This window comes from Ceratotherium simum, chromosome 22, assembly GCF_057802395.1.
Source record: "Ceratotherium simum simum isolate JZ-2026a chromosome 22, ASM5780239v1, whole genome shotgun sequence".
NCBI lineage: Eukaryota > Metazoa > Chordata > Mammalia > Perissodactyla > Rhinocerotidae > Ceratotherium > Ceratotherium simum.
Genome location: NC_141921.1, coordinates 15,898,368 through 15,970,456, shown reverse-complemented (window position 1 = coordinate 15,970,456; position 72,089 = coordinate 15,898,368). Strand labels below are relative to the sequence as shown.

The 72,089-nt window shown below is 40.9% G+C and overlaps 3 protein-coding genes across 4 annotated transcripts; all 3 read left to right on the top strand.

The window, feature by feature from the left end:
- Positions 1-10,051: 10,051 nt before the first annotated feature.
- Positions 10,052-10,999, top strand: LOC101388053 (olfactory receptor 2G3-like). The gene has a single exon (XM_014779851.1). The coding sequence runs from the start codon at positions 10,052-10,054 to the stop codon at positions 10,997-10,999; it is 948 nt and encodes a 315-aa protein (XP_014635337.1).
- Positions 11,000-36,818: 25,819 nt separating this feature from the next.
- LOC147914074 (olfactory receptor 2A12-like) lies at positions 36,819-38,961 on the top strand. 2 transcript variants are annotated; one of them, XM_087445793.1, is made up of 2 exons: positions 36,819-36,837; positions 38,030-38,961. In XM_087445793.1, exons 1-2 carry the CDS (start codon positions 36,819-36,821, stop codon positions 38,959-38,961), a joined length of 951 nt encoding a protein of 316 aa, XP_087301919.1. The 2 variants fall into 2 exon arrangements, with proteins under 2 accessions (XP_087301919.1, XP_087301920.1); XM_087445794.1 differs by lacking the exon at positions 36,819-36,837 and having other exon boundaries at positions 38,023-38,961.
- A 14,508-nt stretch (positions 38,962-53,469) lies between these two features.
- On the top strand, positions 53,470-54,418 carry LOC147914073 (olfactory receptor 2D3-like). The gene is given in 2 exon segments (XM_087445792.1): positions 53,470-53,961; positions 53,963-54,418. Coding segments are annotated over 2 exon segments (948 nt in total).
- Positions 54,419-72,089: the final 17,671 nt, after the last annotated feature.

The window sequence follows — 72,089 nt, the reverse complement described above, 5'->3', positions numbered from 1 at the left end:
TTTTCCCCCTACCACCGAGCAATTCTCTGACACCAGCTGGGTGTCCTACAATTCCCCTCGATTCTGACACCATCTACTTGGAGATAGTGTCAGATCCCACAGGTTAAGGGTTTAGTCCTACTAGACTTTCCCTCCCCTCCCCCTCAGATGCCAATCACAAGTTCAGTCACCCTGGCTTCTGACCCACCAGCTATAGATTGGAGGTTCCAATGGCATCCTCCTCGACTTTGATTAATTTACTAGAGCGGCTCACAGAACTGAGAAACATTTTACTTACTAGATTACCAGTTTATTATAAAAGGATATAACTCTGGAACAGCCAGATGGAAGAGATACATAGGGCAAGGTCTGTGGGGAAGGGCCGGAGCTTCCATGCCCTCTCCAGGCACCACTCTCCCCTCATCTGCACCTGTCCACCACCCGGAAGCTCTCTGAACCCATCCTTTTCAGTTTTGATGGAGGCTTCATTTACATAGACGCGATTGATTAAATCATTGGCCATTGATGACTGAACTCAATCTCCAGCCCTCTCCTCCCAAGAGGTTGAGGATGGGACTGAAAGTTCCAATCCTCTAATCACAGGGTTGTCTCCACTGGCAACCAGCCTCCATCCTTAGGTTAACTAAGGGCTTCCCAAACTCACCTCACTGACATAACAAAAGACACCTTTACGGCTCTCCTCACTTAGGAAGTTCCAAGGGTTTAGGAGCTCTCTGCCGGGAACCAGAAGAAGACCAAATACGTGTTCCTTATGAATCAAAACACCACATAGGCTCTGTAGGCAATAAGCTTTTACAGGGCTGCTAGAGTCATCTTTCTAACCTGCAACTCTGTCTTTGTTCCTCCCCTGCTCAAGAACCTTCAGTGGTTACCAGCTGTGGAATTCACTCAGCTCCTCTGTCCAGCAGCCAAAGCCCTTCCTGAGCTGACTCCAGCCTCCCCTCCTGAAGTTCTTTGACTCACACCTTGCACTCTGGGCAGCTGAACCACCTGTAGATCCCCAGACAAGCTGCGCCTCATGCTGTTGCCTCAGGCTAGGATGCCTTGCCACAACCCACTGCCTGGAAAACATCTGCTCCCATGCCCTGCACAGCTCCTCCCTGACACTCCCGTGCCTACCTGTCTGCTCTTCCTTCATGAGAACCCTCCATTGCTCATTCTGTGCCATGGTTTCATTGATCGACTGATTGATTCTACAAACGCTCAAAGGTGCTGATAGTGTATCAAACGTTATTGGTCACTGGAGACAAAATGATGAACAAGACTTGGTTCTGACCCTGCCCGTGCCAGCCTGTGGACTGGTTGGGGGGATGGAGGTGGATGCCAGTGTCCTTAGTGCATGGGGAAGGGTACACACACAATTATCTAGTAACACACATGAGGGTCCCAACGACTCTTTTCTCTGAAGGATGTGGGAAAGAGTTCACAGAAGAGACGATATTTGAGTTGGGCCTCAAAAGATGAATAGGAGTTTGATAGGTTGAAAAGGCAGAGAAGGACTATCCAGGTACAGAGAGCAGAGTGTGCAAAGATACAGAAGAAGGAAAGAAGATGGTCATGAATTCCCCCCTTCAGGCCACGTGAGGGCAGCGATAGTGTTGTTTTCGTCTGTGTTTCTGGTATCTAGCACAGGCCTTGACACAGAGGAGGCATCAATAAGTATTAAGTGATTAAATGAACAAATTTTGCATTTGGAGGATGGAAAGCTCTGTCACTCTGTCCAGTGTGAACAGAGCTTGAGAGAAGTTATGCATGGGGCAAGGCATCCTGGTAGTGAGGTGGGGGGAGAATGGGATTCAAAGGAACAGGTTTGGAATTTTAGATTTAGCTAAGTTGAGGTCTCCCAGCTAGATGTCCAGTTCCTGAAGACTCCTGGAACTGTGCAGTGGCCCTCCTGTGGGCACCGCTAATGGCTCAGGTCCATAGCCCATTCCCAGATCTCTGTTCTCAGCCTTGCAACTTGCTCTGCAAGGGCGGCTCCCTTCCAAATCCCATAAAGGTGGTGAACATAATTTCCTAGCCAAAACCCAAGGTAAATTACTTGACAAAGGATTTTTTTTTCTGATCAGCAAATTTATTTATATGGAAAACAGCTGCCTCAACTCCCTTATGAAAGAAGGCAGTGTGAACAATAAAAATATATACAAAAGTGACAAATTAAATTCATTCTAGTGTGCACGTAACAAAATATCTGTATCAATAAGAATAAGATTACCCAAATCAGTGCTGCCCTGGAAAACTTAGGAGAAATAGTTTCTGTTCATATGGGATGATAAGACAAGACGGAACCAGCAGCAACTGAATATGCAGGGGGTGCCCTTGACATACGTTTTCTCATTCAGCATTCACGACCTTGAGCAGGAGTTGCTATCCCTATGTTACAGGTGAGGAAACTGAAAACCAAGCCACAAAGCTTGCCAGCCATTCTGGAAAATGTCAAACTTGGAAGAGGTAGAAGAATGGGGTCCAGGAACGGCAACGACGGGTTGTCAGTGAGGCATGTAGAACAGAGGAGCGAACACAGGCTTTGAGGCTGGACACACAAGTTTGAGTCTTGTTTTGCCACTTGCTTGGTGGGGAACAAGTCAGTTTAGCTCTCTGTGCCTGCTTCATTTATAAAATAAAGGTAATTTAACCTACCAGACAGGGTTATTGTGAGAATGAGATCAAGAATGTAGAGGTCAATGAGCGTGTGCTTCCTTTGGGAAATCTCATCAGATATTATCACTTCACCCCCTTCCAAATATGCTCATGATTACCCACTCGCCATCTCCTGCCTGATCTCCACTCATGTGCCTCCCGGGCAGGCAGCTTTCTAAGAGGGCCCCCAAGGATCCTGCTCCCGGTAGTCACACGTTTCTGTATATTCCTCCCCTTCAGGTGCGAGCTGGACCTGGCATTTTCCTTTTGATGAACAGAATGGGGCAAACGTGGTTAGATATCACTTCTGAGATTTGGTTATAAAAGACTGCAGACTTCCATTTTGCTTGAACTCTCTCTCTGGCTCTTCTCAATTACCAGCTCGGATGAAGTACGTTGCCTTGTTGTGAGCTGCCCTGTGCAGAAGCCCATGTGGCAAGGAACTGAGAGTGACCGCTAGGCAAGAGACAATAAGGATCTGAGATCATCCGTGCAACAGCCCGTAAGGAACTGGCTCCTGCCGACAGTCACGTGAGAGAGGGGCCTCCATGATATTGACTGCAACCAGCAGAGCACGGGTTAATTATGTAGAGTTGAGTGAACTGATGAGCTTTTTTGTTTGGATCATTGCTGCTATTATTTTTAAGGTTCTGGTTTTTTGGATATATGAGAAAACCCTTTCTCTTTCCTCTCGAGCTATCTCCAACACTCAATTTAGTAGACCCTGTTTTTGTAAACTGAAATGAAACATTTTGAACTGACATCTGATTCTTATTATCCCACCAGAAATCAGAAACTCAAATTAGTCTCCTTACTTTACATAGCAACATAGTTATTAGCATACATTCAATAAGAACCTATTTTCTTTTTAACTAGAATAGACTTGGTCAAATTGATTGCATAACCAAAGTCATATTTAGGAGTTATTATTTATTAATCAGGCGGGACAAGTTACTATTAAGTAGCAAGGGTTGACTTTACTAGTGAAGTCAACCTCTGCAAAGCCTTCCCAAGAAAGCTGACCTGGTGTCTGGCTTACGAGATCCCAACCTTACAGATGGCAAGGAATATCACCCCTGGGCCAGCAGGAACCTTAGCAAATTTGGGGGCCTTGATAGGAGAGGAATTCACCCAAATTCAATACTGCAGGTAAAATGTGAAGGAGAGAATTTCTCGGGCGGGTTTGCCAGCCTCAGTATAAGAAATAATAGAGGATTTTGAAAGTCCAATTTGAGATTCTTTATGAAAACTTCCAGGAAGAAGTTAACTCTGTGGCCTTAGAAGTGGTTCAATACTGCATGTCTCTAGATTTGAAGCCGGGCACCTGAAGATTACTGTATATTCAAAGAATATGATTACCCTTTGACCTTGTTCCCAGCACAAATACAGATGAAGATAAATTAATCTTGTTAATTTGCTGTTTTCTTGTTTAACCTGAGGGATGACTCAAGAGTCACAAGAATTTATAAGCTTGTTTTTGCAGAAGAAAAAGAGCGCCTTTAAGGAAGTTACAACCACCAGATAACCAGCCCCCAGCTGCCATTGACGCCCAGAAGTGTGGTTGCCCAAGGGCTTATCTGGAGTGAAAGAAACACGGGCTTCCCCTTTGTTTCCCGGGAAACTCCTCCTCCCAAGCCCCTTAGCTCTATAAAGACACCCTGCCTTCTTCTCTTCTTCAGGTGGATTTGAGAGAACCTATTCTCCTGCCTTCTCGTTTTGGCCAATTTGAATAAACGTTTCTCAATCTCCAAGCACCAGTGTCTCAGTGAATGCCTTATTACGCATTGGGCATAGAAACTTGAGATTAAGAGGTTCGGTATCAGATTTGCAAAGTAAACTAGAGGAGGCATATATGGTTCACATTCCTGCTGCATCTACATGAGCAATGAGGCCAGACATAATGAGACCAGTTTTTTTGTGATCAAAAATAATCTTACACTACTCAGCCATAAAAAAAGATGAAATCGTGCCATTTGCGACAACGTGGATGGACCTTGAGGGTATTATGCTAAGTGAAATGAGTCAGACAGAGAAAGACAAACATCATATTATTTCACTCATATGTGGAAGATAAACAAACAAACAAACACACATAGATAAGGAGAACAGATTGGTGGTTACCAGAGGGGAAGGGAGTGGAGGGAAGGCGAAAGGGGAAAAGGGGCACATGTGTATGGTGATGGATGGAAACTAGGACATTTGGTGGTGAAAACAAGATGCATTCTATACAGAAGCTGAAATATGTACACCTGAAATTTACACAATAAGCCCATGTGACCTCAACAAAAAAAGATTAATCTTTGAAGATTATTTTAGATGACGAGGGTGGACACTGTCAGGAAAAAATCATCTATGCCTTGCAGAAAGCAAAAGGTCTTTCTTGGTGCCCTCTGGGTGCAGTAGTGGGTGTTGTATAGCAGATCCTCTGAGGATCATCTGACTTTATAGAGGTGGACTCCTTTAATTGACTTTCTATGGACTAGGGTATTTTACGACTCTGTAAATGTGGTTGTTAACAACCACACCGATATAGATATAGATATATAGACCGTTATAGAACACCGATAGCAATGCAAATGATTTCTATGCATAGTAATGCAAATGATTCCTATTCAAACAATGAAAATGAAATTTCTCCCGTAGAGAATATAAATTTCCGTTAAGTCAAACTCTCCTTTGAACCAGTCCTAACACCTTACTGGTTCCTTCATGAATTAATGAGCTCAGTGAAATCTTTGATATATGTTCATTTAAGAAAAACCATAAAGGAAAAGACTCATAAGTTCATTAAGAACTCTATTCATTAAAAGTCATTATTCTATTCTGTTCTATTCTATTCTGTGCTGTTCGTCAAAAGAAAGTGAAAAGAATATACTTCAGCAGTGAAAACAAATCAACATAAATAAATATCAAAACCTATTGTTGAGTGATAAATCAAGTTACAGAAGCATACGTACTGTATAATTCATTTTTAAAATCATGAAAACAAATAATAAGTTGTTTAAGAATTTTATTTCTTGAAAAATATTAATAAAACCAATTAAAATTTTTTTAAACTCTGAAATATAGACACCGAAATGTTAACAGTAATTATCTCCAGGTCTAAGGCAATGGATGATTTTCATTTTCTTCTTTTTGTTTGCCTCTGATTTATAAAATAGATAGATAACTCTGGGCATAATAGACTGGGAGGATACTTGCTAAGCCCATTCTTATCAAAGTTCTCTCTCTCTCTCTCTCTCTCTTTCTCTCTCTCTCTCTCTCTCGTCACATTCTCTATAGGTGGCCCAGCAAACAAACGTCTAACAAACGTTTGCTTTTCCATCTCCATGTGAATTGCCTTCCTCCCCTTTGAAGTCCCAAACCACTACCCCCAACATCCTCCTTTGTCTTTAGCTGAAGATGGTATTTAAGGTGGTGGCTTTGGCCATTTGGGCCAGTTACTCATTTTTCCTGGGTTTCTCCCATGTATACATGTTATTAAGCTTTGTTTTATTTTCTCCTGTTATTCTGTCTCATGTCAATTTAACTCTTAGACCAGCCAGAAGGACCTAGAGGGTAGAGGAATTGTTCCTCTTTCCCCATAGAACCCTGGCCATAGAGATGCTGCAGAAGGAGGGCTTGGAATCCGGCAGATCTAGGTTCAAATTTGGACTATACAATTTATATGCTATGTGGTGTGAACAAACCACTTAATTCTCTTAAACTCTTTGTGCCTCTTTATCTATCAAATGGCTTACCGACCTTGTTGTGGAGATTAATTATACTATGTGTAGTGCCCAGTCTAGCATCTGATAAGAGTAAGTGTTCAATGGGAGGTGGTTATTGCTATGGTAATAGGTTTGGTAGCATTTATACCACAAGGAGGTATGTGGCCTTGGATAATAGTAGATTTCAATAAATGGTAGTTATGAGGACACTAATAAGTATTAGCAGCATTTATATTATCTATACCCAAGCCTTAGTTTTACCTCTATTGGATGTGGGCCTTGGATAAGATGCTTGAGGATATAAAAGACACACAAAAGTACTTCTGAAGGAAACAAAGCAGTTATTATTATTATAATCACTGTGTCACACAGGGACATGGAAGCTCAGCCCTAGGACTCCTCCCTGCTCCAAGTCTCAGTGGGAAGAAATTTCAGTCCCCTAATGGAAACTTCACAAACTGCCCAGCTCACTAGCTCCAGGCACCAAGCCTAAAATGTCTTGAGCCATTACCCTTCCTGGCTGAGCATTTCATCCAGCCCAGGGACTCTGTGCTCCATTTACCAGCAAGGACAGGGAATTGTCAGGGCTTTCCAGGGATTGAAAATCCATTCTCTAACCCCATTTTGATACAAAGAGTACTCTTTAATCTGCCGGCTGGAAACCCCTCCCTCCATGGCTGCTCTGTGTTCAATACTCTTAAGAGAGGTATGGATCTCCCCTGGAGGGCCACTGTGCTAAGGAGAAGGGGTGAACTGCTTTCTCTTATACACAAGACCAAGAGAAAACAGGCTGATGCTGCCACAGGAGTGAAGGAGGCTACTCCAGCAGAAGAACAGAGGGCTGGTCATCTATAAGTGGGACTGAGGGAGGGGCTGGGGGAGTTTCCTTCCCTGGGCATCCCCAAGAATGGACAGAGGACCCTAGTCTTCTCTGTCCTACTCACTGGAGGAGTTGAGCAGGGAGCATCTGCCCCCACTGAGCAGGAGTGGGATTTCCAGTGCACTTTCCAGACTTGCACACGTTCCCCTCAGGAACTCCCACACCCAGAATGTGTCCTGGGGCTCCCTGATGTGCCCCTGACTAGGCATCCTCTTCCTTCTTTTCCACCGGAAGAGTAGAGGCTGGGAAGGGACAGGGAAGCACTGGCAGGTAGAGAAAGGAGAGTGAGTGTGAATATGGCATTTTCCTAGCACGAAGGCTTGATGTAATTGTTTCTTCCTGGGTGCCTTTAAGAAAGGCAGTAGAGTGCAGTGGTTAAGAATCTGGACGGCTATGCAGCCAGAGACCCAGTACTGGAGTGGGGCTCTGAAAGCAGTCTGCCTATCCCTACTAGATACTGTGGAGAGATCTAAAAGAGACATAGCCTCTGCCTACACCCTAGGTGGAAGAACGATACACAAAGTCCGCAAGGCTAGACTAGTCGGGTAAGGAGGAGGAAATTCCAAGCTGGGATTTGGCAGTTGAGATGTGAAGAAGCAGAAAGGATTACAGAAGGCATTCCCAGCAGATGAGCAGCTCAAAGGAAGGGTGGTGGAGATCTGCATGGCATATATGGCAAATACTGAGAAAGCCAGATAGCTTGGAAGATCTGTGGCTCAGAGAGGAGGGGCATCCCAGCTGCCCAATGAGGATCCTTTTGGGAGTTGTGCTGTTAGCATCATGGCTCAGAAGTCTCACTAAGGTACTGACAAATCATACTCGACTTGAAAACTGGTTAGATGGGAAAGGCCTAAATCTCCAGTCTAAGGAGGCATGAGAAAGGGCATGATAGATGAAACAGTATCTGCTGAGTGGACCAGGAAGGGAGGCCAGTAAGAAGACACAGAAAAAGTCCAGGTCTGAGGTGTGGACTGGTGGAAAGGGGGATGTGATCACCTCCTCGTTTGCAGCCCTCTTCATCCTGGCTTCAGGGTTTGCCATTTGCACTGCTGACGAATCCTTAGCTCTTGATAATCTCCCCTCTCAGTGTCTAAGACTCTGAGCTTCCCTGGTTATCCTCTTCCCTTCACCAACTTCCTGATCTGGGACAATTTTCTTCACCCAATTATTGATGTGCCCTTAAGCTCCGCACAAAAATATCACACCATCTTGTTTTGTCCATACGGCTTCAAACAACTTTTCCATCTTAAGACCTCCACCACCATCCTGCGGCAATCTGTCCTCACAATCGTATTTTCTGCCCTGTCCTCTGGAACCTCAGATGTTTGAATATGCTATGATAGCTCCTCTCCCCTCCTTTCACTCCTCCTTCCACCCAGCTTCCCATTACCTAAATTGCTACCATTTACTGAGCACTTTCAATAGACCAGGTATGTTTCATGCAATCTCCACTACAGAGGAGGTATTACTGATGAGAGGCTAAGTGACTTGGGAGTAGGTAAAGAGGCTGCAAGACTCACGTGTGTTGGTGCCTGAGTCTATGCTCCAGGTACTCTCCTATGCTCTGGTCTCATGTCTCCGACTCCCAGAAAGAATCTCCTGCCAACATGATCCTGCTCAGCTGACTGCTCAGCTCAGCCCTCTCCTTGGTGCTATCGCACTGATGCAATCACAGGTCTCTAGCCTGCTGTTTCTGGTGTCAAAGAATAGCAGAGCCAAAAGGGTCCTTTGGAGTGATCAAGTCCAACAGCCTCACTTAAAAATGGGGCTGTGAAGTTCATAGACAGATATGGAGTTACCCAAGATCACGCAGCAAATCAAGGGCAGAGTCAGGAGCAGCCCCCCACTCTTCTGATTTTCAGAATCATTCCACTTATACTGAACCCTTTCATTTGTCTAGTGTTTCGTATTTTGCAAAATGTCTTGACGTACATATCTCACATGCTCTTTGCCACTCCGCTGTGCCATAGATGTCTCATCTCTGTCTAACAGACAGGGAGACTGAGGCCAATGTATGTGAAGAGACTTGCCTGAGGTCACACAGCTGGGTAAGTGACAACCAAGGGACATTCAGGAAGAGCTGAATTTAAAATGTGGTCAAGGGGTGGTCACTGTAAGGATTCAACAGAAAATCCCATAGTTATCCAAGCACAGGAAAAAAAGCTCAGATATGCATCAAGGAAATTGGGGGCAGCAGGTCACGAACCAGAGTCACTCTCTCAGTTGCTCAGGGCTATGCGGTCTCTCCTCTCTGCTTCCCAGCATGTCTGCTCTTTTATCATCTCTGCAAGGCCTTCACTTTTCTTCTCTTTAGCTTCAGTTCGCCTGTGACTTTGAGTTACCACCATACCAGCTGTGGGTTGATAGTACCTCAGGCATCCACAGCCCACTGACACAGACTTTCAGCATCATCATTTTAAATTCTCAGCAGAGAACTGTCCTGCAGATTGGGACAAGTGTACACCCTTGGTAGAATTTGGCAGTGGCCAGAGGTTGGCTGGGCCCCCTGCTAGAGACATGGCTCCCCAATGCTTTGCCTTCTACGGGTGAGGGTGGTGTCCAGAGAAGAGCATGTGGGCAGTCAGCCATTCTGTATTCTATTACCGGTAGGTATCCAGACCTTCTGACTTATTTTCCAGTGCCAGAGCTGCCCTAGCTTCCTATCCCTTTTCATCCAACTCAACGAAGTTATGACCAAATCTATGCAAGCTACTGTGCAAGGTGCTGTGTGTGTATGACTCAGCTTCTGTCAACTCTGTCCTTCCTCCCCTGAGGCCAAAGACAGAACAGGGAAGTTCTTGTCTTTATTAGGCAGATCACCATGCAGAGCCTTGGCAAGGAGAACCATAGTTCTGTGTCCAAGTTCCTCCTCCTTGGCTTCTCCAGTGAGTCACAGATCAGAATGGCCCTGTTCACCTTCTTCCTCCTCCTCTACCTCATCACCCTTTTGGGCAATGGACTCATCATCACCCTAATCTACCTGGATTCGCACCTTCACACACCCATGTACTTCTTTCTCAGTATTCTCTCCTTGGTGGACATGCGCTATGTCACCACCACCGTGCCTCTGATGTTGGTTAATATGATGTGTCCAAGGAGGACCATCTCCTGGGGAGCTTGTGTAGCCCAGATGTTCATCTTCTTGGTCCTAGGCATTGCTGAGTGCATCCTCTATGCCATTATGGCCCTTGACAGGTATGTGGCCATTTGTTTCCCCCTTCACTATAAGCTACTCATGAGCCGTCCCATTTGTATCAAGATGGTCATAGTCTGTTGTTTCATTAGCACAGCTGGGGCTCTGATCTACACTGTCTTCACCATGCATCTACCTTATTGTGGCCCCCATAAGATAAACCACTTCTTCTGTGAGGTCCCTGCTGTCCTGAAGTTAGCCTGTGCAGACATATTCCTCAATGGCCAAGTGGACTTCATCTTGGGTTTCATCCTGCTTTTGGTCCCACTCTCACTCATCCTGGCCTCATATGTCCTCATCTTTGCTTCCATCTTAAGAATCCGTTCATCCCAGGGAAGGCTCAAGTCCTTCTCTACATGTGCTTCTCACACCACTGTGGTCACCATGTTCTATGGGCCAGCCATGATCGTGTACATGAGGCCTAGCTCCTGGTATGACCCAGAGAGGGACAAGAAGCTGGCGCTGTTCTACAACATTGTGTCTGCCTTCTTCAACCCCATCATCTATAGCCTCCGGAACAAGGATGTAAAGGAGGCCTTTCTGAAAATATTTGGCAACAAAGGGACAGCTCAATGATCCAGAATGTTTCAGAATGTTGTCCAGAATCATGAGCAGACTTGATAGGGCTCCTGTGGCATCATAAAATTTATCAGTTCAGACCAACCTGAGCCTTTCTGGGGCTGTGAGCAACCTAGAGAGAGTGTGGCCACTCCTAAACCGAAAGTCTCCCCATTGGTTGGAAACTTTTCAGCTGCCACCACCCAATGACTCAGTTAAGTATTGAAAGCAAAGATTTTCTTCGACAATGACTAAGTCCTTATGGTTCAAGGCCATTGCTTCATTGCTTTTCCTGGATTCTCTCCTCACCTCTGGAAGTTTATGTCAGTTCAATATGATCACAGCCAAATGTTTAACATGCACACATGCTTGTCTCCAGTGTAAAGGATTTGGGGGTAAAAATGACACAAGGAGTAGACAGATTATGCAAGAACTCTATTATACATTAACATCTCACATGTACTTACAAGGAATATTTAGCATTGCTTTTTGCACTAGGTGCTATAAAATCTAAGATAGAATTATTTTAGATATATCTGTGTAACAATATGGCTAATAATTGGTCTGTCTGGACTCAGCTTGTGAAACTGACTCTTACCTGGTTTTACATATTAAATCTCACTTTTATTTTGAGAAAATAAATATATATATTTCATAAAAGAAAAATATATGTGTGTATATGTATATCTATAATTATGTATCTCTATATGTATATCTATCTATATAAAGAGAGAAAGAGTAGACAGAGACAGAAAGAGACACAGAGAAAGAGATTATAGAAAATAATATAACAAAGACCTCATTTTTCCACATCCAAAACAAACACTTGTTAATATTTTGCCGTATTTAGTCTGTCTTTTTTTCCTTTGTTTAAAAAGGACTAAATAATTTCAGATAAAGTTGAAGTGCCCTTTGAATATTCCCAACTCCTCTGAATCAACCACTATCATTCAACTGAAGTCTATTCAGTGTTTGTAAACTTTTCCTTACATACAATCATATCCATAAGCAATGTAGAGAATTTTCTTGTATGAGTTTAAAAATTTATAATGGTAGCATGATAGTATCATCCTGAAATAGTATCACCCTGAAAAAATTTTAACTCGACATCATGTTTCTAATATCTACCCGTTTGGTAATTATAGGCCTAACTCATTCTTTTTAACAAGTATTTGAAAATACACCACATTCATTTATCTAATTCTTCCTCCCTTCCTTCTTTCCTTCCTTCCTTCCTTTTTTTTTTTTTTTTTTTTTGCAGAGGAAGATTGGTCCTGGGCTAACATCCATGCCCATCTTCCTCTACTTTATATGTGGCACGCCTGCCACAGCGTGGCTTGATAAGCAGTACACAAGTCTACGCCTGGGATCCGAACCTGCGAAACCTGGGCTGCCGAAACAGAGTGCATGAACTTAACTACTACACTGCCGGGCTGGCCCTTCTAATTCTTTATTATTGAACATTTGTTTATTTCCAAATTTTCCACTATTTTCACAATTTTGTAACAAATGTCTTTGGACATTTTTCCATATGGAAGCATTTTTTCTAGGATTTGTGTTTAGCAGTGGACTTAGCAGATTTTAGAATCAAGGAAATTTCAAATTTACTAGATACTCATAAATTATTCTTCCAAGTGGCTGCACCAGTCTACACCTTTCATTGTCATCAACTCTTGATGCTGCTTATCTATCTCAAACATTCTAAAGTTCCTGTCTATCTCACAGATGCACAGTGGTAACATTGTTTTTTGTTCAATTTGTAATTCCCTGGTTGCTAGTGAATTTGACATCTTTCCATTAAATTGTCGGTAGTATTGTGGAAGGAAGCAAGCTAGGAATCAGTCTTCTCTGTTCTAATCCCAGCTCTACCCCTTTCTAATTCGGTGATGATGGGCAAGTTACCTACCTTCTCCGAGTCTGTCTCCGTATTTTTTAATGGGAAGAACATAGTCTAGACCTCAGAAGGTTGTGAGGAGGATTAAATGAGATAATACATGTAAAGCATTTATCAGCGAAAAACAAATAGTAAGTGTTCAATGAATAGGAGATGTTGTTTGCTTTTTCTTTTCTTGATTTGTAGCTTATTATATATTTTGGATATTAATTCTTTGTCTATTACATACATTGAAAATATCTTCTCTCAGTTTATTACTTATTTTCTTTATTGCAACAGTAATGCATGTTTATTCTTAAAATTTTATAAATCAGAGGCAAACAAAAAGAAGAAAATGAAAATCATCCATTGCCTTAGACCTGGAGATAATTACTGTTAACATTTCGGTGTCTATATTTCAGAGTTTAAAAAAATTTTAATTGGTTTTATTAATATTTTTCAAGAAATAAAATTCTTAAACAACTTATTATTTGTTTTCATGATTTTAAAAATGAATTATACAGTACGTATGCTTCTGTAACTTGATTTATCACTCAACAATAGGTTTTGATATTTATTTATGTTGATTTGTTTTCACTGCTGAAGTATATTCTTTTCACTTTCTTTTGACGAACAGCACAGAATAGAATAGAACAGAATAGAATAATGACTTTTAATGAATAGAGTTCTTAATGAACTTATGAGTCTTTTCCTTTATGGTTTTTCTTAAATGAACATATATCAAAGATTTCACTGAGCTCATTAATTCATGAAGGAACCAGTAAGGTGTTAGGACTGGTTCAAAGGAGAGTTTGACTTAACGGAAATTTATATTCTCTACGGAGAAATTTCATTTCCATTGTTTGAATAGGAATCATTTGCATTACTATGCATAGAAATCATTTGCATTGCTATCGGTGTTCTATAACGGTCTATATATCTATATCTATATCGGTGTGGTTGTTAACAACCACATTTACAGAGTCGTAAAATACCCTAGTCCATAGAAAGTCAATTAAAGGAGTCCACCTCTATAAAGTCAGATGATCCTCAGAGGATCTGCTATACAACACCCACTACTGCACCCAGAGGGCACCAAGAAAGACCTTTTGCTTTCTGCAAGGCATAGATGATTTTTCCTGACAGTGTCCACCCTCGTCATCTAAAATAATCTTCAAAGATTAATCTTTTTTTGTTGAGGTCACATGGGCTTATTGTGTAAATTTCAGGTGTACATATTTCAGCTTCTGTATAGAATGCATCTTGTTTTCACCACCAAATGTCCTAGTTTCCATCCATCACCATACACATGTGCCCCTTTTCCCCTTTCGCCTTCCCTCCACTCCCTTCCCCTCTGGTAACCACCAATCTGTTCTCCTTATCTATGTGTGTTTGTTTGTTTGTTTATCTTCCACATATGAGTGAAATAATATGATGTTTGTCTTTCTCTGTCTGACTCATTTCACTTAGCATAATACCCTCAAGGTCCATCCACGTTGTCGCAAATGGCACGATTTCATCTTTTTTTATGGCTGAGTAGTGTAAGATTATTTTTGATCACAAAAAAACTGGTCTCATTATGTCTGGCCTCATTGCTCATGTAGATGCAGCAGGAATGTGAACCATATATGCCTCCTCTAGTTTACTTTGCAAATCTGATACCGAACCTCTTAATCTCAAGTTTCTATGCCCAATGCGTAATAAGGCATTCACTGAGACACTGGTGCTTGGAGATTGAGAAACGTTTATTCAAATTGGCCAAAATGAGAAGGCGGGAGGATAAGTTCTCTCAAATCCACTTTAATAAAAGAAGAAAGCAGGGGGTCTTTATAGAGCTAAGGGGCTTGGGAGGAGGAGTTTTGGAGAAACAAAGGGGAGTCCTGTTTCTTTCACTCCAGATAAGCCCTTGGGCTACCAGACTTCTGGGCTTCAGTGGCAGCTGGGGGCTGGTTATCTGGTGGTTGTAACTTCCTTAAAGGCATTCTTTTTCTTCTGCAAAACAAGCTCATAAATTCTTGTGACTCTTGAGTCATCCCTCAGGTTAAACAAGAAAACAGCAAATTAACAAGATTAATTTATCTTCATCTGTATTTGTGCTGGGAACAAGGTCAAAGGGTAATCATATTCTTTGAATATACAGTAATCTTCAGGTGCCCGGCTTCAAATCTAGAGACATGCAGTATTGAACCACTTCTAAGGCCACAGAGTTAACTTCTTCCTGGAAGTTTTCATAAAGAATCTCAAATTGGACTTTCAAAATCCTCTATTATTTCTTATACTGAGGCTGGCAAACCCGCCCGAGAAATTCTCTCCTTCACATTTTACCTGCAGTATTGAATTTGGGTGAATTCCTCTCCTATCAAGGCCCCCAAATTTGCTAAGGTTCCTGCTGGCCCAGGGGTGATATTCCTTGCCATCTGTAAGGTTGGGATCTCATAAGCCAGACACCAGGTCAGCTTTCTTGGGAAGGCTTTGCAGAGGTTGACTTCACTAGTAAAGTCAACCCTTGCTACTTAATAGTAACTTGTCCCGCCTGATTAATAAATAATAACTCCTAAATATGACTTTGGTTATGCAATCAATTTGACCAAGTCTATTCTAGTTAAAAAGAAAATAGGTTCTTATTGAATGTATGCTAATAACTATGTTGCTATGTAAAGTAAGGAGACTAATTTGAGTTTCTGATTTCTGGTGGGATAATAAGAATCAGATGTCAGTTCAAAATGTTTCATTTCAGTTTACAAAAACAGGGTCTACTAAATTGAGTGTTGGAGATAGCTCGAGAGGAAAGAGAAAGGGTTTTCTCATATATCCAAAAAACCAGAACCTTAAAAATAATAGCAGCAATGATCCAAACAAAAAAGCTCATCAGTTCACTCAACTCTACATAATTAACCCGTGCTCTGCTGGTTGCAGTCAATATCATGGAGGCCCCTCTCTCACGTGACTGTCGGCAGGAGCCAGTTCCTTACGGGCTGTTGCACGGATGATCTCAGATCCTTATTGTCTCTTGCCTAGCGGTCACTCTCAGTTCCTTGCCACATGGGCTTCTGCACAGGGCAGCTCACAACAAGGCAACGTACTTCATCCGAGCTGGTAATTGAGAAGAGCCAGAGAGAGAGTTCAAGCAAAATGGAAGTCTGCAGTCTTTTATAACCAAATCTCAGAAGTGATATCTAACCACGTTTGCCCCATTCTGTTCATCAAAAGGAAAATGCCAGGTCCAGCTCGCACCTGAAGGGGAGGAATATACAGAAACGTGTGACTACCGGGAGCAGGATCCTTGGGGGCCCTCTTAGAAAGCTGCCTGCCCGGGAGGCACATGAGTGGAGATCAGGCAGGAGATGGCGAGTGGGTAATCATGAGCATATTTGGAAGGGGGTGAAGTGATAATATCTGATGAGATTTCCCAAAGGAAGCACACGCTCATTGACCTCTACATTCTTGATCTCATTCTCACAATAACCCTGTCTGGTAGGTTAAATTACCTTTATTTTATAAATGAAGCAGGCACAGAGAGCTAAACTGACTTGTTCCCCACCAAGCAAGTGGCAAAACAAGACTCAAACTTGTGTGTCCAGCCTCAAAGCCTGTGTTCGCTCCTCTGTTCTACATGCCTCACTGACAACCCGTCGTTGCCGTCCTTGGACCCCATTCTTCTACCTCTTCCAAGTTTGACATTTTCCAGAATGGCTGGCAAGCTTTGTGGCTTGGTTTTCAGTTTCCTCACCTGTAACATAGGGATAGCAACTCCTGCTCAAGGTCGTGAATGCTGAATGAGAAAACGTATGTCAAGGGCACCCCCTGCATATTCAGTTGCTGCTGGTTCCGTCTTGTCTTATCATCCCATATGAACAGAAACTATTTCTCCTAAGTTTTCCAGGGCAGCACTGATTTGGGTAATCTTATTCTTATTGATACAGATATTTTGTTACGTGCACACTAGAATGAATTTAATTTGTCACTTTTGTATATATTTTTATTGTTCACACTGCCTTCTTTCATAAGGGAGTTGAGGCAGCTGTTTTCCATATAAATAAATTTGCTGATCAGAAAAAAAAATCCTTTGTCAAGTAATTTACCTTGGGTTTTGGCTAGGAAATTATGTTCACCACCTTTATGGGATTTGGAAGGGAGCCGCCCTTGCAGAGCAAGTTGCAAGGCTGAGAACAGAGATCTGGGAATGGGCTATGGACCTGAGCCATTAGCGGTGCCCACAGGAGGGCCACTGCACAGTTCCAGGAGTCTTCAGGAACTGGACATCTAGCTGGGAGACCTCAACTTAGCTAAATCTAAAATTCCAAACCTGTTCCTTTGAATCCCATTCTCCCCCCACCTCACTACCAGGATGCCTTGCCCCATGCATAACTTCTCTCAAGCTCTGTTCACACTGGACAGAGTGACAGAGCTTTCCATCCTCCAAATGCAAAATTTGTTCATTTAATCACTTAATACTTATTGATGCCTCCTCTGTGTCAAGGCCTGTGCTAGATACCAGAAACACAGACGAAAACAACACTATCGCTGCCCTCACGTGGCCTGAAGGGGGGAATTCATGACCATCTTCTTTCCTTCTTCTGTATCTTTGCACACTCTGCTCTCTGTACCTGGATAGTCCTTCTCTGCCTTTTCAACCTATCAAACTCCTATTCATCTTTTGAGGCCCAACTCAAATATCGTCTCTTCTGTGAACTCTTTCCCACATCCTTCAGAGAAAAGAGTCGTTGGGACCCTCATGTGTGTTACTAGATAATTGTGTGTGTACCCTTCCCCATGCACTAAGGACACTGGCATCCACCTCCATCCCCCCAACCAGTCCACAGGCTGGCACGGGCAGGGTCAGAACCAAGTCTTGTTCATCATTTTGTCTCCAGTGACCAATAACGTTTGATACACTATCAGCACCTTTGAGCGTTTGTAGAATCAATCAGTCGATCAATGAAACCATGGCACAGAATGAGCAATGGAGGGTTCTCATGAAGGAAGAGCAGACAGGTAGGCACGGGAGTGTCAGGGAGGAGCTGTGCAGGGCATGGGAGCAGATGTTTTCCAGGCAGTGGGTTGTGGCAAGGCATCCTAGCCTGAGGCAACAGCATGAGGCGCAGCTTGTCTGGGGATCTACAGGTGGTTCAGCTGCCCAGAGTGCAAGGTGTGAGTCAAAGAACTTCAGGAGGGGAGGCTGGAGTCAGCTCAGGAAGGGCTTTGGCTGCTGGACAGAGGAGCTGAGTGAATTCCACAGCTGGTAACCACTGAAGGTTCTTGAGCAGGGGAGGAACAAAGACAGAGTTGCAGGTTAGAAAGATGACTCTAGCAGCCCTGTAAAAGCTTATTGCCTACAGAGCCTATGTGGTGTTTTGATTCATAAGGAACACGTATTTGGTCTTCTTCTGGTTCCCGGCAGAGAGCTCCTAAACCCTTGGAACTTCCTAAGTGAGGAGAGCCGTAAAGGTGTCTTTTGTTATGTCAGTGAGGTGAGTTTGGGAAGCCCTTAGTTAACCTAAGGATGGAGGCTGGTTGCCAGTGGAGACAACCCTGTGATTAGAGGATTGGAACTTTCAGTCCCATCCTCAACCTCTTGGGAGGGGAGAGGGCTGGAGATTGAGTTCAGTCATCAATGGCCAATGATTTAATCAATCGCGTCTATGTAAATGAAGCCTCCATCAAAACTGAAAAGGATGGGTTCAGAGAGCTTCCGGGTGGTGGACAGGTGCAGATGAGGGGAGAGTGGTGCCTGGAGAGGGCATGGAAGCTCCGGCCCTTCCCCACAGACCTTGCCCTATGTATCTCTTCCATCTGGCTGTTCCAGAGTTATATCCTTTTATAATAAACTGGTAATCTAGTAAGTAAAATGTTTCTCAGTTCTGTGAGCCGCTCTAGTAAATTAATCAAAGTCGAGGAGGATGCCATTGGAACCTCCAATCTATAGCTGGTGGGTCAGAAGCCAGGGTGACTGAACTTGTGATTGGCATCTGAGGGGGAGGGGAGGGAAAGTCTAGTAGGACTAAACCCTTAACCTGTGGGATCTGACACTATCTCCAAGTAGATGGTGTCAGAATCGAGGGGAATTGTAGGACACCCAGCTGGTGTCAGAGAATTGCTCGGTGGTAGGGGGAAAAAAAAACCCATATTAGAATTCGATGTCAGAATCATTAGCCTGGTTGTTGAATTCAGGCCCTGCTACCTGAGAAGGGAGGTGGATCACAGACCTCGAGCTCGGGGTAAGCAGCCAGGGAGAGGGTGTTCTAGGCCGAGCCAAGGAAATGCTGGAAAAGAAACAGCCCTCCAGAGGTATGAGAAGGCCCCTGGAGTGGGAGCTTCCCTGTGGGGCAGGCAAATGCCTCCAGCCCTGAGGGTCTTAGAGGGAGCCAAGGTCAGAGTTAGTTGGACGTGGAGACTACCAAATCCTGAGCTCCCCTCGAGTGGTGGAAGAGGTCTCTGTGGCTGGTCAGTGCTGCAGTGGACTCTGTGCCGGGGTCAGGATTAAGAGAGCAGGAAACGGGAGAGAGACTGTCGTGGAGGAGGAAGTTCCCAGCCCTCAAGTGGCCACAGTGTGGTCAGTAAGAAGGGAAAAGAAGGGACTTCATCTGGGGAGTGTAGGGCCCAGTGAGGCTCCAGGGCTTCTGGCTCTGGCTTCCCATGACCCTACCACACCCAGGAACCAGGCTAGACTGAGCCCGGGTGGCCCAGCCTAAGGAGTCCTCCTGCCCCAGAGGCCAGGCTCTTGGGCTCAGCTCTCGTCAGCCTCTCCCCTGTGTGGCTCCCGACATCACCCATGCCCTGGTCTGGCTCCTGCAGGCACACGTTGGGCCAAGTGCCAAATGAGCCGTCTGTGAGCAAGTGGCCTTTTCGTGCTTAGGGTTTTCTTCTGCCCTCCAGGCAGGCTGAACTCCTCCCCACCCTTTGGCCAGAGACATCAAAAGAGGGGGCTCCAAGGTCTTCTTGCTGCCTCCCTCTGTCTCAGAACTGCAGGGTGCAAGTTCTTTCTGTTACCTGTCTTAAGTCCTCAGGGCTACAGTTCTGGCCCTTTCTCTCCAGGAGAAGAGAAAAGCTTCTCACCAAGTGATCTGAAGTGCCAGAACACTCTCTCCAAGGGCTGAGACCTGAGAGCCCCTGGCAGTTTAAGACCTCCATGGGCACTGCCAACATGTTTCTATATTTTATAGGCCCAATCATGCATTTTATATATGTAAATACATATATATATATATCTCCCTTCTCAAGCAGCAGGGCCTGAATAAGTATATTTTTATTCAATTTCTTTTTAAATCAGTAAAAAGAAGAAAAAATACTCATTTATGCTGTCTTTTATAATTACTTATACCCTTAGTGGTGCTCGTTTTTGGTGTGGATGTGAATTACTGTCTGGGGTTACTTGCTTTTAGCTTGAAGAACTTTTTTCAGTATTTCTTACAAGGTGAGTCTGCTAGCTACATATTCTGTCAGTTTTGTTTACCTGGGAATGTCTGCATTTCACCTTCATTTTTGAAAGATATTTTTGTTGGATATAAGATTCTTACTTGACAGATTTTTTCTTTGAGCACTTCGAATATGTTATTCCACTGCTTTCTGTTCTCTATTGTTTCTGCTGAGGAGTCAGCTGTTGATCTTATTGAGAGTCCCTTGTAAGACACTGGTGGTTTTTCTTTTGCTCTTCCCAAGATTTTCTGCTTGTCCTTGATATTTTTACTCAGATGCGTCTGTTTTTGGATCACTTTGTGTTTATTCTACTTGGAGTTTGTTTCACTTCTTAGATGTGTAGATTAGTGTTTTTCATTAAGTTTGGGAAGTTTTAAGCCATTATTTCTTCACATAATTTTTCTGCTTTTTTCTCTCTCTCCTCTTCTTCTGGCACTCCTATTATATGTTTGTTGGTGCACTTAATGACGTTCCATTTTCTCTGAGGCTCTCCTTTGCATTAAATAATCTCTCTCTATCTATCTTCATGTTTGCTAACTCTTTCTTCTGCTTGATCAAATCTGCTGTTGAAACCCTCCAGTGAGTTTTCCATTTTACTGATTATATTTTTCACCTCCAGAGTTTCCACTTGGTTATTCTATCATAATTTCTACCTCTGTAACAAGGTATTGATATTCTCTACAAATATATTTGTAATGGCCACATTGAAGTCATTTTCTATTCAATCTGACACCTGGTCACTCTCACAGGCAGGTTCTGTTGCTTGTTTATTTTTTCATTGTGTGGGTCATACTTTCCTGTTTCTCTACATGTCTCATAATTATCTGTTGAAACTGGACACTTAGACAATATTGCAACTCTGGGTACTGGTCTCCCCACTCTTGGGCTTCTTATTGTCATTTGCTTGTTTGCTCAGTGGCCAGCTAGATTATTTTAGTGATTATTGAAGTCTATCTGCCCCACCCCACCCCCCAGCAGTTTTTTTTTCTTTTCAATTATTTTATTGAGGTCATAGTGGTTTATAACATTGTGTAAATTTCAGGTGTACATTATTATATTTCAGCTTCTGTATAGACTGCATCGTGTTCACCACCAAAAGTCTAGTTTCCATCTGTCGCCATACACATGTCCCCTTTACCCCTTTCACCCTCCCCCCATCCCTTCCTCTCTGTTAACACCAGTCTGTCCTCTGTATCTATGTGTTTGTTTGTTCATCTTCCACATATGAGTGATATCATAGAGACAAAAGAAATTTCTCTTTCTGACATATTTCACTTAGGATAATACCCTCAATGTCCATCCATGTTGTTGCAAATGATAAGATTTCATCTTTTTAAATGTCTGAGTAGCATTCCATTGCATATATATGCTATGGCTTTTTTATCCATTAATTTGTTAATGGGAACTTAGGTTGTTTCCAAGTCTTGGCTATTGTGAATAATGCTGCAATGAATTTGAGGGTGCATATATATTTTTGAATTTGTGTTTTCATGTTCTTTGGATAAATACACAGAAGTGGAATAGCTGAATCATATGGTATTTCTATTTTTAATCTTTTGAGGAATCTCCATAATGTTTTCCAAGGTGGTTGCACCAACTTACACTCCCACTAGCAGTGTACAAGTGTTCCCTTTTTCCCCTTCCTCTCCAATGCTTGTTATTTCTTGTCTTTTTAATAATAACCATTCTGATGAGTGTTAAATGATATCTCATTGTGGTTTAGATTTGCATTTCTCTAATAATTAGTGATGTGGAACATCTTTTCATGTGCCTGTTGGCCATCTGTATTACTTCTTTGGAAAAGTATCTGTTCACATTCTCTGCCCATTTTTTGATTGAGTTGTTCATTTTGTTGTTGTTGAGTTGTATGAGTTCTTGGTATATTTTGGAAATTAACTCCTTGTTGGATACATGATTTGTAAATAGTTTCTCCCAGTTGGTAGGTTCTCTTTTCATTTAGTTGATGGTTTCCTTTGCTGTGCAAAAGGTGTGTAGTTTGATATAGTCCCACTTGTTTATTTTTTCTTTTGTTTCCCTTGCCTGAGGAGACATGATATTCAAAAAGATACTGCTAAGACCGATGTCAAAGAGTGTACCACTTATATTTTCTTCTAAGAGTTTTATGGTCAGTTCTTACATTCAAGTCTTTAATCTGTTTGGAGTTAATTTTTGTGTATGGTGTAAGAAAATGGTCTACTTTCATTCTTTTGCATAGGGCTGTCCAGTTTTCCCAACACCATTTATTGAAGAGACTTTCCTTTCTCCATGGGATGTTCTTGGCTCCCCCGTCAAAAATTAGCTGTCCATAGATGTGTGGGTTTATTTCTGGGCTCTTGATTCCATTCCATTGATCTGTGTGTCTGTTTTTGTGTGAGTACCATGCTGTTTTGATTACTGTAGCTTTGTAGTATATTTTTAAGTCAGCGATTATGATACCCCCAGCTTTGTTCTTTTTTCTCAGAATTGTTTTGGCTATTTGGGGTCTTTTGTTGTTCCATACAAATTTTGGGATTCTTTGTTCTATTTCCATGAAGAATGTCCTTGGAACTCTGATTGGGATTGCATTGAATCTGTATATTGCTTTAGGTAATATGCACATTTTAACTATGTTAATTCTTCCAATCCATGAGCATGAAATATCTTTCCATTTCTTTATGTCTTCTTAGATATCTTTCAGTAATGTCTTATAGTTTTCAGTGTATAGATCTTTCACCTCCTTGGCTAAATTTATTCCTAGGTATTTTATTTTATTTTAGTTTTTTGCAATTGTAAATGGGATTGTAGTCTTGATTTCTCTTTCTGCCCATTCGTTGTTAGTGTATAGAAATTCAACTGATTTTTGTAAGTTGATTTTGTACCCTACAACTTTACTGTATTCATTGATTATTTCTAATAGTTTTTTGGTGGATTCTTTAGGGTTTTCTATATATAGAATCATATCATCTGCAAATAGTGACAGTTTTACTTCTTTTTTTCGATTTGGATCTCTTTTATTTCTTTTTCTTCTGTAGTTTCTCTGGCTAAAACTTCCAGTACTATGTGGAATAAGAGTGGTAAGAGTAGGCCTCCTTGTCTTGTTCCTGTTTTCAGAGGAATAGCTTTCAGTTTTTCACCATCAAGTATGATGTTACCTGTGAGTTTGTCGTATATGGCCTTTCTTATGTTGAGGTACTTTCCTTCTTACCCATTTTATTCAGAGTTTATCATAAATGGATGCTGGATCTTGTCAAATGCTTTCTCTGCATCTACTGAGATGATCATATGGTTTTTATTTCTCGTTGTGTTAATATGGTGCATCACGTTGATTGATTTGCGGATGTTGAACCATCCCTGCATCCCTGGTATAAATCCCATTTGATCATGGTATATGATCCTTTTAATGTATTGTTGTGTTCAATTTGCTAATATTTTATTGAGGACTTTTGCATCTATCTTCATCAGCGATATTGGCCTGTAATTTTCCTTTTTTGCATTGTTCTTGTCTGGTTTTGGTAACGGGGTAATGTTGACCTCATAAAATGAGTTAGGAAGTGTCCTGTACTCTTTAACTTTTTGAATGAGTTTGATAAGGATAGGTATTAAATCCTCTTTGAATATTTGGTAGAATTCACAAGAGAAGCCATCTGGTTCTGGACTTTTGTATTTTGGGAGGTTTTTGGTTACTATTTCTATCTCTTTACTTGTGATTGGCCTACTCAGATTCTCTATTTCTTCTTGATTCAGTTTTTGGAGGTTGTATGATTCTAAGAATTTATCCATTTCTTCCAGGTTATGAAGTTTGTTGGTGTATAGCTCTTCATAGTATTCTCTTATAATTCTTTGTATTCCTGTAGTATCTGTTGTAATTTATCTTCTTTCATTTCTAATTTTATTTATTTGAGTATTCTCTCTTTTTTTCTTAGTGAGTCTAGCTAATGGTTTGTCAATTTTGTTTATCTTTTTAAAGAACCAGCTCTTAGTTTCATTGATCCTTTCTATTGTCTTTAGTCTCTATTTCATTTCTTTCTACTCTGATTTTTATTATTTTATTCCTTCTACTGACTTGGGCTTTGTTTGTTCTTCTTTTTCTAGTTCTTTTAGGTATAGCGCAAGATAATTTATTTGAGATTTTTCTTGTTTTTTGAGTTAGGCCTGTATAGCTATAAACTTCCCTCTTAGTGCTGCTTTTGCTGCATCCCATAAGTTTTGGTATGTCGTGTTTTCATTTTCATTTGTCTCCAAATATTCTTGGATTTCTCCATTGACCCAATAGTTGTTCAGTAGCATGTGGTTTAGTGTCCACTTATTTGTGGCTTTCCCAGCTTTTTTCTTGTTTCATAGCATTGTGCTCAGAAAAGATGCTCTATGTGATTTCAATCTTCTTAAATTTATTGAGGCTTGCCTTGTTTCCCAACATATGGTCTATCTTTGAGAATGTTCCATGTGCACTTGAGAATAACGTGTGTTCTGCTGTTTGGGGATGGAATGTTCTATATATATCTATTAAGTCCATCTGGTCCAGTGTTTCATTTAAGTCCACTGTTTCCTTGTTGACTTTCTGTCTGGATGATCTATCCATTGAGGTAAGTGGCATGTTGAGGTCCCCTACTATTATTGTGTTACTGTCAATTTCTCCTTTTATGTCTATTAATATTTGCTTTATGTATTTAGGTGCTCCTATGTTGGGTACATAGATATTTACAAGTGTTATATTCTCTTGTTTGATCATTCCCTTTATCATTATGTGATGTCCTTCTTTGTCTCTTGTTGCAGAGTTAGTTTTAAAGTCTATTTTGTCTGATATAAATATTGCTACCTCAGCTTTCTTTTCATTTCCACTTGTATGGAATATCTTTTTCCATCCCCTCACTTTTAGACTGCAAGTGTGTTTAGAACTGAAGTGTGTCTCTTGTACGTGACATATATATGGGTCTTATTATTTTATCCATTTAGCCACTGTATGTCTTTTGATGGGAGCATTTATTCCATTTACATTTAAAGTAATTATTAATAGTGTGTACATATTGCCATTTTGTTATTTTTTTCTAGATGTTTTTGTAGTTCTTCTCTGTTCCTTTCTTCTTCTCTTGTTCTCTTCCCTTGTGATTTGATGACCTTTTTTAGTGTTGTGTTGGGTTCCTTTCTCTGTTTTTTTGTGTACTTATTATAGGTTTTTGTTTTGTGGTCACTATGAGGTTCATATATAATAACTGATGTATATAGCAATTTATATTAGGTTGATGGTCTAAGTTTGACTTCATACTAAAAACCCTACATTTTTACTCCACCCCCATGTACTACGTTTTTGATATAATTTACCTCTCTTGATTTTGTGTATTCCTTACCTTCTTATTGTAGATATAGATTTTAGTGCTTTTTCTTTTGACCTTCATACTAGCTTTTTAGTTGTATGTGGTTCACTACATTTACTATATATTTGCCTTTACCAGTGATATTTTTTTCTTTGATAATTTTCTTATTTCTATTTGTGGCCTTTGTTTTTCACTTAAAGAAGTCCCTTTAACATTTCTCATAAGGCCAGATTAGTGGTGGTAACTCCTCTAGTTTTTGCTTGTCGGGAAACTGTCTCTCCTTCCATTCTGAATGATAACCTTGCTGAGTAGAGTATTCTTGGTTGTAGGTTTTTGCCTTTCAGCACTTTGAATATATTGTGCCATTCCCTTCTAGCCTGAAAGGTTTCTGCTGAAAAGTCAGCTGATAGCCTTATGGGGTTTCTCTTGTATGTAACTCGTTGCTTTTCTCTTGCAGCTTCTAAGATTCTGACTTTATCTTTAATTCTTGACATTTTAATTATAACGTGTCTTGGTGTGGGCCTCTTTGGGTTCATCTTGTTTGGTACTCTCTGTGCTTCCTGTACCTGGATGTCTGTTTCCTTTCTCAGGTTAAGGAATTTTTCAGCTACTATTTCTTCAAATAAGTTCTCTGCCCCCTTCTCTCTCTCTTCTCCTTCTGGGACACCAATAATGCAAATGTTTTTTAGTACACTTGATGTTGTCCCAAAGGTCCTTTAGTCTGCACTCATTCTTTTTAATTCTTTTTTCTTTTTTCTGTTCAGCTTGGGTGATTTCCTCCACTCTGTCATCCAGATCTATGATCCATTCTTCTGTGTCACCTACTCTACTGTTCATTCCCTCTAGTGAATTTTTCATTTCTATTATTGTATTCTTCAGCTATGATTTGTTCTTTTTTATATTTTCTAACTCTTTACTGAAATTCTTACTGTTCTTTTATTCTTCTCCTCAGTTCAGTGACCATCCTTATGACCATTAGTTGGTACTCTTTATCGGGTAGATTGTTTATCTCTGTTTCAGTTAGTTCTTTTTCTAAGGATTTGTTCTTTTCTTTTATTTGGAACATATTCTTTTGTCTCCTCATTTTGCCTACTTCTCTGTGCTTATTTCTATGTATTAGGTAGATCAGCTACATTTCCCAACCTTGACAATGTGGCCTATGTAGGAGATGTGTTATGGGGCCCAGCAGCATGCTCCCCTCTCATCCCTCACACCAAATGCTCCAGGATTGTCCCTTGTGTGGGCTTCATGTGCCCTTCTGTTGTTGGCAGGGCTACTATTGCTTCAGGCATGGGGGTAGGCTGTGCTGGACCCTGGTGTGGCTGGGTTTGTGATCTGGCAGCACAGCTGTTTCTAGCTTGCTCTTGGGTGAGGTAGGCCTCAGATGCAGATTATCTAGGCATCCAGGCAGTGCACAACTTCCTCAGCACTCTAGTGGATGGGGGCACTAGTGGGTGGGGCAGGTCTCCTGTATGAGCTGGCTGTGTGCCCCAGGGGTGTGCAACTGCCTCAGATGTGTTGGTGGGTGGGGCAGGTCCCTGGGGCAGGCTGCCTGTGCTGTCTGGCTGTGCTTGATTGCCTCAGGTGCTCTAGTGGGCAAGTGAGGCTCCTGCACTAGCAGGCTAGAGGGAGGATTCCAAATGGCACCTGCCAGTGTCTTTGAGATCATGGCTGAAGAAGGTCACAATAACGGCTGCCACCGGTGCCTCAGTCCCTGGGAGCGGGGGGAGCAAGCCACTTCCTGCCTCTCCAGGATGTACTCTGAGCTTACTAAGTGAGTCTCTTTTACCAATGGACTATGCACTCTTCTATCTGATGTTTTTGTGCTGATTTCCAGGTTGAGTGAGTCTCTGCATGAGCCCTTTAAGAGCAGGTTTTCCTTTCCCCGAAATTCTATAGTTTTCCCAGGTGTATTCCTCATTGGTTTTCAAAGCCAGGTGATTTGGAGTCTTGTCTCTCTCATGTTGGATCTAAGGGCTGGGGTGCCTAAAGTGGAGCTTGAATCCCACACTTATCCAGGAAAGCTCTCTACCAATCACTCCTGACAGTGAAACTAGGATGTAGTTTTTTCCTCAGCAGGACTATATCTCTGCCTCTTCCACCCCTCTCTGTGTTGTCCCTTGTTGTGGAGGTTCTTTTAATCCAGCTTCCAGATCTCTCTCAGAGGAAATTTTTCCACAGGTAGTTGTAGGTTTGTTGTGCCCATGGGAGAAGGTGAGCTCAGGGTCCTCCTATGCTGCCTTCTGCAGAAGAGCTCTTTCTAGATTGTTTTCTCTGTTCTACTTCATTGATCTTGATCTTTATTATTTCCTTTTTTTCTGCTTACTTTGAGTTTAACTTCCTCATCTTTATTTTGTTTCTTAAGGTGGAAGCAGGAGTCATTCATATGAGATCTTTTTTCTTTTCTAATATAGTCATTTTAGTGCTATAAATTTCTCACTAAGCTCTACTTTAACTACATCCCACAAATTTTGATATGTTGTGTTTTCATCTTCATTTGGTTCCAATACTTTCTAATTTTTTGTTTTCTTCTCTGATTCACAGGTTTTTTTAGAAATGTGTTTTTAGTTTCCAAATATTTGGGGATTTTCCAGATATATTTCTGTCATTGTCTTTCAGCGTTCATCTCTCTGAAAATTCTGTATTTCACTTAGATTTTGTAATATATTTTCTCTGGGTAAAATATTCTAGTTTAACAGGTGTTTTTTTTCTTCTTCTTCTTTCAGAACTTTAAAGAACTTTAAAGACATTGCTCCACAGTATTCTGGCTTGTATTGTTGTTGATGAGAAGTCTGCTGTCACTCCACCTTTGGTTCTCTAAATATAATGTCTTTTTCTCTGGCTTCTTTTAAGATTATCACTGGTTTTAAGCAATTCGCTTATGATGAGTCTTGTAATTTTCTTCATATTTATTTATTTATTTATGAGGAAGGTCGGCCCTGAGCTAACATCTGCCAATCCTCCTCTTTTTTTAGCTGAAGAAGACTGGCCCTGGGCTAACATCCGTGTCCATCTTCCTCCACTTTACATGGGACGCCGCCACAGCATGGCTTGACAAGTGGTGTGTTGGTGTGCGCCCGGGATCCAAACCGGCAAACCCTGGGCCACCACAGCGGAGTGTGCGCACTTAACCGCTTGCACCACCGGGCCACCCCCTCTTCATATTTATTTTTTATTGAGCTTTTTCAAGTTTATGGGCTTATGGTTTTAATCACATTTGGAAAAATTTTAGCCATAATTTCTTCAAATATTTTTCTGTTTTCCCTCTATCTGCCTTTAAGGACTTTTATTAAACATGTATTGGGCCACTTGAAGTTGTCCCACAGCTCACTGATGCTTTGTTCATTTTAAAATTCTTTTATCTCTATTTTATTTTGGTTAGCTTTTTTTGTCATGTTATCAAGTTTACTCATCTTTGTAATCCCATCCAGTGCATTTTTCATGGAAGACATTATAGTTTTCATCTTTAGAAGTTATATTTATATCCTTCACATTTCTCTTTAATATTCTCAGTCTTTCCTATAGCTTCCTAAACATATGGTATAAGATACAATAACTCTGAAATGTCTTTGGCTACTTATCCTATCATCTGTGTCATTTCTCCATCGGTTTCGACTGCGTGATTTTCCCTTCATTACGGGTTGTGTCTTCTTGCTTCGTTGCATTTCTGGTAATTTTTATTGGATGCCAGACATTTTGAATCTTACCTTATTAAGTGTTGGATATTTTGAATTTCTGATAAATATTCTTTAGCTTTTTTTCTATAGTTAAGTTACTTGTAAACAGTGTTATTCTTTTGAATTTTGTTTTGTGAGACCAGAGCAACATTTGATCTGACTAGTGGAAATGGGAAATATCTCAGGTCCTGTGTGACTCTGAGAATGGTTCTCTCTAATCCTTTCACTTGTTTTCCCCTTTGTCTTCCCCCTCCCCCATCCTCTGGTGGTTTCCTCACACACGTGCACTGATCAGTACGCATCTGAAGACCCGAGTGGGACATTCTGCAGTCCTCCAGGGTTCTCTCTCTGTGTAGCTCTTTTTCCCAGTACTCATCTCTGTGAACTCTAGCCACTTTGGCCTCTGTCTTAGTCATCACAGGCTGCTATAACAGAATACCACAGAATGGGTGGTTTAAACAAAAAACACTTATTTCTCACAGCTCTGGAGGCTGTAAGTCTGAGATCAGGGTGCCAGCATGGTCAGGTTCTTCATGAAGGCCCTATTCCTGGTTTACAGATGGCTGTCTTCTCATTGTACCCTCACATGGTGGAGAGAAAATATCTCATGTCTCTTCCTTTTTTATAAGGGCATTAATCTCATCCTGAGGGCTCTATCCTCGTTACCTAATTACCTCCTAAAGGCCCCACCTCCTAATACCATCCCATTGGGGGTTAGGATTTCAACATATGAATTTTGAGGGGACACAAACATTCAGTCCATAGCAGCCACCCCAGATACCCAATTCTATCTCTTCAACCAAAGGAAATCACTAGCCTCCTCTGTGTCCTCACTCCCTGTGGTAGCCTGGTAACTTCCTAAGCAGTAAGCTGGGACAACTGTAGGGCTAGACATTGGTTTCTCAGCTCTCATAAATAACTGTCTTTTGTTGCCTGATGTCCAATGTCTTGGAAAACATTATTTCATATATTTTATCTAGGTTGTTAGTTATTATAAGAGGGAGGGTAATTCTGGTCCCTGTTATTTCATCCTGATTGGGAACAAAAGTCTGAAACTGGTAGCTTTATTTTATAACTGTAACTCAACTCAATAAAATTTTTATGTCAGGAAATCTTGATACATTGCAGTGATAGCCAATTTGGTATCATTTGTAATAGAAAAAAATGGGACTAAAACTATACATCCAACAATAGGTGAATAATTACTTGACAATAATGGTTATAAAAAGTATGTAAGAGGATGGTAAAATGTTTGTCATATAATATTGTTTTTCAAAAGGCAGAATACCTTAATCCATTAGGATTTGCTTAGAAAACCCAGCTAACAGTGGTTTAGATATACAGGAATTAATTTTTTTCACATAACAAGAAGTCTTGAGGTAAGCAGCTACTTGTATTAGTTCACAGCTAGATAATGTTAGTGAGACAACCCCTGTGATTCTCTGAGTGTTTTCCTCATGGTCTCAAGATGACTTGCCCAGTTCCAGACATGACATCTTTATTTATGACGAGAGAAAGGGGGCTAGGGGGAAGGGGTTTTATTACAGTCACTATCTCTTTTGTTAGGAAAAGAAATATTTTCACAAAAACCCCTCGGCTGAGTTCCCCATGCATCTCACTGGACAGGACCAGGTTACATGACTGCCCTCACTGAAAGAGATTCTGGGAATGGGAGAAATGGAGCTGTCATTTGGGCTTAGATTGTTCATGACATATTGACTTCCCCAAACAAATGTCAGCAAAAACATGGTTCTATCAACGAAGAAGGGAGAAATGGATAGTCAACCAACTAATATCTGTCACAGTAAAATTGTATGTAAAGTGCAATATCAACAAGGTGAGAAAAAAAGCCACCATCAATTAGGCATCAAAAAAATTAGAGGGAAACATCCAGAAGTCGTAAGTGAAATTTTCTTTGTTGTATGGAAGGAACTAGAGGGTAATTATATTCTTCTTTCTACCTCTCTCTGTTTATGAATTTTCCTTGATGGACATGAATTACTTTTCTAACTCAGAAAATTGGGAAGATTCTATCAGGGATCGTCCTGGATATAAAGGAATCCACAGCGGAATGGCCTCCAGACTGAGAATCAGGGTTCTCTATTTCCTGCGCAGCCTCTATGACCTTGCAGCTCAGGTAGAGGCCTCAGGAAAAATTCAGGACTCCTGGAAAGGCTGGGGTCCAACTTGGGGGTCAGGAAAGCTGAGGGCAGGCCCCATCCCCAGGCTAGAGACTTGGATGGTCCTGGATCGTCACCAGCCCCCACCCTCAAACAGAGCATGGTGGAGGCACTTCACAACCAGGCAGACCTAGATTGGGATCTTGGCTCCTGGAAGAGCTGTCTGACCTTGGATAAGTCATTTCACCTCTCTGAACTTCAGTGTCCTCATCTATAAAGTGGATATAACGTGCTTCTCTCACAGAGCTGTTGGAGAGTTAAATGAAATGATGCGTGTGAAGTGCCGGGCATAATTTAATGAAGGCGTTCAACGAATGCTGGTCCCTTTCCCCTTTTCCTTCCTTATCCCCAGGAGAATGTGTATCTAGCAGAAGCCCCAGAAGAGCCCACTGCCCTCAAAAGTTGATGCTCTTAGGTCTACAGTCCATTAGCCAACCACCTCCCACTCCATGTGCAACTCTGTCCTTCCCATCCAAGAGGCCTCATGGCTCCCTGCCTCTGGTCTGGCTTGTGCTGGATCACAAGGCTGGGTTCAGCATTTGTTAGGAGCCCAGCCTGAGTTCAGACAAAACCACGTTCAGAATCCCAGCTCCATACAGGCTGCTTAACGCTCTGAGTTTCCATTTCCATATTTGTAAAACGGAGATAATGCTGCAAGGATTTAGTATATATCAAATGTCTGGCCCATAACGACTACTCAAAGAAAAACCCTAAACAAACCCAACAGCAAATATTATTATGATATAGGGAACACAGCTCCATTTTACAAGGAGGAAGCCGAGGTTCTGGGAAGCTAAGTGACTTGGCCAGGTCACAGTGACCAAGTCTGTCTGACAACAAATCCCTGGGTCTTCTCTGTACCAGTTGCTTCCCCAGAGGTTGTTCTTCAGAGCCCTTAGCTGCTGAGCAGAAGGGCGGGGCCATCCCTGTGCTGTCAGGGGAAGTGTCTGCTGGGGCTTCCACCTGGCTTTGGGGATGATGGGTGGGGACATGGATCCAGCTTGGGGAAAATGGGCGGGATCAGGGCATGAGGGCTTATCAAGAGGAGGGAAGGTGACCCAGACAGATCCACATACTCTCCTAAAGAAAGGTAGGGCTGGTTAGGGCTACTACACTGTATTGCAGACTGGGGATTCTGAAGGAGAAGGGAGAGTGTGGGAGGGTGGAGGGGCAGGAGGGCACTTTAGAGAACACATCATTGATGTCAGAAGGGGTCAGTACTTGGTTTTAGCTCAGTATAAGACAGGATTTAATGAGAGGCAGAGTCAAGCTGCCTTGAGAGGTAGTGAGCCTCCTATCCTTGGGAGTATGTGAACAGGAGTTGGAGCATCCTTTGCCAGGGAGGCTGCAGAGAAGATGTGTGCCCTGGCAGGGACTGGATTCTCCAAGATCACCTCCAGCTCCAAGGTTTGGTAAATCTCTGAAGTTGTCCAGAGCAGATCTGTGGGGTGCTGCTGAGGGCTCAAGGAGGAACCAGCAACACAGAGCATATCAGAGCAGGACCCAGAACCTGCTTGTTCTGAACTCCTGCCCAGCCTCACTGTCAGCCCAGCACTGGCCATCCAGACACAGGATCTGAGCTGGATTGGGATTGCCCTCTTTGGCTGGGAGGGGGAGACCAGGGTTGGGGGTGCCATGGTTGGGGCAGGGTCTTACTCTGAAGGCAGCATCTGCCTGCAGTGCTTGAGGAGGCTGCACATTTCGGGCATCCATGAAAGTGCACTCTGGCAGGAGGGGGAGAGCAAGGGTGGTAGCTGCCCCAGCCCCCCAACCAGGGGCCCCTGAGGGCCAGTACCTGCTCCCTGAGGCCAGGCTCCAGGCTTCTTTCTGACCTGTGGATTCTGTCTTCAGTTTCCATCTCTTTGCAGTCTAGTGCTACCCTTCCTGCCTCTGTGGTCCTCTGTGTCCCCCTGTCTGTCCATCTGTGTATGTTGATCCTTCCTGATCTGCCTCTGTATCTCTATTCTGCCCAGTCTGGGTCTCTGGTCTATACCCTAGTCCATGCTCACTGCTCTTTGATGAGGAGCTGCCACCTCAGACCTCTTTTTACACCAGCTCTGTCTTTAGTCTCCCAGGATCTCCGGATCCCGCATGGCTCCCCTGGCTCACCCCATCTAACCCCTGGCCCAGCAGATCCCAGGCCCTCAGAGAAGACAACGCCCTGGTTACCTTTGTGCCCCACAGCCAGCACTCTCTCCTCTTCCCAGATACCACTGAGCATTCCAGGGGCTGTGGATGCGGCAGGAGGGGGTCATGTGGGGAATGGTCAGCTCCGGCACCTGTTGCCTGGCCTCTGACCCCCTCATCAGGATGCCTATTCCCCTCATGCAGCTCTCTGGGAAGAAGCAGACGATGGCGTGGAGGGCAGAGGGGGACATGCAGGCTCAGGGAGGGCCAGCACATAGCTGTGTCACTGTGCGCGGAGGGGATGCCAGCAGCCTGACGTCGTTGCCTCCCTGGATCTACTTGACCTGGTCAGCTGCCTGCCCCAGCTTCACTCACCCTGCTTTTTGGCCACGATTTCTGCTCCTACTGCCTGCCTTCATTTCAGTTTCTACCCTGGAAGAGGCATGAAATGAGAGACCAAGTGAGTAAGTGGTGGAGGAAGAGGGGGGACCTGTTTTCAGGCAGGTCAATCCAACCACTTTCTTGTCAGAGATGCTCAGAGAGGCAGCGTCTGCTGGTGGTTATGAGCACAGGCTCTGGAGTCAGTACAGCTGTGACCCTGGATGAGTTGTGTCACCGCTTTCCTTATCTGTAAAATAGGTATAGCAATAGCGCCCACCTCACAGGGGGCTATGTTCAGGGCTCATGTTCAGCTTGCAGGCATTCTGGTATAGTTTTCCCTGTTTCCTCTGGCAGGTACCTATTCTGATTGGAGAGTGCCCAGATTTATTGTTAAATATTTCAACTCTCACCCCAGTTATGGGGATAAAATAAAATAATGCATGCAAAGCACATGTTATAGTGCTTGGCACATAGTAAGCTGCTATAACAACAACAACAACAACAACAATAAATTATATCATATTAAATTATTACAGTAATCATACTAATTGTTATATTATTATATATTTAATAATTATATAATAATAATTAGTTGTTAAAATATTACATTATTTAAAATAATATTTCACATTATTATTATTTATTGGCTGGGACAGAAGTTGAGAGAAATGGTAGAGAGATTCACAACACTTGGTGCCAACTCTCCCAATCTTCCTCACTCAACAGACTTGTGCCCTGATTTGTCCTGGGGGACTCGTGACCTCCAGACATAGGTCATTTTCTCCAGATATCTGAGGAACAGGAAGGAAAAGCATAGGGAGACAGAAAATGTATAATCCTTCCTCTCTCTTTTTTTCTGGCTTTCCAGCGTCTCCAGTCTGTAGATCATTGGGTAAGCGTTTATTGGGTCTTACTACGCACCAGGCTCTGTATTAAGTGATGAGGTTACACTGGGAAACAAGAAATTATGCACGTGAAGCCAAGCTGCTCAATGGGATGTGTCTGACTTGCAGAATTTCCTAGTTAGCCTGGGCTTGTCTTGAACTAGGACAGAGTCCAAGGAGCTGACCAGCTGGTAGCCCGAAGTTCTGGATCGTGGTCTCAACTCTGCAACAAACTCCCACTGTGACCTGGGATACGTCTCCTTCCCAGGTCTCTTCTCAGCAGATGGCATCTTGGCCCACTGGGATGCTTTCTGTTTCAGCCCTTGCAGCAGCTAAAGATCTTTCTAGAGTGTCTGAGCCCACCAACCAGCCTTGGAGGCTGGTGACCAAAACTGAGTCTGGCTTTAAGGAGTGAAGCCATGGTATTGGTCTAACTGTCTAAGACTTTTACCTGTAGTCAAGGGAGCCATTGAAGGGTTAAAGGAGTCGGCCAGTCAGATTTTTGTTTTAGAAAGGGCACTCTGAAGGCCAGTGCAGAGAACGTGCTGGGCAGGGATCCAGGCTGGAGGACTGAGATGAAACCCAGCTGAGAGAGAGAGATGCTAAGTGTCTGGACTGGATAGTGGCAGTGGGATTGCAGAGGGAAAGATGGATGTTAGAGGCATTTTGGAGGTGATGGCAATGGGACCCGGGGACATATAGGATATAGGGGGATGACAAAAGGAGCTGAGGGTATTTTCCCAAGTTTCTGACTGGTATGACTGCACTGATCTTACAGACGTCACCAATTACTCTGTGTGTGTGTGTGTGCACGCGCACGTGTGCACGCACATCTGTATCCATATATCCATATAATTAAATTAAGCCCAACATGAGATTTTTTGCCCTCATGATTTGCCTTTCCCCCCTGAGAATCAAGGACAGAATGCATTTCAGTAAATTGAGGACTCATATTAGTTGAGTTCTGGCTAGCTATGGTTTTGCTGTGCGTGAGAAAACTTACTGCTGCTGAAGAATGAGTGAGATTCAGTTTCTCCCATATGTTCCTTCTCTGAGCCTCAGTTTCCCCCTCTGTGAGATGGAGATAGTGGTTCCTACCCTATACTTCTCACAGAGTCATCATGAGGCTCAAAGAGAGAATGAGTGTTAAGATATATTGTAAGGTTCAGCCCCAAAGTTGAATTCTATATTTTTGGCCCACATGAAGGCACAGAGGCCAGGCTCATCGTGGTACATAATGATGTCGCCTTTTGTTCTCCCTCACATGAGGTTTCTGGTTCCTATCCCTGAGAGTTAGGCAATTTTTTCCCAGGAGAAAAATGTTTTATCCTCAGGAAATCCAGGGGAAGGATGATGGGGGCACAGGGGTTCAAGGAGCCTGAGTTTCCAACCCAAGGTCCTGGTTGTGGAACAGCATCCCTGGCACACTTCACTGGTTTATAGACAGCTTGTTCCAATTGCCCTCAGCCTCCCTGCATGGTTCAACCAGGTTGAACACTCTTTAACATTAAAAAAAAGAGATCATTCATTGGCCATCTATAAAAAATGAAAAGTTAAAAATGGCAGCACATTTTCCCTCTCTTGGCCCCAAGGTAGAATATTCTCACATCTTTGGGATTCTTCTTCTCAGGAAGGATGTGGCTTACAAAGTAGGTAATTTTATTCCTGTTTTATAGGTGAGGAAAACGAGGCCTAGGAAGTGAGCTAACAGTCCACGGTCACATAGCAAATAAAGCTATGAGAGAGTTAGGACTCAAGCAGAATCTGCTGTCTCTAAACTTTCTATGCTTCCATGTGGTTTCTTTCCCTTCAAGACCATCTGGCCCAAACACCATTATACGTTATGCAGAAACTGAGGCCAACCTGGGGAGACAATGCGACCTACAAAGGCCCTTTGGTGATAGGTAGGGGTTTAATAAAAATGGTTATCTGCCAAATACCTGACAGCTATTGGATAGTGTCTGAGAATGTCCTAGAAAAGTACCCATATATAGGAGGTTCAAAGTGTATGCAGGCCTTTGGCCAAAGTCAAGAAACCAGTATTGAATGTAGACACAAGTTCTCATGAAGGCTCATTCGTGGTGCCCCGAAGAAGAACAAGCAGACTGGAGAACAAGAGGCTGGGTCAGATAAATTGGTGCCAGGAAAAGGAATAATACTGACAGTATCAGGATTGCTCCTATTCCCTAATTACCGACAGAGCACGTGACATCTCTTCGGTGAGGCCGTCCTCTTCCTGTTCTCCATGAAGAGACTGAGGTTAAGTTGAGAAAGAGCTAAAAGTCAGTAAGAAGCTAAAAGAGTGAATGAAATGCTGGCTTTTGTGGGGAGAAGCAACAGAGGGTAGGCGTGTGGGACAGTGACAGGTGACTGTGGGCGTCAAGTATGGTGAAGTACTTCTCAGGATGTTTGCTTGCATAGCTCGGACCTGAGTCTCAGTCCTGTGTATGGAGAGCCATCCAGAAATGCAGTTAACATTTATTATGCATCTACCACATGTTAGTCCTTCTGTGTGATGCTTTTCATGCCAAAATATCATTCAATCCTTGCAGCAAGCTTGTTAAAAGGAGACAATTATTCTCATTTTGTATTCGAGGAAGTAGTCTCAAAGGGGTAAGAGTTAAATGGCTTGTTCAAGGTCATTTAGTCAGTAAATTATAGAGCCAGGATTTAGAACTCAGTGTTCCTTCTAACACACCAAGCTTGAGATGAGATGGGATGGGGGGTACTCCTGGCCTGGGAAAGACTGAGGGTAAAATTAGAGTGGAAAAATAAATTTGATGTCTTCAACAGGAAGTTAGGTTTTCTCACTGTAATTTGCCAAATTTCATAGAGTTTGTACACCAATATTTATCTCTAAACACCTGGCTGTCTTACGAAGGAGAAGGGGATACTAAGGGGAAGCAGAATTCAGCTAGCCCAATGCTTTCATTTCATAGCTAAGGAAGCTGAGATGGGTAATTACTGGTGGGGCAGAGGCAGACCCTGGACCAGATGTGGAAGACATTTTCTCTTCAAAAATTTCCTGGGAGTGGTGGCAGTGGACAAGAGCAGGTAAAATGGGCTGTCATGTTGAGGGGGACCATGGTGTTTCATCATAACTGGACACCACCACTACCCCAAACCCGTCAGTAACTCTCACCTTGGGGCATAGCTTAGCTAGTCTTCTGTCTGAATTGGTGCCTTTCTTCTTTATTTAGAATTAGAACATAATGCAAGAGCCTAACCAGTCCTCTGTGACTGAATTCATCCTTCTGGGCTTCTCCTTCAGCCCTAGGACCACTCCTCTGTTCTTCTCAGCCTTCCTGATGACCTACATGTTGATTATTCTGGGTAATAGTTTGATCACCATCCTCATCTGCCTGGACTCACCTCTCCACACACCAATGTACCTCTTTATTGGCATCCTGTCCATGTTGGATCTGGGCTACGCCACTATAACTGTGCCCCAGATGTTGGTACATCTGGCCAGCCAGAAGACCACCGTCTCTTTTGCCAGCTGTGTGGCCCAAATCTATGTTTTCTTGGTGCTAGGCATCACCGAGTCCTGGCTCTTTGCCATCATGTCTATAGACAGGTACGTGGCCATCTGCCATCGACTCAGGTACAAGGTCATGATCAGCCCATGGCTATGTGGGATAATGGTCATTTTCTGTGGACTCTGGGGTGTCATCTCTGTTCTTGTCTACACTGTCTTTGCCATGCGTCTGCCCTACTGTGGCCCTAACAAGATCAACCACTTCTTCTGTGAAGTCCCTGCAGTCTTAAAGCTGGCTTGTGCAGACACATCAGTCAATGACCGGGTAAACTTCATTCTTGGCTTTAGTGTCATCCTGGTCCCACTTGCCCTCATCCTTGTCATTTATGTCAACATCTTCATTGCCATCTTGAGGATCTGTTCAGCCCAGGGGCAGCTCAAGGCCTTCTCCACCTGTGCCTCTCACATTACTGTGGTCACCACATTCTGTGTGCCAGCCATGGTTATGTACTTGAAGCCTGGCTCCGAGGTCTCACCAGAAGAGGACAAGAAGTTGGCCCTGTTCTACAATGTCATCTCTGCTTTCCTCAACCCCATCATCTACAGCCTCCGGAACAAGGATGTTAAAAGGGCTTTCCTCAAGGCAACAGGTTGGGGCAGGGCCCCAGAATGAGTCCTTGGAAGGACAGCTGGGGGACAGAGAAACAAGACTTCTGATGCACGGTCAATGCCCTACGTATTCATTCACATGACCTAGCAGCACCAGGACACACTCCCCCTCAGCCCCGAATCTCAACTCTACACAGGCCCTTGGATGACAGCCCATGATTTGGCTGACAGACTGGTCCCATGAAATGGCTTCCAGGCACATCAGTCATTGGGTTCCCTTTTGTTCTAGAGTCTCAGTGGTTAACAAAAGAAGGTGTATCTGATCCGTTAAAATATTTTATTGAGACAAAGGAAATGGGCTTTGGGGTATGCCCTGTGGCTGAATGTTGAGAAGGTTCATTACCCTCTGGAAACCACACACACGGTATCAGGTTAGCTGGAAGGAAGGGCAAGGGCAGTGACATCAGAGGATTCCTGGCCCAGGGAGGAGGACGAGTAAACATCATTGCAGTGACTGACAGGGCGTTGTGTGTTGCTTCAGATATTCAGATTGGAGACAAGTTGGGATGGCTCTAAGCCAGGTGCCACCTGGCCTCACTAACCTTCCTAGACTCATCTCAGGTCACTCTGTTCCTCCTTCTCTCACTCCAAGTAAACTGGACTTCTGTCTTTGCCTTGATGTGCCATACTCTTTCCCATTTCAGGGCTTCCAAATGTGCTATTCCTTCTCTCCTCACTCTTAACCCCACCCCACTTCCATTCTACCCTGTTATGCCATTCACTCCTGTTCATCCATCAGGTCTTGGCTTAAACTGCAGTTCCTCAAAGAAGCCTTTTCTTGAGCCCCCAGAGTGAGTTAGCTTTCCAAAGCACCCCGTAACTCTCTCTCATAATAATAAAGGCATGCAGTTCAGCATCTGAGTTCTCTGCAAGATAGCAAGTTCCAAGAGGCCGCGACCATGATTGTCCAATTGACTGCTGTGTCCCTAGGATCTAGCCCCATGCTACCCACATACTGGGCGCTTCAACAGATATTTTATGAGTGAAGAAATGAACTCTCCATAGGAAAAGCCAGAGAGGGAAGATGAAGCCAGTGAGCAGGGGAGATGATGAATTAGGACTAGCAAAATGTGGAAATGGTGGCAGGTACAAAAAGAGGAGGAGATAAAAAGGATGAAATGTTGTTGTTCGGCTATGATCATGCAGAAAAAAATGTTTGCTTTTGCTATTAATAAACATGAATTGAATCACTGGAATATCATTTTCACCCATCAAACTAGCAATGTTTAGAAAAATGGTGATACTCAATGCTGGGAAAGATGCAGTGAGACTAACACCCACATTCACTGCTGAAAAGAATATCATTGGTTCTACCTTTCTAGAGCAGTGCCTTCCACATAGTCGACATTCAATATATTTGTTAAATGAAGAGTAATAATGCTAATAATTGTGGCTCTACTTAATGAACATTTATGTGTCAATACAGTTTTAAGAATTTTACATATATTAATTCATTTAATAAAAATATCAACAAATGGAAAGCATGTAACAATAGGTATCATGAACCTTTAAAATGTTTATATACTTGGGTCCAGAAATTTCAGTTCAGAGACTCTGTCCTAAGAACAAAATCAGAAACACAGACCATGTTTTATGTACAAATATGTTCATCAAAGACTTACTGGAAACAGCTGTAAATATGACATAACTTTATGAAATACTATGCAAACATTACTACGTATCACGTTTTGAAGTAATATTTCATTACATTGAAAAGTATGATATAATTGTTATGTCGAAAAATATCAAGATGTAAAATTCTATATAAGAAGTTAATCCAAGTTTTATAAAAATATGCATACATTCATTTTTAAAAGCCTGGAAGGATATATATTAACGTGTTAATCCTGGATATCGCTGAGTAGTGAGATAATAAGTAACTTTTATTTTTCTTCATACTTGACTTTCTAAAATTTCTACAGTCAGCATATATTGTCTTTATAGCAGAAAGAAGTAAAGATTACTTGAAAGGTATTTGATGTCCTGTCAGAGAAAAGCAAGTTAGCCACAATGTTGGCATCATCCATTCATTCATCAAACATTCTTTGATGCCCACTGTATGGCAGGTCTGATGCTAGGTCCTGTGGATGCAGGATGAATAATATAAGTCCCAGTCTAGTGGGAAAGAGACAAGTACTAAGACAAGGATGCTATAAGGTACGTGAAAATTGACTTTAGTGGAGCTATTTTAAAATGGAATCGGAGCTGCCTTTCCAGAGAAACTGCCTTGCTGTCTTGCACCTTTGGACTGGGCCAAAATGGCAATTGTCTTACAAGCAATTGTTTGAGAAGTCAGCAGAACAGACATCCTAATCACAAAGACTGAGGACTGTGGACTTTCTGAGGATGGAATCCATAGTCAATCAATGCTTAGCCAAGACCAGCTCTCTGCCTCCAACTCCAATTGAAATTTTTTGTAATACAACCTCCCTTCTTTGCCTGTAAAAGCCCCTGACTTGTACTCCCTAGTGGAACATGTTTTGGGTGTCTATCTGAATCTGTGCTCCCTGAATTGCAATTTTGTGATCCCAGATAAACGCTTTGTCTCTTAAACTGATGTCTGTTTTTGTAGGTTGACAGGTACTAAGTGTGCTGCTGGAAACATGCCCGGAGCTCTGAAGCAGTGATGAGGAGGTTGGCCAGGCTTCATAGACGAGGCCATATGTCTGCTGGGTGCTGGAAGCATGAGTAGAAGTGTGATCATCGGAGCAAAGGGCAGGGAATGGGGTGTGGTAAGCCTAGACACATGGAGGTTATGGAGAATGGGCAGGATGGCTTGAACATAGGAGCAGGCAGGGGACAGCAGATGTGACAGGTAGGGTCTGGCATGCCGTGTTCAAGAACTTAGGGTTTTTTTCCCTTCTAGACAAGTATTTTCCAAGGACTGTTACCTGGAACTCTAGTCTGATGAAACATTGTGTGATGAAAAGATTTCTTGCCCAAATTGGCTTAGAAACACTGCTCTTCTCTTTACGCTTCACAGTGCACAATAGTATAGTAAAGACTCTGAGAAGTCCAGTAGTAATAAGCAAATAGATAAATGAGGAATTAAAAACAAGGAAAATACCCATGCTAACTCTATTTAACACAACATTTACCAAACTTGTTGGATCACAGAACCCTTTCTTCCTAGAACATTTATTAGCCAAAGAAACTAGTATTTTCTGAAAATTTACTTTGAGAAATGCTATGGTATGCATGCATGGATTTGAGGGGGGAAGTACAGAAAAATATGAAATGACTAAATTATATCTCAAATGTCACCTCGGGGTTAACCATTGTTAATAACTTTGTGCCTTGCTTTATGTCTCCACGCATCATTTGACATAATTGAGATCATCTATAAATACTGTTCTACCGCTTTTCACCATGAGCTATATGTCTCTTGCAAACTTATATTTTCCATAATTTTATCTCACTGTGCTGCAGTTTGTATATTTTCTTTTGATCTGATTTCCAGGTTGCTGATTTTTCTATTCAGATGTGTCTAATCTACTGTGAAACCCAAAAATGAATTCTTAACTTCAATTATCATATTTTTAGTTCTAAAATTTCATTTTATTTTATTTTTTTAGTTTTCAAGTCTCTGCTGAAATTCTCCATTTTATTATTTAATCACAGTTATTTGCAAGTCTATATCTGATAGCTCTAACACCTACATTTCCTATAGGTCCATTTCTATTGCCTCTGTTTTTCTCTTAATTTTGAGTAAATTCTTAACTTTTTGTCTGCCTGGTAATTTTTGGTTGAAGCCCAGGTACTGAGGCTCTGGATGAGGCTACATTCCTTCAGAATGGATTTACATTTGCTTCTGGCAGGCAGTGTGGGCACTGGAAAATACTTTCAGCTCTCAGGGACCGAGCTAACTCAAAGCTGGGCTTCCATCTTTGTATTTATTGGTATATTTCTGATCGACTCTTACAGTACCCTGGGAGTCCCTGGGGCAGACTGTGATGAAGTCTGTGATGTTTGCCAAGGCCCTCCTCCTCAGACTGCCTTAAGTCCAATTTTTGTCCTTCCATTCCCTGAGCTCAGCTTCTCAGTCTCTCAGTGTGGCCTACTTTTTCCACAGAATATCATGATCATTTCCCCATGACGTGAATATTTCTGAAAATGATTGCATTAAGAGTGGATAACCAAGCATCATCCTCCTATTTTTTCTGTTTGTTTTTTTTTTTTTTCCTAAGTACTGGTGTAATGATCATCCTATGCATAAATCTACCTGAATTTTTTTTTCCCAGATAGTGTCTTAGTCAGTTTGGGCTGCTATAACAAAATAACATGGAATGGGTGGCTTAAACAACAGAAACTTATTTCTCACAGTTTGGGAGCTGGGAATCCAAGATCAAGGCACCAGAGTATCTGTGTCTGGTGAGGGCACTCTTCCTGGTTCATAGACAGCGGCCATCTTTTTGTTGTATCCTCACACGGCAGAGATAGAGACGGAGAGAGAGAAAAAGAGAGAATCACCTCTTTCCTGTCTCTTCTTAGAAGGTCACTAATCCCATTCATGAGCACTCCACCCTCATGACCTAATTACCTTCCAAGGCTCCACTTCCAAATAGCATCACATTGGGGATTTAGGCTTCAACATATGAATTTTGGTGGGAGACAAACACGTGGTCCATAGCAGATAGAGTCTTAGAAGAATATTTTCATTGTCTCTGTACCTAGGGCCAAATTTCTTCCATAAAGGGACTGTAACATAAAAAAGTGATCCATTCTGCATTTTAAAAGGCCATTCTGAGGCACGTGGAGAGTAGAGAGAGACCAGTTAACAGACCATTTTTATAGTCCAAACGAGAGGTTATGGTAGCCTGGAAAAGGGCAGTTTTAGTAGGGTTAGAGAAGAAAACAGACTTCATAGATAAGCCAGTGGTAGAGTGGGCTAGAATTGGCTGGATTTAATTCAGCAGGAGACCCGTTTTCTATTCAGAACTCTGGGGAATATTCACATCAGGTTTTCCTAGTTCAGTGGAGAATTTAACAAACTTTGACTATCTCCTAGAAAGTCTTTGCCAAGAGCACCTGAGAGCAACCTTCTAGGAGTGCTGTTCTGGGAGCCTCAGGTACGGACTTAGGTCTCTCAGCACAGGAAGTCCCTGCAGCACTGGCACCCCAGGCCCAGGAGCTCCCACTGTGGCCTGCTGTCCATGTGCTCATGGTCCCAGTGCTCAGCAGCCATCTTCCAGGGCTTTCCAAGTCTCTCATAGTAATAATTATGATGGTTATAATAATGATAGCTAACGTTTATGGAGCTCTGATTATGTGCCATGCTCTGTGCTAAGAGCTTTATATACAGTAACTCAAAACTCGCTAAATTCTCACAACAGATTTATAAAGGAGATTCTATTATTAGTATTATGAGGAAACTGAGATTCAGAGCAATAAAGGACTTATTTAAGATCACACAGGAAGTACATGGAAATTATTTGTAGGGATTCTTTATTATTCTAGATACAAGTCTTTTGTTATATTTTTGTATTTTTGGACATTTTATCCCAGACAGGGACTTGCCTTTTCTTTTTTTTTCTAATAAAACTTTTTCTTGGTTTTACTCTTTTAATTTTTTTTTATTATTTGCAGTAACATTGGTTTATAACATTACATAAATTTTAGGTGTACATCATTATATTTTGATTTCTGTATAGATTACATCATGTTCACCACCCAAAGACTAATTACAATCCATTACCACATACATGTGCCTAATCATCCCTTTCGCCCTCCTCCCTCCAGTTCCCTGTGGTAACCCCTTCCCCTTCCCTCTGGTAACCACCAATCCAATCTCTGTCTCTATGTGATTGTTTTTGTTGCTTTTATCTTCTACTTATGAATGAGATCATACTGTATTCGAGTTTCTCCCTCTGACTTATTTCACTTAACATAATATCTTCAAGGTTCATCCATGTTGTCACAAATAGCTGGATTTCATCATTTCTTATGGCTGAGTAGCATTCCATTGTGTATATATACCACATCTTCTTTATCCATTCGTCCCTTGATGGGCACTTAGGTTGCTTCAAGTCTTGGCTATTGTGAATAATGCTGCAATGAACACAGGGGTACATGTATCAATATGCATTTGTGTTTTCATGGTCTTTGGATAAATACCCAGCAGTGGAATAGCTGGATTATATGGTAGTTCTATTCTTAATTTTTGAGGAATCTCCATACTGTTTTCCATAGTGGCTGCACCAGTTTGTGCTCCCACCAGCGGTGTATGCGAGTTCTCTTCTCTCCACATCCTCTCTAACACTTATTGTTTCCTGTGTTGTTAATTATAGCCATTCTGACAGGAGTGAGGTGATATCTCATTGTAGTTTTGATTTGCTTTTCCCTGATGATTAGTGATGTTGACGATCTTTTCATGTGCCTGTGGCCATCTGTATATCTTCTTTGGAGAAATGTCTGTTCACGTCTTTTGCCCATTTTTTAATTGCGTTGTTAGTTTTTCTGTTGTTGAGATGTATGAGTTCTTTATGTATTCAGCTCTATTTGATGCTTCTTGCTTAAAATTTTACCTTCTCCTTGGCTCCTGGCAAATGTTACAGCACTAGATGAATAGTTCCTTAGTAGAGGCCAACCTAAACCTGGGCAGGTAATCTGAGGTCCCCTCTTAGAGAGGACAGAGATATAAACAGCTCTGAAAAATGAATTGTCTAGGTGTAAATAAAAGTTACTCACCACAGAACAACTGAAGCCCTTGGGGTCACAGTGAATGGGGATTTCAGATTGATGTCCAACATCAGAGGAAAAAGGAATATGTATGATGGGGGCAAGGAGAGGTAAGGTGGAGGGAAATTCTCAAGTCCTCTGCCATTAAGCAAAGTTAATTCCAAATCCGTTTGAATACTGGGATTCAGTACTGTAAATCTTAGTCCTCTATATGTTAAAATTAATGAAGATATGTCTGTTTCCATCCGCTTGACTGACATCTCAACTTAATATCTCAGAGGCAGCTCAAACTTAACATGTCCAAAAGGAAGCTCATCACCATTCACTTCAAGCTTGTTCCCCTCAAGAGTTTCCCATTTCAACATATAGTATCACCGTCCACCCAATAGCCAAAAGCAATAATGCCCCACATCCAATTAGTCCACTAACACCCATTAATTTTCTTCAATCTGTCCCTTTCTTTCCATCCCCACTATACATGGCCAGTGAGGCCAAATAATCTCTCACTTGGACTCTTTTAATAGATTCCAGATGGCTTTCCTCCTTCCAGTCTTATTAGCCAAACTGGCTATCAATCTTTCAAAAAGACTAATCTGACCACCCAATAGTATATTGGCAAATATTTAACAATCAGCTCTCTGGGGAAAATAAAAAGCTCTGACATGTTGTATTTGCCAATTTCTTTGGCGTAAATACTTCCCACTATGACCAATTTCAAGTTACCAATGTGATATCACTGAACACAGAGTTGGAAAGAGATGGGCACAACTGGCTCTCATGACCCACTCTGAGTCAGCTCCAGAATGCCACTAAACCATATCACTCTCTTGAACAATAAAATTCAATGGATCTTTGATGCCCTCAGGGTATATTATAAACTCTTCAGGCTGGCCTACAAGACCTTCCATGAGCTGATCCTGAATTTCTTCAGCCTCATCTCCCATCATTTTCTGACCCCACTCCTATTCAACACCCACTTTGCTCAAGTACTTACTTTGTGCTTTAGTCATTGAAGACAAATATGGGAAGAGATTTTCCTGGGTCCCAGAAAGGAGAGCTAAAATTGGGCAGCGCAGGCATAGAAATGAGAAGAGGCCAAAGGCAGGTGTGCAACCAGCTTACTCTTCAGTGGGTTACACCAATAACTGGAGAAGTGAGATGACATTACATAGTGTGTAATATGTATTACAGGATACCACTCCTAGGCCTAGTTCTGCTTGTGTGACTTTCCATAGTTAATTCTGGACACTGGGCCTCAGTTTCCCCACTTCTAAAATGTGACTTTGGGAAGGCAATACCTAAAAGCTTTCCAGTTCTTTATTCTTTTTCTATGGAGAACCTAAATAAAGTTCAAATAAGACCAGCAGAGTAGCTAAAACTTGGGTCCTGGTGTTGGCCTCCTAGCTACAATCTCTAGGGGCCCCCAAATGGAGGCCTGAGTTGAAGGACCAATTTCCACATTCCTCCTGTAGTTATAGTTCCTCAAAATATTAGATTTTGGGGAGGCACATACAGCTCTCCCTTCTATCCTGATTGCCCCCTCCTTGCTGAACATTCTCCTGAGTAATAGGATCACTTAGGACTAGAAGGCTCCCGAGGGATCTATTTAGCTGCACCCTTAGGGACTCCCTAATTCCTGATACCTATGGGCCTCATTAATATACCAAACAGGTATCTCCCAGGGAGCTTCTGAGATGTGGAAGCTTCTGGAGAGTGGCTGAAATAGGACCCACTAATAGACCAGTATATGGATGCTGGAACTGCCCAAGGCAGTTGTGGGGCATGGATGTGGAGGAGGGGTGTATACTGGACCTGGGATCAGGGTGAGAGGATAGGTAAGGGGCATGAAGGACAAGACCAAGAGCCTGAGAAGGCTACTCCCACCAGTTCGCTGTCAGCCCTAGCTCTGGCACAGTGTCACCTGTGGATGGGGCAGAAGCAGCAGAGCCTGGTGAAGAGAGGTCCCTGGAGAAAGACAGATCTGTGTTGTGTCCTTTAATACTGTGCAACATCAGGCAAGTTACTCTCTCTGAGTCCCAATTTCCTTTCTTCCAAAAATTTAGAATTTTTGAAAATGACTTGTTGTGAGGATAAAATAATATAACAATAATAGCTACTTTTTTCAACACTAACTACTCTGCAAGCACAGTGTTAAGCAACTTTACATGTACTATTTCAATTAATCATCAGGACGATCTTTTGAGATAAGTACTATTATTATCACTGGTTTCTAGAAGAGGCTGTAGACACCCAAGTTTAGATAACTTTCCCAAGGTTACTCTGCTAATTAGCGACAGATTCTAGCGCCCTTGTTCTTCACCATTATCTAATTTTTAATGAAAGTAACTGGTCTATGGTAACTGCTCAATGGGTTTTATCCCTGCCTCATCACCCACATTAATGCCATTTCGAGCAGCACAGACTAAGACTGGAAGAGAAGCACATTTAATGAAAATAATATAAGGACTGTCCGTGTATTCTTGATTTCATTTCTCCTGCTTTCTGTTTAACTTTGTTCATGTCACTTAACAAATTGCCAAGGAGAGGATTTTGGTTGCGCTGTTAGTGGATAACCTGGGTAGTAATCTTTAGGGAAGAAGATCTCGATAGTAGTTTTGAAAGAGAAAGTGATAGGGAAACCATTGGACTAGGAGTCCATTCTTGCAACAAACTCACTCATACCATTGGCATAACTTCATAAAGTCATTAATCTGATATTTATTAGCCCGTAGCCGTACTCTGTGCTAAGAATTGGCGATAGCAAGGTAAGACATGGTTCTCCATCTTTAAGGAATTCCACAAACCAGTGTGTATATCAGTATAGGTATGGGGAGTAATTGAAGCACATTAAAGGTGTTATCAGAGCTCAGAGGAAGGAGAAGTATGGTGGGAATCACAGAAGACTCCCATGATTAGGATTTTACCAAAAGGAGAAAACAGAAAAGGGCATTTCAACTAGGGAGTAATTTAATAATAGTAGCAATAATAACAACTGATGCTTATTGCTATAGTGTTACATATATCTAAAATATCATTTAATCTTCACAAAAAAACCTTCAAAGTGTATGTTATTCTTCCAGTTTTACAGAGTATGAAATGTAGGTTTAGTGAGGTTAATGACTCTCTGGGTTTTGCTGTTGGTAAGTGGCAGAGCTGGACTCAAATCTAATTTTCTTTGACCTCAGAGACCCTACTGCCTCCTTGATACATACTGCCTCATGGAGAAAAGCTTTGTGAAAGGATCTGATCTATTTGGCAGATGGCAAATGAGTTGGAGTTGGTGTGTGTTCATGTGGAGTCAGGCTTTCCTGTAAAGAGCCAGATAGCAAATATTTTAGGCTTTATGGGACATATACAGTCTCTATCAGAGCTTCTCAACTTAATTGTAGGGCAAAAGCAGCCACAAACATAAATGAGTGATTTTTTTCAACCATCTTAAAATGCAAAACCATTCCTAGCTAGTGAACCATATGAAAGCACAAAAGTTGCATGGAAGTACAGGGAATAAAGCTAGAATGCCAAGTCAGTAAAGCTCAGATTCCAAAGGGCATTGAGTGCAATGCTAAGGAGTTTAGGCATTAGCTCTTAGATCATGGGAGTTTTCTAAGGACTCTGACACAGGGAAATAGCAGGGTCAGCTCTGCCTTTTTGAACAGTCACTCTGACAGTGTGTAGGATGGGTTGGATGGAAGAAAAACTAGAACAGGAAAGATCACGGAAGAAGCTTTTGTTCTCTTTCAGTGAAAATACTCTTCTGGGTTGTCTCTTGTCCCCACTTTGTCTCGAATCTTGTATAGTCCTCCTGTGATTTAAATACAGTTGCTGCTTAACAACTTTTAAAATAGTCTATATTTCCCTAATTTTATTCTTAGAACATCCTCTCAAAGGAAACAGAAATAAAGAATTTTAAACAGAAAAGCATAACAAGGATTTAAAGCAGGCTTTATAACAGTGTTCTCCTTCTCCCTTTAGCTTCTAGCCTGCCCCTTTTCTCAGACTCTCCCTTCTCCTTCCTGGATGGAGCCTGTGTGAGGCTTGCTCAAGAGGTAGGAGACTAACCCCTCCTGGGTACCAAGCATCGCTCCCAAAGAGCTCCGTATCTGCAAAAATAAGATAGTAGTATTTTTAAATTTTCTTTTTAAATTTCAAATTATAGTTGACTAATCCTGTATTCCCACTTCCTTTCAGGCTTCCTTGGTTCTCATTATTACTGTATTACTTTGTTTTGATTCTAAATTCTGTTATGGGTTTGGGTACATAGTGAGAAGTCACCCATAAAATCATGGATTCTCTGAGTCTTGATGTCATTGAGCTTTAGAACCTTAGGGTTGTTGTGGTAAAGGGACTTTTAAAGTCATACATTCTAACTTTGCATCCAAAGCAGTGATAGTACGCCTGACTAATATAGCCTTACAGCCTATGGTCAAACACTTCTGAAAATGGAGAGCTTGCAGTTTCACACTCTCTCTAACATCAGAATGTTTCATTGTTGGGTAGCATTAATCACCAGAGGGTTTTTTTTTTTTGTTTTTGTTTTTGTAAATTGAGCTTAAAGTTTGCCCCCTGCAACTTTCACCAATAATTTCTAATTTTTTCCTCTAGGAATATACAATACACATTTTCACCATTTTTCATGATAACCGTTTGGAATATTTGGTGAGATCTCTAAAGTTACTCATAAATTTTCAGGCTAAACTTTCTCAATCTCTTCCACTCTTCCTTAAATAACACGGTTTCACAAGTCCTTTATTGTAAGCTCTTTTCTCGGTATAGACAAGCTCTAGTTTGTCATTTTTATTTTAAATTGTAGGCCCAAGAATTAAAAAGAGTGCTCTGGACAGCCCTTGGGCTCTTTGCTTAACTCTGGTAAATATCAGTTTCCTTAGTTTAAGATGCAGTTAATAGTAGGTATTGACTTTATGGCATTGTGGGCTGACTATGGATAATGTATGTAAATGGTCTGGACCAGTCCCTGTTTAAAAATCTGTTGAGAGCTAGGTAAATCCAGCAGACAGCCACAGAATAAGGTCAGCACAATGGCTAGCTTCATAGAAAGCAAAGTCCAGCACCAAAGATAGTTTCACCATGAGTAGCACCAGTGACTTGCCTCTCCAGGGCCCCGCCTAGACTCAGTCCATTCTTTTATTCAACATTTATAACGCCTACTAAATGCCAAGCACTGTTCTAGAATCTGATGATATACCATAAATCAATAAGATAAAAATTCCTGCATTCTTATGTGGGAAACTAACAATTTAAAAAAGCATATACTACACTAGAAGAAGCTAACTATTATGAGGAAAGATAAAACAGGAGATGAGGATGGGGAGTGTGGGATATTTCAGTTTTAAACAGAATGGTCAGGAAAGACACAAGTCTTCCCTGAGAGGATGACATTTGAGAAAATATTTGAAGGAGGTGAGGGTGTGAACCATAAAGATATCTGGGGGAAGAGGATTTCTAGCAGTGGGAACAGTAAGTGGAAAAGCGCTGAGGTGGGAGCATGCACGGATGAGAAGCAGCAGAAAGAGGTACTGCTGGAGCGGATAGTGACAGGCAGCAGAGGAGGCCAGAGCGGTGATGCGGAACTTTGGAGCCCTCGTCAGGACTTTGGCTTTTCTTTTGAGTGCTACAAGAAGCAACTGGAGGGCTTTGATAAGAGGAGTTACATAATCTTTAAATGATCTGACCTACGTTTAATAGGATCACTTTAGTTACTGTGCTAAGAACAGACTGTGGGGGAAGAGACTAGAAGCCATGGAACTAGCCAGGGGATATTACAATATTCCTGGCAAGAGAAGATGATGATTTGAGCCAAAGCAGCAATGGCGTAGATGACGAGAAGTGATCTTTTTGGGGATATATATTTTAAAGGTAACTGGCAATATTTGCTGATGTATAACATGTGGAGTATAGGACAAAGAGAAAAGTTAGACAGACTGAGTTTTTTGTTTTTTTTTTTAAACCTTAGCCACATCAAAGGATGGAATAGCCATTAACTGAGCTGAAGATGACTGTGAGAGGAACAGGTTTACAGGAGGTTGGAAGTTTGATTTCAGAAAATGTTAATCTTAACATGCCTATTAGATACCCAAATGAAAAGAGATGTTAAGCAGGCAATTGGATAGATGAATTAAGAAAAGATATCTAGGATGGAGGTATACTTCAGATTTATCAGCATATACTAGTATCTAAAGCCTGGGTCATATCCACCATTAGGATGAGGATTCAAATTCAGATCCTGATAACTCCCATACAATTGCCTACTGTGCCAAACATGATTATTAACATCATTTTCTTATCCATCTGAGCCTGAGTCCTGTCCATGGCTTTGTGTGGAGTTATTTTAACCCAAATTGACAGCTATCAGCCTTTTCACTACCAGTGCAATGCCTCAGATATTAAAATTCTGATCCAAGGTTTTGCGATTCTCTATGAAAAAACTTGGCAATTTGCAATGCTGTGCAATATGCAATTCCTGCTCTCTAAAAGTTTTAATACACAGATCAATTTTCTCTCACAATGTCACCTGAAGTGGGCCTATTTTGTGTTTGGTGACCTGCTAAATCCTGAATGAAACTTGATCATGTGAGAGACACACTTCAGCTTACTGTGGCGGTAAGAGCATGGAACAGGGAGTTTGAGTCTGGGCTCCATCACCTACTCCTTGTCTCACCTTGGATGGCTGACTTTATGAAATGAAAATAAGGATACTGACCTCAGTGAGTCATGGTGATAATCTAATGAGATCACATTTATTAAAACATTTTATAGAGTCCTATTTTATAAATGACCATTTTCTTCTTTTGGGTCTAGAAAAGGTGCATATCCAGCTGTTAGCATTCTATGGCAGTCATTTAGGGACCATAAAAAGGATTCAGAGAAAAGAACTGGTCAGTAACATGTTCTGTTGCCCAGGTCTGCCAAGGTAGGGTTGAGGGTTAAGTCAAGATCAAACTGAAGATCCACTCCTGCCCACCACTCACCGCTGTCCTGTGAGCAACATGGCCATGGAGGAGTCCTTACTAGTTTTTAAGAAACACTTCCACACACACAGGCACCAAATTCCCAGGTAAATATGCTTCATTTTCTTGAGAAATGCCAGGAGCACAGAAGTTTTCTCTAGGCTTCAATTCTTAAGTCTCTGGCATCTTTACACGTCAATTTGTTCTTTATAGTGGCAACCACTGCAAGTAGGGCTGAAAAGGTGGGGGTGAGATAAAAATCCTAGGGGAAAGATTCCTCTCCCCCAAAAAGTTTATTTGAAACTCCCCTTTTTCCTGAAAATTTATGTTGTGTGGGTTTTCAAAGGTACAGCATCAGAGAGGAAGGAGGCATAGAGAAGAAGTTCACATTTACACTGTCTTTTGCAGCACCTATTAGTCTTGGTATTTGAAAGAATGACTTTAGGAACTACAGAGAGCTCTAGAACTTTTGGGTTTACTGTAAAACATTTTGTATTTCCCTACCCTCCTTGCTTTGGTTTATGGTGTGTGTGTGTGTTCTTCAAAATAAGACATCTGCTGTGTACAATTTCTTCCACAGGGCCCTTGGAATTTTATCAGGGCTAGTTGGTTAGACAAACCAGCAAATATTTGTAGAATCCCTACTAAGTGCCTGGAGCGATGCTAGTCCATTTGGATAGAATGTTCCCTAGGCGTGGAGGGAACATTGGAGGCATGTTCCCTGGGCATGGAGGGCATGGATATTTTGATTTGATTGTTTAGCTCTGAGATGCCTTCAGCCCCTGCATTTATGGATCTCACATGGCGTTCTCTCACTGAGACTGCAAGGGATTCAGAAATATGTTCTGTTCTTTCTCAGAAGAAAGGCCATGTACAGCCGAGGTTGGAGAAATCACAGCTCTGTAACTAAGTTTATCCGCCTGGGCTTCTCCAGAAATCCTAGGACCAACTGGATCCTTTTCTTCCTCTTCCTCTTCCTTTACTTATTTACAGTCCTGGGCAATGGGTTCATTGTTACCCTGATCAGAGTAGATGCACGCCTTCACACCCCCATGTACTTCTTCCTCAGTATCCTCTCTCTCCTGGATCTCAGCTATGCCACCACCACAGTGCCCCAGATGTTGGTCCATCTAATAAGCAAGAATAAGACCATCTCCTATGTTGGGTGTGTTGTCCAGATGTACATTTTCCTGACCTTGGGCATCACTGAAACCTGGATTTTTGCAGCCATGGCCTATGACAGATATGTTGCCATATGCTATCCACTCCACTATAGAGTCAAGATGAGCCAAACCCTCTGTGTACTCCTGGCAGTCAGCTCTGCCCTTTATGGTCTTACCTGTGCCATTGTCTACACGATCTTACGCAATGAATCTGCCCTATTGTGGCCCCAATGAAATCAACCACTTCTTTTGTGAAATTCCTGCTGTCTTGATGTTGGCCGGTGCAGATACATCTCTTAATGACCAAGTGGACTTTATCTTGGGTTTCTTCTTGCTCCTGAGCCCATTATCCCTCATCCTGGCCTCCTATGTTTGTATGTTCATGACTATTCTAAAGATTCGCTCCACCCAGGGGCAAATCAAGGCCTTTTCCACCTGTGCCTCACATATCATTGTGGTCACCATGTTCTGTATTCCATGCATGGTCATGTATATGAGGCCTGGCTCTGAAGCCTCCCCAGAAGATGACAAGAAGTTGGCCCTGTTCTACAATGTCATTTCTGCCTTTCTCAACCCCATCATCTACAGCCTCCAGAACAAGGATGTGAAGAGGGCTTTCCTCAAGTTAATCAGAAGGAATGAAGACACTCAATAGGCCATGGACTAGGACTGTCGGCTGTGCCTCTAAGTCTCTGTTTATATCATCCGCACTTTCACTGAAGTCATTAAACTGAATGAGGAGTTGAGGATGAGGGAGATATCTAGAAAAAAAACACTTTTGCATTAATTTGGCCACTGGAAACATGAGGAAGGGACCCAGAGAACTGTGTTCAAGGCTTAAATACATCATTGACCTTCTGTGGCTTGCGACAAAAAGTCACCTCACTTCTCTGGGATTTAATTTCCATATCTGTAAAATGTGTTTCATGATATTCACTGTGCCTAAATAAAAATAACTAACTTTATTGATCTCTTTCCATATGACAGTTGCAGTCTAAGTGCTTTATTTGTACTTATTATTTTAATTCTGATAACAACTCTAGAGGTAGGTATTATTATCCTCTTCATACAGATAAAGAAACTGAGGCAAAAGAAGATTAAGTGTGTTGCCAAATGCCACCCAGCTAGAAAGTAACACAACTGATATCTGAACCTAGGTAGTATAGTTCCAGAGCCCAGGCTCTTATCTCTTATATTATGCCACATCTCAAGTAGTCATTAGAGATTTTTGAAGCTCAGCTGAGATAATGGATGGGATACTATTGAAGAACATTTCAAACACTTATGATTATTATTCTAAGTCACAACACAACTATAGGGTCAGATGCATGAAGTTTAGAGCTCTATTGGATACTTTGGACCTCACCAGCATTCTGTAGCCTAAGCAAAAGCATTGTGCAGTGGAATATTAACTTCTCAATAAGTGTTTGTTGAGTGATTTTCCCCCAGCCCCACCCCTATCCCTGGTCTGCAATCTCCCCAGTTCTTTCAGCTCTTCTTCACTTCCGTGGATCCTTCTCTTGTTTCCATTGTTCCTACTTTCACTGTGGCTTCCAGCAACCCAGACTTTTATTTATAAGGAGAATGTCTTCGTTCCATAACCAACTGATGCTTAAATTTCCTCCACCACCAGAGAGACCAGTGGGAAGTGTCCTGGACTTTAATCTTCACCTAATTTGTTGAGACCTTGGAAAAACCACCTAATATCTCTGGAACTCAGTTTCCCCCCTTCCATCTGTAAAATGGAGATAATGACCATATCTGACTCTGGCTATACCATAAGATTATTTTTAAGTTTAAATGGGAATATGCCTTAAAACTGAAATAATGGTATAAATTATCATTAGAGTCATTGCCTTCAAAACCAAATACCTTAGAAAATGTTCATTAAGTTATTAACAGTAGCTTGTATTTGTCAACTACAAATGTTAAGATCAGGCTCATTGTGAGATCAGGATGTATGGGTTGGATACTCATGATGGTAACTGACTGCATATCCAGAGTCATACTTTCAATAAACACACACACACACAAAATTAGTGAGACACAATCACAACATCAGATGCCATATTAACCAGGAATTATACTATTTCTAGTGCTGTCAGAGCAAATCAAATTTCTATCACCCTGGATTTGGACAAATATTAAATTGCTTTGCAAAAGGCAACAGAAGATGAATCTTTTAAATCAGCTACTCTCTACATGTCTTTCTAATAGGCTTCAATTAACAAAATATTCCAATGGCTGTTAGCTGCTTAGAAATGAGTTTTATTTGCAAATTAAGGGTCATCTGAATGTTAAGACAACCCAAAAGACTACTAAATGCTAACAGTGTGATTTGCTCATTTATCTTCTCTAGAAGATAAATTTAGGGGAATTGCCAGTCTTGAGAACTCTTAGGCTTCCCCAAGCATTAAAGGAACATGAGTTCTAAGAGGGATATGGAACTGTAAGAAGGAAGAGTCTGCAGTCTACGGGTTTCCTGCCTGAAGGCCACAGCCTCTAAGGAGAGAAGACCTGGGGAAAGAGGAGCCTTGATTTTCTGGAGGAAAAAAAAGGAAACGGTCAGTAAGACATGCCGATTGTGTTTTGTGGGGGCTTGTTAGGAAAACTGTTCTGGGGTCATTAGAGAGGGCACGTGAGGATCATCTGCTGGAACTAATGGGGCTTCTTTCTTAGCGTTTTCAGAGCAGTAGAAACCCACAGCAGACCTACCCATTTCCCTACCTCCTAATATGATCCCTTTACCCTGTCCTGACTGTCCTGACTCCTCAGGTCTTTGCATAGACTGTTATACCTGGAATGCCCTCTCCTCCCACTTGACTACTTCTTACTCATCCATGAAGGGCTCATACAGGTCTCTTCTTCAGGAAGTTTCCTAACTACTTGCAGCCCAGATGAAAGTTTTTTTCTTCTCCCAGAACTCTCAGCACTATCAACTAAGCACTCAACTCTGGCCTTAGAAACATATGGGGTGGAAGAGATCTTAAAGAGTCCAAACTTCCTCTTGTCCTTGAGTCCCTTTGACAACAAGAACTGCTTGTTGCCGAAAATATATTTGCCTCAAGCTATTTCAAATGCATACAGTTGGAATGTCCTTTCTCTCATTCATGATTTGAAAAAAAAACAAAAAAAACACATCTCAGCAAACTGGGGATAAAAGGAAGTTTCCTTACTCCGACAAAAAAAAAAAAAATCTAAACAAAACCCTCCAGCTAACATCATACAAAATGGCAAAAGACTAAATGCTTTTCCTCCCTAAAATCAGTACCAAAACAAGGATGCTTGCTCTCACCACTCTTATTCCAAATAGTACTGGAAGTCCTAGCCAGTGCAATAAGGGAAGAAAAAAAAAGATAGGAAAGGAAGCTGCAAAACTGTCTCTATTTGCAGATGACCTGTCTACATTAAAAAAAACAAAAAACAAAAAACAAAAAAACAAGGATCCTACATAAAAACTCCTGAAACGAATTAATGAGTTTAGCAATGTTGCAGGATACAAGATAAATTGTTTCACTAGGGAAGAGAAGTTGGGTTCTGGTGAATTAAAAGCTGAATTCTGGCCACTGCTGCTAAATAAACAGGGGCAGGGAGTGGGGAGTCACAGGCAGAGTTAGTGAAACCTGACTGAAGTGTGTTTAAGAGAGAATTGTAGGACAGAAATTAGAGACAGAAGTGTGGATCACTCTTTCTAGGTGATTTTCTCCAGAAGGAAGCAAAGCAATGGGTGGTAACTGGCAGGGAAGTGGACAGGAAGGTTATTTTTCTTTAAGATGATATAAAAAAGTAATGCTTTCTTTCCCTTTTACTCCCTTCCATTTAACATAACTCTAATGCCTTCTTGTTCTCTCTCTTCAACAAAAATAAAGTGGGAGCTTGTTGGAGGACGAAAGGAGGACGAAAGCCAGCTCAGGTTTTCCCCAGAAGGAGCACAGGTATTATCAGACAGGAACCCCCTGCAGACGGCAGGTCAGCCAGCCCATGAGTCACAAGACAAGAAGATGGGCTGTCAGTCTTACCTGGAACCCTGGAGCCACACTTGTGTTAAGGAAGTTTAGTTTTCTCCTCCTGATTTTTCTAAAAGCTTTATTCAGTACTGAGCTTTAAAAAAATCCAGCCACTTGTGACAACATGGATGGACATTGAGGGTATTATGCAAAGTGAAATAAGTCAGAGGGAGAAGGTCAAATACTGTATGATTTCCTTCATTAAGTAGTAGATAATAACAACAAACAAATACATAGAGACAGAGATTGGATTGGTGGTTACCAGAGGGGAAGGGGGGAGGGAGGAGGGTGAAAGGGATAATTCGGCACGTGTGTGTGGTGATGGGTTGTAATTAGTATTTGGGTGGTGAACATGACGTAGTCTATGCAGAAATAGAAGTATAATGATGTATACCTGAAATTTATACAATGTTATAAACCAATGTTACTGCAATAAACAAAAAATTTTTAAAAAAAAAGAAAAAGTAAAAAGGCTGGAGCTTGTACCACAGGTCCACTGCTGCAGGTGTGTACATGTTGTCCCAGCAATGTTGGCTAAATTATTATTTCTCCAACTTGAAAGTGCATAGGAAACAACTGGGGGAATTTTGTTAAAGAGCAGATTCTGATTCCATAGGTGTGTGTGTGGTGTTGTGGGAAGAGAGACGCTAAAATTGTGCAAAGAGTAGGAGGAGAAAATGGACTTAAACTGCTGTAAAATCTCTGAATTGTTTGGGAAGTGCTCAAGTACTCATTTAGGTGAGAGTGTAATAAGTCAATGATGCATATTTTATTTTCTAGAGCAGGAGTTGGTAAGTTTTTTCTGTAAAGAGCCATAGAGCAAATATTTTAAGCTTTGCAGGTCAGATACAGTGTCAGTCTCATGTTCGTCTTCTTTCTTTTTTACAACCCTTTACAAATGTAAATCTTGTTAACCCCTGCCGTAAAGTAGGGTAACCTCTGCTCCAGAGTAACAACGAAAGGAATAATACAAGTAACACACAAAAAAGTAAAACTCAAAAATCTAATAGTGAGAGTGCCTTGTAGAGTGTCTGGCATGGTAAATATCAGCCTGATGCATCTGTTGTCCATGGACTAGGTGCCTACTCTGTTCCAGGTCCCTGGGCCCTGTGGATTCAGGGGCAATGAACACATGGTCACTAACTTCATGATTATACCTTCTCACTATCATAGAGGAGCCAAATATAAGGACAATGTGCATCCCCGCATGTCACCTCCGTGATCAGGTTGTAATGCCGGTGGGAACCTAGCACCAGGGGGGCACGGAGAAGGGACCCCAATGGGGCTTTTTAATCCTGGAGACAGATCCCCAAAGTCCTTACTAATTTTCAAGCTTCTTGAGAACCTACATATTTTCTAAACTTCCAAGTTGTTAGCCACAACCTCACCTCTCCAAACAGGGAGAGTTGATCCTTTACTAAGTGGAATATTTGTGTGGCTGAGAGGCATAGACATGAGACCTCTGAACTTTGTGAGGGATCTGTTCCCGAAGCTCTATAAATCCCCAAACTTACAAATAATACTATGTAACAGAAACCCAGACCACCCCTCATTCTCTATAAAAATACAATTCTCTCACCACCAAAAAAACAGAGTGTACATACCTACACCTGGTAAACAGCAATATAAGCACAGTGAAAAGTGGATGCTGAGAAGTCATCTAGATTTACTCACTAGCTAAATGACCTGTCCCCTGGCACCAGCCTCACAGCATATATAATTCAAGTCTGTTCCTCAGAAAAGTTACAAATTAAGACAGATCATGGGTTATCAGAACTCACATGTAAATATAGGAAACCACAAATTGTAAGTAAGAAAATGGGGGATAATATTTGTATTTCCTCAATCTAAGACACTATCAATTATAAGACACCTAATCATATTAATAATAGCTTTTAAGGGAAAGAAACAGAAGGGAACGCTCCATCAAACTGAAAGGTTGAAAGGTGAGTCCTAACTTCAGAAACATCCAAATATGGATGGAAATGGGCCCTGGACTTAAGGAAACTAGTGCATTTTCAGCACAAATGTTGCGGGATTGATGCAATATTAACTCCAATGATAAAGCCTTCACTTGTTTTCTTTCTTCCTGGTTTGATTCCATACCCACTTCTCTAGGATCAGATCCATGAACTATCCCCATTTAACCGTCCAACTTAAAGCATAACCAGAGTGTAACCTACTCAGCTTTGCACCATTGACGTCCCACGGCCCTCTCCCTGCTCCACTTCCAGGGCACTAAGTCAGCCTTGTACAGAAGTTACTTTTGTGCATGTCTCACTTGCCTGCTGCACTCTGAGTTCCCTGAAGTCAGGGGCAATATCTAGTTTTTCTTTGTTTCCTCCTCACTGACTATTACCAGGTCTAGAAAACAGTCATTCTTTCCCATGCATCCACACATTTATTCAACTAGCATTTGTTAAGTCCTAATATGAGCTAGGTGAAAGACACAGTCCTCGTGTTGTGCAGGAAGATGACTATATTAATAACGATAATAATTAATAATAGATATGACTCAATGAAAATTTACTGAGTGTAAGGCACTGTGTCAATCACTTTCCCTTCATTATTTCATTTAATCCTCACAACAACCCTGTAATATAGGTGCTATCATATTGTTGTCTCAGAAAACTGAGGCCCAGATAGGCTCAGCAACTTGCCCAAGATCACACAGTCTGTAAGTGGAAGAGCTGGATTCAAACCCAGATCTCTCTTACTCATCACTATGAGATGATATCTAGGACCAAGTTAGAACATGAATTCCAAGGAGCCCATAGAAGGAGCCGTAACTCAATCTGAAGAGCAAGGAAAGGCTTTCTGCCAGAGGTAACAGTCAAGTTGATCCTAGAAGAGGAAGAGCAGAGAAGGATATGCCACGTAGAGGGACATCATGTGTGAAGTCATGAAGCATGAGCTAAGCCCGAGAATGATGGGAGATGGGGCTGAAAAGGTAGGCAAGGACAGACTATGGCGTATCTATCATGCCCTGAAAAATAGCCTAAAGAGGGTAGATTTTACAGTGGTGGAGACAAAAGAGGCATGACTTCATCCATTAAGGAGGCATGACATTAGATTTATATCTGGGAATGATTACTCTGGCTCTGATGTGGAGACTAAATTGGAGGAGATGGATGCCAGTTGCTGCATTCATTCAGGTGGGAAATGATGAGAAGCTGAACTAAAGCAGTAATTGCTGAACATGAGAGGTAGGTATTAGACAAGAGGTCTTTACAAGGTGGACTCTATGGGTCTAGGTAGCTGATTAGGAAATGGGGAGGTAGAAAGAGGAGTCAACTATGGATTCCAGGTTTGGTTAATCAGATGGGTGATGGTGCCATTCACTGAGACTGGGAACATGGAAGTGGGAAATTTGGTAGGGGAGACCAGGAAGACAGATGATGAGTTTAGTTGGACTCAGGGAGCTTGTGGGACTCCTAGTATCTGTAGGATTAATGGGTCTAGAGCTCAAGAGAAAGCTCTAAAGATAGAAATCTGAGTGTCGTCAGCACTTCTGCAGAAACTGAAGCCATTGGGGGGATGAGGTCACCCAGAGAGAGTGTGTAGAAGGAGAAGAGAGCTGCAAACAGAACTCTGAAAACCCACAATACCTAAGGACTGGCTTCAAGGAGAGAATCCAGAGAAGATGATGATATTGAGGGGCCAAGGAGGGAGAGAAAAACTTGGAGACCATGACAAATGATGCAGAAATTCAAGGAGAGAAAGAAGTCTGGAAGAAGACTGTGGTCTTCGTGGTCAAATGTGCAGACACATCCAAGTGAGACAAGGACTGAATAGTGTTTGCCACTTTTAGCAATAAGGAGGCTTTGGGAGAGTAGTTTCAACAGATGTTTACATGCAATAGGTTAAGAGAAGCAAAGTAAAGATCAAGCTGAGGGTGTATGTCTGAGTCAAAATGAGGAGAGAATAGTCAGAGAGGAAAGCAGGTCAAGGTTACAAATGGCTCCTTAAACCAGGATAAAAATCAAGGACTCTAACCCGGACGTGAGGAAATAAAGAGCATTATTAAAGATAACTACACAGGTGAACATAAAGGCAGTATAAATGTATGTTTTGTCTGTAACTCTTTTTTCTCCTATCCGATTTAAAGACAATTGCATAAAGCAATAATTATAAATCAGTGTTAATGGGCACACAATATATAATGATATAATTTATACAACAAAAAATAGCACAAAGGGTGCTGGCCCCATGGCTTAGCGGTTAAGTCTGTGGCAGCTCTGCTACTGGCGGCCCAGGTTCAGATCCTGGGCACACACCGGCCTTTTCTTCTCCAGCCATGCTGAGGCCGCATCCTACATACAGCAACTAGAAGGATGTGCAACTATGACATACAACTATCCACTGGGGCTTTGGGGGAAAAGAAAAGGAGTAGGATTGGCAATAGATGTTAGCTCAGAGCCAGTCTTCCTCAGCAAAAAAGAGGAAGATTAGCATGGATGTTAGCTCAGGGCTGATCTTCCTCAAAAAAAAAAAATAGCACAAAGGAGGAAAGAGAGAAAGAAGCTATGTAGGGGCAAAATTTTTGTATACTACGGAAATTAAGACAGAAAATTAATAAGGAAACATTGGACTTGAACTATACTTCCAGAGCAAATGGGCCTAACAGACCTATACAGAACATTCCATCCAACAGCAGCAGAGCACACATTCTTCTCAAGCACACATGGAACATTCTCCAGGATAGATTATATGTTAAGTCACAAAACAAGTCTTAGCAAATTTAATAATATTGAATCATACCAAATATCTTTTCTGACCATAATGGTATGAAACTAGAAATCAATTAAAGGAGGAAAACTGGAAAATTCACAAATATATGGAAATTGAACAACACACACCTGAACAATCAATGTGTCAAAAGGGAAATCAAAAAATATCTTGAAACAAGTGAAAATGAGAACACAGCATACCAAAACTTATGAGATGCATCAAAAGCAGTTATAAGAAGGAATTTTACAGCAAAAAATGCCTATTTAAAAAAAAATAAAGTTTCAAATAAACAGCTTAACTTTATACCTCAAAGAATGAACTAAGCTGAAAGTTAGCAGAAGGAAGGAAATAACAAAGATCAGAGCTGAAATAAATAGAATAGAGACCAGAAAAAACACTAGAAAAGATCAACGAAACTAAGAACTGTTTTTTGAAAAGATAAACAAAATTGACAAACATTTAGCTAGACTAAGAAAAAAAGAGAAGGTTCAAATAAATGAAATCAGAAATGAAAGGAGGCGTTACAACTGATACTACGGAAATACAAAGGATCATAAGAGACTGCTCTGAAAATTATAGCCAACAAATTGGACAAGTGGGAAGAAATGGATAAATTCCTAGAAACACACAACCTACCAAGACTGAATCATGAAGAAGTAGAAAATCTGAACAGACAACAGTGAAAGGTTGAAAGCTTTTCCTCTAAGATCAGGAACAAGATAAGGATGCCTACTTTCACCACTCCTGCTCAACATAAGTCCTAGCCAGAGCAATTGGGCAAGAAAAGAAATAAAATGCATTCAAATTGGAAAGGAAGAAGCAAAATTATCTCTTTTGCAGATGATATGATATTACATAGAAAATCCTAAAGGTTTCACCAAAAAAACTGTTAGAATCAATAAAGAATTCGGTAAAGTTGCAGGATACAAAATCGAGCATACAGAAATCAGTTGCATTTCTATACACTAACAAGATAACTAGAAAAGAAATAAAGAAAACAATCCCCTTTACAATAGCATCAAAACAATAAAATACTTAGGAAAAAATTTAAATAAGGAGGTGAAAAGATCTGTGTACTGAAAACTACAAGACTTTAATGAAAGCGATTGAAGAAGATACAAATAAATGAAAAGATATCCTACATTCATGGATCAAGAAGAATTAATATTGTTAAAATGTCCATACTACCCAAAGCCATCTATAGATTGAATGCAACCCATATCAAAATTCCAATGGCATTTTCACAATAATGGAAAAAGTCCTAAAATGTGTATGGAACCACAAAAACACCTGAATAGAAAGCAATTTTGAGAAAGGAAAACTAAGATAGCATATCACAATTCTTGATTTCAAACTACACTACAAAGCTATAGTAATCAAAACAGTATGGGATTGGCATAAAAATAGAAACACAGAAAAAGGAACAGAATCAAAGAGAATAGAAATAAACCCTCACCTATATGGTCAACTAATATTTGACAAGGAAACCAAGAACACCTAATGGGGAAAGACAGTCTCTTCAAAACACAGTGTTGGGAATCCTGGATAATCACATGCAAAAGAAGGAAATTGGGCTCCTGTTTTACACCACTGACAAAAATTAACTCAAAATGGATTAAGATTTAAATTTATCACCTGAAACTATAAAACTCCTAGAAGAAAACATAGGGATTAAGCTCCTTGACATTGGCCTTAGCAAAGACTTATTTGGATATGACACCAAAAGCACAAGCAACAAAAGCAAAAATAAACAAGTGGGACTACAACTGAACTAAAAATCTTCTGCACAGCAAAAGAAATAATCAACAAAATGAAAAGGCAACCTATTGAATGGGAGAAAATATTTGCAAATCGTATATCTAAGGGGTCAATATAAAAAATATATAAGGAACTCATGCAACTCAATAGCAAAAAAACAAATAATCAGATTTAAAAATGGGCACAGGAACTGAATAGACATTTTTCCAATGAAGACATACAAATGGCCAACAGGTACATGAAAAGATGCTCAACGTTACTAATCATCAGGGAAATGCAAATCAAAACCACAATAAGATGTCACCTCACACCTGTTAGAATGGCTATTATCAAAAAGACAAGAAATAACAAGTGTTGGCAAGGATGTGGAGAAAAAGGAACCCTTGTGCGCTGTTGGTGGGAATGTAAATTGGCACTGCCACTATGAAAAACAGTATGAGGTTCCTCAAAAAATTAAAAATAGAGCTACAATATGATATAGCAATCCCATTTCTGAGTATTTATCCAAAAGAAATGAAATTAGAATCTCAAACAGATATCTGCACTCCCATGTTTCTTGCAGAATTATTCACAATAGCCAAGGCATTGGGAACAACCTAAGTGTCCATCAATGAATGAATGGATAAAGAAGTTGTGGTATATATTTATATATGCCATGGAATATTATTCAGCCATTAAAAAGAAGGAAATACTGCCATTTGCAACAACATGGATGGACCTTGAGGACGTTATGCTAAGTGAAATCAGTCAGACAAAGAAAGACAAATACTGTATGATCTCACCTATATGTGGAATCTAAAAAAGTGGAACTCATAGAAACAGAGAAGAAGGGGGGTTGCCAGGGGCTGGGAGTGGGAGAAATGGGGATTGTTCTTTAAAGGGTACAGACTACCAATTATAAGATGAATAAGTTCTGGGGATGTAATATGCAGCATGGTAACTAGGTTAACAATGCTGTATTGTGTACTTGAAAGTTGCTAAGGAGTGGATCTTAAATGTTCTCTACACACACACACACACACACACATACACACATACACAAAGGTAATTACGTGAGTTGATGGAGGTGTTAACTAATCCCCATTGTGGCAATCATTTCACAATATATATGTATTTCAAATCATTTACATTGTATGCCTTAATCTTACATAATGGCATATGTCAATTATATCTCAGTACAGTTTGAAAATAAAATAAAATTTGTGCAAAAATAAATAAATAAAATAAAAGAAAGAAGATGATCTCAAATCAACACCTAACCTTTCACCTTGAAACTAGATATTGACAAGCAAATTAATGTGAAAGCAAGCAGAAGGAAGGAAATAAAGATCCGAGTAGAAATAAAGGAAATAGGGAACAGAAAAAATTTTGAAAATGAACAAACCAAAAGTTGGTTTCTTTAAAAGATACAAACCTTTGGTTAGATTGACCAAGAAAAAAAAAAAGGAGAAGACAAATTACTAAAATTAGGAGTGAAATAGGGGACATTGCTACAAAGCTTACAGAAATTTTAAAAAAGGATTATAAGGGAATACTATGAACAATTAAACTATGCCAACAAATTAAATAATCTAGAAGATATGGGCATATTTCTTGAAAGACATAAACTACTAGAACTGACTCAAAAAGAAATAGAAAATATGAATATGTCTATAGAAGGTAAAAAGGTTTAATTAATAATTTATAAACTTCCCCAAAGTAAAGCCCAGGACCAGATGATTTCACTCGTGAATTCTACCAAATGTTTAAACAATCAACACCAGTCGTTCAGACTCTTCAAAAACAACAGAAGAAGCAGTAGTACTTCCCAGTTCATTCAATGAGGCAGTATCACTCTTATATCAAAACTAGACCAAGATATCAGAAGAAAAAGACAATAACTTGACTGACAGCTCAAAAACATAGACACAAAAATCCTCAGCTAAGTGCCAGAAAACTGAATCTAGCAACATACAAAGTTATACACCATAACAAGTGTGATTTATCCAAGGAATGAAAGGTTGGTTCAACACACATAAATCGATCAATGTGAATACCACGTTAATAGGGTAAAAAGCAAAACCCACATGATCGTGTCAAAGAATACAGAAAATTATTTCATAAAATCCAACACTCTTTTATGATAAAAGCATCCAACAATCTAGGAATAAAAATGAACTTCTTCAATCTAATAAAGAGCATCTATGAAAAACCTACAGATAACATCATACTTATTGGTGAAAGACTGAAAGCTTTACCCTTAAGACCAGAAACAAGACAAAAATGTCCATTCTCATTACTGTTATTCAAACATTTTACTGGAGGTTTTAGTCAGGGCAATTAGGGGAAGAAAAGAAATGAAAGACATACAAATTGAAAATGAAGATGTAAAAGTATATCTGTTTTCAGATGACAGGATCTTGTATATAAAAATTCTAAGGAATTCACACATACAAAAAGCTATTAGAGTTAATAAACAAGTTCAGCAAGGTTGCAGAATACAAGATCAACATACAAATATCAATTGTATTTCTATAAATAGCAAATAACAAGTTAAAAATGAAATTAAGAAACAATTTCATTTTGCTCTAATAACATCAAAAATAATTAAAATACTTAGGAATAAATTTAACAAAGAAGTGTAAGATTGGACACTGAAAACTACAAAACATTGTGGAAAGAAATTAAAAATGATCTAAAGAATGGAAAAACATCTCATGTTCATGGATCAGGAGACTTAATATAGTTAAGATAGCAGTACTCTCCAAAAACATATACAGATTCAAAACAATCCCTATAGAAAACCCCAGCGAATATTTGGGAAAGAAATTGACAAGTTTTTCCTAAAACTCAGAGAACTCAGTTTTCAATTTAAAACTTATTACAAAGCTAGATTAATTAAGACTGGGTGTTAGAAATACTGCATTGTATACTTGAAATTTGCTAAGAAGGTAGATCTTAAGTGTTCTCAGCCTTTACACACACAAACACACACACACACACAGAGAAAATGGCAACTATGTGAGGTGATGGATATGTTAATTAGCTTGATTGTGGTGATCATTTCACAAGGTATACATATATTAAAACATCAAAACAAACATCATTAAATATATACAATTTTTGTCAATGATACCTCAATAAAGCTAAAAAGAATAAAAGACTATGTGTGGTACTGGCACGAGCATAGGTCTATAGATAAGTGGAATAGGGTGAATCAGAAATAAACACATACATCTATAGGCAGAGTTGCAAAAATAGTACAAAAGATCAATGTAATAGAATTAAAAAGTCTAGAAATAGCTCTCACATTTGTGATCAACTGATTTTCAACAAAGGTGCCAAGGAAATTGAATGGGGAAAAAAATAGGATTTTCAACAAGTGGTGAGGGGAGAACTAGATATCCACATGCAAAAGAATTGAGTTAGGCCCTTACCTCATACCATGTACAAAAATTTACTCAAAATGAATTAAAGACCTAAATATAAGGCTAAAACTATAAAACTCCTACAAAAAAAAAAAAAAAGTAAATTTCCTGACCTTGGATTAGGGAATGGTTTCTTAAAGATAACACCTAAATCACAAACAATTAAAAGAAAAAAATAGATAAATTAGGCTTCATCAAAATTACAATACTTTTGTGCTTCAGGACACTATCAAAAAAGTGAAAATACAATCCAAAGAATGGGAGAGAATATTTGTAAATTATATCTATGATAAAGGGTGTAGTGTCCAAAATATATTAAAAACTCTTATAACGTAACAATAAAAAGAGAAATAATGCAATTTTTAAAGGGCAAAGGATTTGAGTAGTCATTCTTCCAAAGAAAGAGAAACAAATGGCCTATAAGCAAATGAAAAAATAAAAATTCAACATCCATTAGCCATCAGAGAGAAATACAAATCAAAACCACAATGAGATGCCACATCACAACCACTAGAATGATAGTCATCAAAAAGATTGAACGAAAGGTATTGACAAGGATGTGGAGAAATTGGAACTCCCCACATACATTGCTGATGGAAATGTAAAATGGGTGGAGCCACTTGGAAAATAGTTGGCAGCTTCTCAAAAAGTTAAACATGGAGTTACCATATGACCCAAAAATTCCACTCCTGAGTAGATATCCAAGAGAAATGAAAACACATTTTCACCAAAAACTTGTACACACTAAAGTTCAAAGCAGTATTATTCATAATAAGCAAGAAAGTGAAAAACAATCCAAATGTCCATCAACTGATGAATGAACAAAATGTGGTACATCCATACAATGAAATATTATTCAGCCATAAAAGGAATGGACTTGCTACAACATGGATGAACCTTAGAAAACATCATGCTAAGTAGAAAAAAGCCAGAGATAAAAGGCCACATATTGTATGGTTCCATTTATACAAAATGTAGAGAATAGACAAATCAAAGAGACAGAAAATAGATTGGTGGTTTCTAGAGGCTTGAGGGAGAGGGAAGATGGAGAGTGACTGCTAATGGCTACTAGGTTTGAGGGGTTGATGAAAATATTCTTGGCAAGATTAGATAGTGGTGATGGTTGCAAAATCATGCAAATATACTAAGACCTTATAATTGTGTATGATGAATGGGTAGATTTTTATGACATGTGAATTATATCTCAACTAAAATTGGATAGAAAAGAAGTTTCAAACCAAAGGATGTAGCATGAAACAAAGAAAATGTGGATAAATAAAAAAAAAAAAAAAAAAAAAAAAAGGAAAAAAACACTAGGAACCAAAAGCATAACATAAAAAATACACTAAACCCAAGAAAAAATGTATCATTTGTATCAATTAAAGTAAATAGACTAAAGTTATCTATTAAATAAAAGAAATTAAATGCTTCTCAGATTCTCCAAATGTGCATTACCTTTAACTATTTCAACAGATCTAAGGGCGTATACTTCTTGATATATTATGGATATTGAAAAGGCAATTGATAATGCAGCATACACATTCCATTTGATATAATTTACCTTCCATTAAAACAACACCTTTTGGGGAGGTGACATCAGCATCATGGCAGAGTGAGCTTTCCCTGTAGATTCTCCCCACTAAGATACAACAAAAAAGACAGTCACATACCAACAGAGGACATTCACACAACACAAGGTCTGAGAGACCCCCTGCAGCCATACATCTGAAGGTGGAGGTGCTGGAACCCCTGGAGGAAGTGGAAGGAGGTAAGGAGAACTCCTCTCCTTCCCCAACAACAGTAACCCTGGGACCAGGTCTGCATGGCTCTCAAGAGAGAGGGGGAGAGATGGCCCTCCGTGGGAAAAACCGTCACTCTCCAAGCTCTCACACAGCCTGTGGGAAATTCCCATACAGAGGGGACTGAACTGTGGAGGGGTGCCTTCATCAAGCTAACACCCCAGGAGAGCAGATAGCGAGGAAGAAGCGAGAAGCCACCGAGGATCAGGCGAGCTGAAAGAGCCCCTCCCCACTGCCTGGCGTAGCACAACCAGTTGGCCAGAGGGCCCGGCGTGGATTGGTGGGCTCCAGAATACACAGCTCTTGACCCCCACCTAATGGCGGCAGGTGGAAGCTGCCACCAGATATTCTCCAGAATGAGGCCATGCCCTCAAGCAGTATGCAAAAATATATTAAATCTCCAGACCAGAAGGAAAATGACGAGCACCCACAAATCCAATCCTGAAGGCACAAAAATTTATAACCTAAAATGACAGAGAATTCAAAAATTAGCTATCATAAAAAGGATTCAAGCAGATTACAAGAAAACACAAATAGACAATTCAATGAAATAGAAACTTCTTCACAAAAAGAGACTGAAAGCGATAAAGAAAAACCAATCAGAAATGTTGGAGATGAAAAAGAACACAATGGAGGGAGATAAAGAAAAATTTGGAATCTTTAAAGAACAGAGCTGACAATATGGAGGAAAGAATTAGCATTATTGAGGATAGGAATGCAGAAATGCTCCAGATGGAGGGAGGAGAGAGAACTAAGACTAAAAAGAAATGAAGAAATTCTCTGAGAAATATCCCAGCTCAATTAGGAAATGCAACACTTAAGTATTATAAGTATTCCAGAGGGAGAGAAGATAGGGAAAAAGGAACAGAGAGAAGCGATTTCAAAGAAATAATAGCTGAGAACCTCCCAAATCTGGGGAAGGAGCTGGAAATACACGTGAATGAAGTCAAAAGATCTCCTAAATATATCAACATAAAAAGACCCCTTCCAAGGCATATGGTACTAAAGCTGGCAAAAGTCAATGATAAAGAAAAAAGATTAAAGGCAGCTAGACAAAAAAATAACATACAAAGGAATCCCAATCAGGCTCCCAGCCAATTTGTCAGCAGAAACTCTATAGGCTAGGAGAGAGTGGAATGATATATTCAAAATTCTGAAAGAAAAAAACTTTCAGCCAAGAATACTGTATCCTGATATGATGGATATCCTTCAGATATGATGGAGAAATAATAACTTATCCCAGATAAACAAAAGCTAAGGGAGTTCATCATACAAGACACCCCACTACAAGAAATGCTCAAGAGAAGGCCCTCAAGCAGCCTGAAAAAAAAAAAAAAGAGAAAGAGGATACAAATCTTTCAGCAAGGAGAAAAATAGCTAGACAAAATCAGAAAAATTACAGCTCTGTATCAGAATAGGTTAGCAAACAATTATAACATCAAAGATTAAAAATAGGAAAACACCAAGAAAAAAATCTCACCTCATTGCTTTAACCCCAACCTCACAACACAAGATGGAATAAATTGTGCCAATAATAACTTAGAAGGGGAAGAGAAAGGGATGGAATCGACTTAGTCTAAGGAAATAAGAGGTCATCAGAAAATGGATTATCTCATCTCTGAGATTTTTATACAAACCTCATGGTAACCACTAAGCGAACACACAGAACAGAGACACATATGATAAATAAAGAGAAAGCTAAAGAAAACTGTCACACAGAACTACCAAACTGATTTGGTATCAGAAACACATGGGACGAGAAAATAAGCAAATGCAAAAGAACCGAGGAAAATGAGCGATAAAATAGCAACATTAAGCCCTCATGTATCAATAATCACTCTAAATGTAAATGGACTGAATTCTCCAATCAAAGAGAGACAGAGAGGCGGGTTGGATTAAAAAACAAGATCCAACAATATTCTGCCTCCAGGAAACATGTCTCAGCTCTAAAGACAAACACAGGCTCAGAGTGAAAGGATGGAAGACAATACTCCAAGCTAATGGCAGACAAAAAGAAAGCAAATGTTGCCATACTCATATCAGACAAAGGAGACTTCAAGATAAAACGGGTGATGAGAGACAAAGAGGGGCAATATATAATGATAAAGAAGCACACTCCACCATGAAGACATATCACTTATAAATATACATGCACGCAACATATGAGCACCAAAGTACAAAAAGCAACTATTAACAAACCTAAAAGGAGATATTAACAACAACACAATAATGACAGGGGATCTTAACACCCCACTTATATCAATGGATAGGTCATCCAGACAGAATGTCCAATAAGGAAATAGTGGACTTAAATGAAAAAGTAGAGAAGATGGACTTAATAGATATATAGAGAACACACCATCCAAACACAACCAGATTACACATTCTTCTCAAGCGCACATGGAGACATTCTCAAGGATAGACCACATGTTGGAAAACAAAGCCAAGCCTCTATAAATTTAAGAAGATTGAAATCATATCAAGCATCTTTTCTGACCATAATGCTATGAAACTGGAAATCAACTACAAGAAAAAAAAAACTGAGAAAGTGACAAAGATCTGGAGACTAAACAACATGCTACTGAACAACCAATGGATCACTAAAAGAAATTAAAGCAGAAATC

Bases quoted from the DNA above. Each gene is read 5' to 3' on its own strand.
- LOC101388053 (XM_014779851.1), top strand. From the start codon at position 10,052: ATGCAGAGCCTTGGCAAGGAGAACCATAGTTCTGTGTCCAAGTTCCTC.